This window comes from Bos javanicus, chromosome 23 (assembly GCF_032452875.1).
Source record: "Bos javanicus breed banteng chromosome 23, ARS-OSU_banteng_1.0, whole genome shotgun sequence".
NCBI lineage: Eukaryota > Metazoa > Chordata > Mammalia > Artiodactyla > Bovidae > Bos > Bos javanicus.
The window spans coordinates 31,476,483-31,544,337 of NC_083890.1; the positions used below are offsets into that span (position 1 = coordinate 31,476,483).

General features: G+C 40.2%; 1 protein-coding gene, 1 long non-coding RNA gene and 2 other non-coding genes across 7 annotated transcripts; 1 reads left to right on the forward strand and 3 right to left on the reverse strand.

The window, feature by feature from the left end:
- Positions 1 to 1,917: 1,917 nt before the first annotated feature.
- On the reverse strand, positions 1,918 to 1,999 carry TRNAS-AGA (transfer RNA serine (anticodon AGA)). The gene has a single exon. It is a non-coding gene; the product is annotated as a tRNA-Ser (tRNA).
- Positions 2,000 to 10,357: 8,358 nt separating this feature from the next.
- On the reverse strand, positions 10,358 to 10,439 carry TRNAS-AGA (transfer RNA serine (anticodon AGA)). Its single transcript has one exon. It is a non-coding gene; the product is annotated as a tRNA-Ser (tRNA).
- Positions 10,440 to 17,124: 6,685 nt separating this feature from the next.
- ZNF184 (zinc finger protein 184) lies at positions 17,125 to 38,361 on the forward strand. 4 transcript variants are annotated; one of them, XM_061399269.1, is made up of 6 exons: positions 17,125 to 17,665; positions 17,885 to 18,022; positions 27,069 to 27,136; positions 30,491 to 30,617; positions 31,180 to 31,275; positions 34,918 to 38,361. In XM_061399269.1, exons 2-6 carry the CDS (start codon positions 18,016 to 18,018, stop codon positions 36,876 to 36,878), a joined length of 2,259 nt encoding a protein of 752 aa, XP_061255253.1. In that variant the 5' UTR covers positions 17,125 to 17,665; positions 17,885 to 18,015; the 3' UTR covers positions 36,879 to 38,361. The 4 variants fall into 4 exon arrangements, with proteins under 4 accessions (XP_061255253.1, XP_061255254.1, XP_061255252.1 ...); XM_061399270.1 differs by having other exon boundaries at positions 17,125 to 17,573; XM_061399268.1 differs by having other exon boundaries at positions 17,125 to 17,325.
- LOC133237037 (uncharacterized) lies at positions 34,784 to 36,848 on the reverse strand. Its single transcript, XR_009733098.1, has 2 exons — positions 36,759 to 36,848; positions 34,784 to 35,096 (listed from the first exon to the last, which is right to left on the reverse strand). It is a non-coding gene; the product is annotated as an uncharacterized LOC133237037 (long non-coding RNA).
- Positions 38,362 to 67,855: the final 29,494 nt, after the last annotated feature.

The window sequence follows — 67,855 nt, forward strand, 5'->3', positions numbered from 1 at the left end:
ACTGAGCGACTTCACTCAGTACTCACTCTTGTATTAATCAATAATATTTAATTAATGATAATTAATTTTTAAATTAAAATGTTGATTAAATTTTCAGGTTTATTTTTATACCTAGATGGATGTTTTCTTAATTTTTACCTTTGATGGCAATGTCACAGAAAAGCTGATGTAATATCTGTTCAATGCACTTCTCATTTTCACCTGACACAAAATCATTAGACTCCAAAATGATTTTATTATATTCATACTCTCTAACCATGCATAATACTTCTGTGTAGTACTTCCATCTTATACCTATATCTTAAATATCAGTCATTATTTAAAATATTATTTATTTCCTTGCTTACTATAGAATTTTGCATACTATTCTTTCATTAGGTCTAATATTATATTTAATAATTTCCTCATCACCTATCTTACATCTAGTGTTAAAATTGTATTTGGGCTTTAATTTCAATGAGTGTACTTTTATTACTGTTCTATTTGTTTCTTTTCCTTTTTAAAAGATTTTATTTTGATATTATCAGAAGAAGTTGCAAGGATAGTACAAAGAATTTTCATAAATCATTTACCTAGATTCATCAAATGTTAATAATTTATCAAATGTACTTTTTCCTAATATAGACAGATTTACACATGTATAACTTTTTTCTTAACTATTACGAATGAATTTTAGACAAGACAGTCCTTTATCCTTAAAGACTTCATTATGCATTTTCTGAAAACTGGGACCTTCTCTTTCCTAATCATGGAATAATTATAAAATCAAAGTTGAAAGTCTTGTTTAGTCTAAAGACCTTGTTAATGCTTTGCCAACTGTGCAAACACTTTATTTCAAGAAAAATACACTGCATTCAGTTGACATGTCTCTTTAGTCCTTTAATCTGGATTGAGTTTCTCAATCTTACTTTGTTTTTCATTTCATTGATATTTAAAACAAATCAGGTTTTTTTTTGCAGAAAGCTCAGTCTTGTCTGACTCTGTGACCCAGAATACTGGAGTGGATAGCCTTTCCCTTCCCCAGCAGATCTTCCCAACCCAGGAGTCGAACCCAAGTCTCCCGCATTGAGGGCAGATTCTTTTACCAGTTGAGCTACAATGCCCCCTCGATTTCATTTTGTCTGATGTTTCCTGAGAGTTAAAATTCAGATTGTGTATTTTTAGCAGGAATAACACATAAGTGAGGTTGTGTCCTCTGCACTTCATCATATGGAGATGCACATGATGTTAAATGTCCTAATACTCCAAATGCTAACTATGATCAAATGATTAAGGACATGTCTGTCAAGTTTTTCCCTTGTCAAGTTACTATTTTCCTTTTGTGTTACTCATCAAATGATTTCTTCTGCTCCCTTCTTTTTCATTACATTTGGCTGCCTTGAAAAGAAAAGAAACTTAACATTTGAGCGGAAGAACAAGAACAGTTTGTCAGAGTTACAAAATTCTGAAAGATGACTTAAGTAGCCCGTCTAGGAAAGGAGCCCAGGTGTTGCAGGTAATAGACAAGCGCACACACCACTGATGAAGAGTGCCTCTCGTTCCCACCTGTATCACAGACTCCTGAACTGAGTCATTTAGCAAGACAGTGTTGGTTTGCTCGCTGGTTTGATGATGCTTCCTAGAAACTTATGGAATATCTCAGGTTCGACTCCCCGAAAACGGAGCAGGAAGCCACGATTTCAAGACCTTTACTTTTAAAGTGAGGTGTCTTTTCTGTGTGAGTTCTTTCAAAAAGGGCATAATTCTGTGGACAAGAAAATCTGAGGTGGGAGGTTTTTTTAAGTTTTGTTTGTTGCCTGTGGAGGCTTTTTTTTTTTTTTTAAGTCATCTCAGGACAGGAGCTAACTGCATTTTGAGTGAGGGCCAAGCAGGACAAGTATTCAGGGAGTTAAAAAAAAAAAAAACCACACACACTCTCGTAGTCGGCAGGACTCGAACCTGCGCGGGGAGACCCCAATGGATTTCTAGTCCATCGCCTTAACCACTCGGCCACGACTACATGTGCTGAACTGGGGTGGAGTGACAGGAATCACGTGGGAAGCTATATATATACATACACACACACACACACACATACATGCACAGAGGTACAAACACTTGTCCTCGGTTGAGCTTATTGGAAATGCTGAGAAAGAGAGAAATGGAAAGGAGAATTAGGAAGGGAAGCTAATCTCTAGGAGACCCCCTGGAATCAAGGACACTGGCATGAGCCCTCACCGCGTATTAGCGTTATCAGCAAACTTCAGATAACACTCCCAGGTGCTGCCTGCTCTAGGCACCCAGCCAGGCTCTTCTGGACTTCTGCAATCGCCACCACTGGCATTAAATCTAGCCCATATCGAGGGGAAGTCAAGACCTAACAGTCTTCCAGTTCGGGATGTTTGGGCTTCCTGGAGTCCAAAGAAGCCCAATTCAATCCGAGGAGTTTGGAGCATAGGGCCTGTCTCTAGTTGTCTTATACCTGGCCCTGGGCTTACTTCAGTTCAGTTCAGTCGCTCAGTGGTGTCCGACTCTTTGCGACCCCATGGACTGTAGCACGCCAGGCTTCCTTGTCCATCACCAACTCCCTGAGCTTGCTCAAACTCATGTGCATCGAGTCGGTGATGCCATCCAACTATCTTATCCTCTGTCGTCCCCTTACTTAGGATTACATGGGGTCACAAAGAGGCGGACACGACTTAGCGACTGAACTGAACTGAAGGGCGGGAGAAATTATTGGCTTGATGTGTGTGAGCTAGATAATGGAGTGGTTCAGATAGCAGAAAGTAAACAACTCTGGTGGTTAATTTGGCCCTATGATTGATGGGTAACAAATAGAGAAACACAGAAAGCAATTTACATTTCTAGGCAAGTTGCCAAATGCTGCTGGTAGTGTTGGTCTGGGGACCACATTTTGAGAACTGCATGTTTTGGAGTATGCCATGCTTCTAAATGCAAATTGGCAAAACAAACGAGGCCCCTCACCTTGTATTCCTCTGAGGAAACCCCCAAAGTATCCATGACAATGCTTGTTGGCACAAAAGAACCAAACTAGAAGGAGTCTTATTTCCACCTTAGACAACTCTGAGAAAAAGCTTAGATCACACCTAGCTGCAAGGGAGCTAGGAACATGTAGTTTTAACCTTCTAGCCTTTGTAGTGCAGGAAAGTTCACCTGGAAGACATGGAAATAGATGATTACTGGCAATCTACTATACCCTGTACAGACATTGAAATTGAAAACTCTGTCAAAAATGGAGGCCCTTCGCAGAGAATTAAAAGTAATGTGCCAGTACTGCACTGAGAGGAAGCTGGTTGACACTGTCCTTGAAGTGGACTCCACAGTTAGTGACCAGCTTATCTGCCATCATCTCAAGAGATATTACCCAGATCCCACCATCTGATTTATTACCTACTGTCTTTTTTCTTACCGATTTTAAGGAGTTCTGTATATATTCTAGACATAAATCTTTCTCAGATATACTTCTAAACATCTCCCACTCTGTGCCTTTTCTCACTGTTAATGATGTCTTTGGATATGCTAAAGTTCTTAAGTTTAAACAAGTCAAAATTATCTTTTATGGTTATTGCTTTTTGTGGCACTTAAACAGGAAATCTTTGGCAACCCAAATTTCATGAAGTAGTCTCCCGTTTTCCTCTGTAAATTTTATTATTTTTACCTTGCACATTTAAGTCTTTAAGCCATCTTGAATTAGTTTAGGGGCTAGTTTACAGAAAGCAACGTCCACATTGTTTTCCTTTGTATATCCAGTTGACCCAGTACCACCTTTTGAAAAACCTATCATGTTCTCCTTTGAATTGCAGTGACACTTTTTTAAATGTACATGGTCTTGTATCAGCATATCTATTTTGTTCCTTTTATCTTTATACCAATAGCACATTTTATTAATCAGTATAGCTTCAGAATAAAACTTGTTGTGTGGTAGTAAAAGGTCCTCTGGATTTGTTCTTTCTTTGCAAGATTTCCTTGACTATTCTAGGTCCTTTCTATGTGTACATATATTTTAGAAACAGTTTTTCAATTCTATCAGAAGTCCTCTGAGCATTTTATTTCAAATGCATTGAATTTGAGATTTTCAATCAATGAATATATCTTTTATTTAGATATTATTAAAATTCTCTGCACAATGATTTGGAACTTTTAATATAGTCTTGCACATTTTTATTACATTTATTATGATTATTATTAGGATACTGATAGTTTTCTTGCTATTATGTGATAAAAATTGTGCATTGTTGCTGGCATACATGAAAATATAGAGTTGAATATGGGATTTTGTATCTAGTAATTTTGCTATTTTTACTTATTAATTCTACTAATTTGTAGATCTTAGGAGATTTTCCAAGCACTTATTCATATCATCTGCCAATGATGACCGTCCTATTTGAATAGAACTGATGAAAGATATTCATTTTCAATCTAAATATCTTTTCTTTGTCTTGTTCCCTGGCCTAAGAATGCCCAATGCAATGTTGCATAACAGTGGCAATAGTGGTTATGCTTGTCCTGGCCCTTTAGTGGAAGAAAGTGTCAAATATTTACCAGAGGGACTTGTCTGGTGGTCCAGTGGCTAACACTCAGTTCCCAAAGCAGGGGGCCCAGGGTCATGGAACTACACACTGCAACTAAAGATCCTGCATGCAGTAACAAAGATCGAAGATCCTGCATGCAGAAACTAAGACCTGGAAAGCCAAGTAAATAAATAAATACTGGGGAAAAAAAGATACAGTTTAAAAAAAAATTTTACCACAATTAGGATGTTAGATGTAGGATTTTGTATATATGCATTATGAGATTAAGAAATCTCCTTTCTATTCCTAAACTGCTCAAAAATTTAATGATTGGCATTGAATTTTTTCAAATTTTTTGCATCTACTAATATGATTTTTTTCTCTTACATTTTGTAATACATTTAAAGTGATCGATTTTTTATATATTAAGATTTCATATTATGAAAACAAGCATTACCTTTTTACTTTGATTCCTATCTCTATATATTACTAGATATGATTGCTATTATTTTGTTTAGTGGTTTTGCATCTAGAAGGTTTTTCACAAAGTTTGACATGTAACTCCTTCTCTAGTAACATCTTTGTCAGATTTTAATATGAAGATTATGCTGGCCTCATAAAAAGAGTTGGGAATTAAGCTAATAATTTAAAATGAGGCTGTTAAAATGGACACTAATTTAACCTCAGTATCCTGATAAGAGGAAATTTGGGTACACAGAAATACCACAGATAAGCATGCACAGAGGAAAGACCTGGTGAGGACACAGAGAGAAGGTGACTATCTGCAAGCCAAGGGAAGAGGCCTCAGGAGAAGCCAATCTGTTGACATCTTGATCTTGGACTTCCAGCCTCCAGAACTGTGAGAAAATGAATTTCTGTTGTTTAAGCCACTCAATCTGTGGTATTTTGTCATGGCAGCCATAGTAAACTAATACAAAATGTAATTATGATTTTAATTTATTTAACAAACTTCAGACTATCTAAACTTTTCATTTCCTTTTGTGTTTGCTTTGGTAAGTTGTGTTTATATAGAAGCCTTTATCTTCTATTGATAAATTTTCCCCCCAAACTATTCATTTTATCCTCTGACTCTAATCCTGATATTAGTAAGATCTTTAATGTCATCTTCTGTTTATTCTTATTAACTTTTTCTTTTTTAAAAACATCAGTCTTGATTTGGAGTAGCAATTTTACTAACTAAAAAGTGAATTTTTCCTTTGTTGATTTTGTCTATTTTTCCTTTTTTTTTTTTTTTCAGTGATTACAACTTTTATTCTCATTAGTTCTTTCCTTCTAACTTTTAAAGTTTAATAAACTCTAAAACCTAGCTAGGTTCTCAAGAGGAAATCTTAGACCATTAAATTTCTATTTTTCTTCAAAAAGAAGATGACATTAAAGATCTTGATGTCTTAGTTAAAAATCTTTTTTTTTTTTTTTTTGGTTAGTCTCATTGGGTTTATCTATTTTATCAGTCTTTTCGAAGAACCAACCTTTTGCTTTGCTGATTTTTTCTGATTATATCTGCTTTTCATTGATTTCTGTACTTATTTTAATAGTTCCTTCTACCTTTTGCATTTAAATCCCCAGTTTTTTATAGCTTCTTGAGTTAGATCACTGATTTTCAACCTTTCCCTTGTTCTAATACATGGAATTAAAGATGAAAATTTCTCTATAAAAATAGCTTTAGCTACATCAGACAAATTATGATGTATCATATTTTTATCTTCATTCAGCTCCAATTATTTTAAAACTTCTGTTGTGTTTTCTTCTTTGTTCAATGGGCTATATAGACCTATATTGCTTTCTTTCTAAACATTCAGAGTTTTCTGGTAGTCTTTCTGGAATATACAAAGACTGAGCCATTGTTATGGTTGGTCTATGTTAGGTTCTCTGTTCTCTGAAGACACAGACCTTACTCTTTGTTTGGTCCTTACAGCTGGGTTTGTCCCTTACTGCTTAAAAGATATGCTTCTGAAGTCTCAAATGACAGAGTTTATTAACTGTGAGAGGTATGAACTTTAACCTCTGTTTCTCAAAAACTAAGCAGCTGATGAATCTCTACAGATTTTTAGCCTTCCAGCTTCTCTTTCCTACAGAGTTTTGGAACTTTTCTTGTGCGTTGGAAATTTAAGAATTAGTCAATACTGTAAAGAGAATTTATACATAGAAGTTTGAGTTCCTTCTCTGTGGTTCCCTCATCATCTGAATTTTGACCTGCAGGTCCTATGGATTTTGGTAGCCAAACACTGATGAGTATCTCTTCAGTTCAGCGCAATTGCTTTTTCCACCTAAAGTCTATTCTATTGATAAAATGCTGCAAAACACAATGTGTCCCTCAAGAGCAAGCTCTTGTTCAACTCATCATGTGTTTCCCTTCTCTCAAGGATGTGGCCCTTCAAGCCATACCTGTGTTGACTCCTCATCAGTGCCTTTATAGATCTTATCTATGATCAATCTTTTTTCCTCTGTAAAAAATAAAGAATATTTTGTCTATGATGAAAAGAAGTAATAGACAAATGAGGGACAAATGAGATTCAATGAAAGGGGAAAGGAATGGATTTGACCACTCAACTGTGTAATAAAATTACTGAAGAAATAATCTAGTGTCTGAATGGATTTGACCACTCAACTGTGCAATAAAATTACTGAAGAAATAATCTAGTGTCTGACAGTACTGCACAATAATGTTAACTTTAAAATCTGACTACCAAAATTTGATGACAAAATGTTAAAAATTAATTTAAATTAAAATTTCAAAATTATTCTTATAGCTTTCTATTCATTCATTAAAAAAACAAAAGCTGCTTGGTTTTGAACATGGCTCACAGAAATACTGATTTTAGCACTCATCCATTCAGTTCAGTTCAGTTCAGTCGCTCAGTCATGTCTGACTCCTTGTGACCCCATGAACCGCAGCATGCCAGGCCTCCCTGTCCATCACCAACTCCCAGAGTTTACCCAATTCGTGTCCATTGAGTCAGTGATGCCATCCAACCATCTCATCCTCTGAGATGGTTCTTCTCGTCGTCCTCTTCTCCTCCTGCCCTCAATCTTTCCCAGCATCAGGTCTTTTCAAATGAGTTAGCTCTTTGCATCAGGTGGCCAAAGTATTGGAGTTTCAGCTTCAACATCAGTCCTTCCAATGAACACCCAGGACTGATCTTCTTTAGGATGGACTGGTTGGATCTCCTTGCAGTCCAAGGGACTCTCAAGAGTCTTCTCCAACACCACAGTTCAAAAGCATCAATTCTTCTGCGCTCAGCTTTCTTTATACTCCAACTCTCACATCCATACATGACTACTGGAAAAACCATAGCCTTGACTGGATAGACCTTTGTTGACAAAGTAATGTCTCTGCTTTTTAATATGCTGTCTAGATTGGTCATAACTTTCCTCCCAAGGAGTAAGCGTCTTTTAATTTCATGGCTGCAGTCACCATCTGCAGTGATTTTGGAGCCCCCAAAATAAAGTCTCTCACTGTTTCTGTTGTTTCCCCATCTATTTGCCATGAAGTGATGGGACCAGATGCCATGATCTTAGTTTTCTGAAAGTTGAGCTTTAAGTCAACTTTTTCACTCTCTTCTTTCACTTTCATCAAGAGGCTCTTTAGTTCCTCTTCACTTTCTGCCATTAGGGTGGTGTCATCTGCATATCTGAGGTTATTGATATTTCTCCCGGCAATCTTGATTCCAGCTTGTGCTTCCTCCAGCCCAGCATTTCTCATGATATACTCCACATATATGTTAAATAAGTAGGGTGACAATATACAGCCTTGATATACTCCTTTTCCTATTTGGAACCAGTCCGTTGTTCCATGTCCAGTTCTAACTGTTGCTTCCTGACCTGCATACAGGTTTCTCAAGAGGCAGGTCAGGTGGTCTGGTATTCAGCAATGGTCCAAATATGTATCATGTTTTGAGTGTACATTTAATTCTAACCTTTTTCAATATTATAAGGGAACATAGAACAATTGTATTTGGCCACACCTTCCCATCACACATGTTATTGCTGTTTTGAATTATAGCATCTTCTTATTTTCACATCGTAAAATGTAGTCATTATTAAACAATGTTGTTTTAGGTATGCTCTCTCTATTTAGCTTTTCTCATGTGTTATGGATGTCCTTGCTCACTACAGCAGTTTGCATCGCATTCCTTCATCAGTTCTAAACTCTCATTCATTAATTTACTTCTTATTTCTTTCATATCTATGGTTCAAATTGTGTATCTATGCTTTTAAATGTCAATGAAAATATTTTTCAGTTATGGTTTTATTAGTCTTTTTTTAACTTTTTATTTTAAAATAATTTAATTCTGAAATAATTTCAGATTGACAGAAAAGTTACAAGAATACAGACAATTCCTGGCTATTCCAGTCCCCAAATGTTAGCATTTGTATTACTGTATTTTTCCTTTTCTGTCTCTATCATATACAAGGGAGAAAAGTATACACACACATATATATTTTTAAAACATACATTCTTAACATTATATATGTCTTAAAGTACATATATACTCATAATATTGTATATTATACATTTACATAAAATAAAAATGTAGTCTTCACCTGTCACTAAATCGGCTGGATCACTTCGTAACTGTGGAAAGGCCATCCTCTTTTCATATTACTTAATATGAATAGTAATGTAATAGTAACTTAATACGAATAGAATAGTAATATTAATTACTTAATATTACTTAATAATTATTAATAGAAGAGAGACAGTGCCCAATGTGTAGGAGAATCGAACCTCGGTCTCCATCAGGACACGTAGAGATGCACAGTTCAGTTCAGTTCAGTCGCTCAGTCGTGTCCGACTCTTTGCGACCCCATGAATCGCAGCACGCCAGGCCTCCCTGTCCATCACCAACTCCCGGAGTTCACCCAGACTCACGTCCATCGAGTCAGTGATGCCATCCAGCCATCTCATCCTCTGTCGTCCCCTACTCCTCCTGCCCCCAACCCCTCCCAGCATCAGAGTCTTTTCCAATGAGTCAACTCTTCGCATGAGGTGGCCAAAGTACTGGAGTTTCAGCTTTAGCATCATTCCTTCCAAAGAAATCCCAGGGCTGATCTCCTTCAGAATACAGCACTAATGTGGAAAGACAGTATGCTACTCTAGAGGAATCTCCATACAATTGCTCACCGTTGTCTTTATTAATTCACTATGCAAGCTACGCTTCCTGCTATCGACTGTACATCGTGCGATTCAGTATGCGAGCCAAATATATCCATGTCTAGCCTTGAGGGCAATGGCACCCTACTCCAGTACTCTTGCCTGGAAAATCCCATGGATAGAGGAGCCTAGTAGGCTGCAGTCCATGGGGTCGCTAAGAGTCAGACACGACTGAGCGACTTCACTTTCATTTTTCACTTTCATGCATTGGAGAAGGAAATGGCAACCCACTCCAGTGTTCTTGCCTGGAGAATCCCAGGGACGGGAGAGCCTGGTGGGCTGCTGTCCATGGGGTCGCACAGAGTCGGACACGACTGAAGTGATTTAGCAGTAGCAGCCTTGAGTCCAGTTCCTCCCTCACTTCCCAGAACTGGCAGCACAGTGGGACGGCCAGCGATGGTGCTCAGTGAGAACTTTACGATAAAAGACAAAAAGGAAAAATAAAAGGTACTCTGTCTCTCGATAGCTGCCTTTTTGGTGCACTGATTCCTATCTACACGCATGGCCATGATCTGAATTTGGAGAATACTGGAAGTAGTTGCTAAAAGGGTATGTGTTGACTGCAGAGAGATTTCTAAGTTTTCAAGGCAGAGTCAAAGTAAAAACATTGCCTTCAAAGGTGCGTACTACGTAGCTCGTTCTAATAAGCTTCGAAGTTAGAAGTACACACCGTAGTCGGCAGGATTCGAACCTGCGCGGGGAGACCCCAATGGATTTCTAGTCCATCGCCTTAACCACTCGGCCACGACTACACGGGCAGTACCTTTTCCGTTTAAATCCTTAAATAGAAATTTCACTGGCCGATGTCACGGGAAAGAACAAAAATGAGTTTGGTGCAAGAAAACGTACTCTTGCAAACTGAATAGAAACCCTCAGGTGAAATGCAAGTTTGGCATGGAGATCAAATTCTCTGGGCACCTGTGGGAACAGAGAGCACTAGAAGGGGAGTCTTCACTGCATCAGCAGTAGCTTTTCGAGTTGTCAGGAGTTAAATAGCCCTGATAGGTGTAGCTTTTGTTTGGAACTTCCTTGCAGGCACTGAGGCCCCTTAAAGAACGCTAGTGGCTTTCAGGGAGGGGCTCAGTTCCCTGATTTATGTGCTAAGTAAAAAGTGAGGGAAATGATGCACAAAGGCCTCCTTGCATCCCACTTGTTCTGTGTCCCTAAGTGCCTCAGCCCACATCAATCCTAAGGGAACGCCAATCCCATTGTGTTTGTACGGTGCTTTGTATTTCACTATAAGCTTCCATGCTTCTGTCACGTTAAGAATAAAATTTATAGATGGTTGGTGAGTTCCTGTCGCCCCTAGAACCTGGCTACCTTCTAAAAAGATCTTAGTTTGATTTTTACCAAGATAGGAGTTCATTTTCTCAAAATTTAACCAATGCAAGTATGTTTTCTTTTCCCCTTCTAGTTTTCCCATCTGAGTCAAAAGCTGCCAGTCAGGAGTTTTCCTGGGCCAGTCCAGTGCAAACATTACTGTAATTAGCTTTTGACTACTTCTTGGTGTTTTTCACTAATAATTTAAGAAAAGAGGAAAACAATCACAAACAGAGAAATCACATCACCTAAATAGAGAAATGAGGAGGAGGGACCAGGAAGGAGAGGGAGGAGAGGAAGAGAAGAGAATGAGGTAAAGGCAGAGAGACCTAAGATGTTCACTGGTTTTATGGGAGACAACCTGTTCTGAAGGGACAGGCATGAAGCAATTTTGATAGAAATTATGCTAAAAAGATTGCTGTCTATAATTTACACATAACATGTTATTTGGTGTACATATTTTTATCAAGTATATATATTCTCTGAAGTCATTTGGAACACTAGCTTTGATTGAAATTAGGTATCAAAGAAAATCTTTGTGGTTGAAAAAATATATGTGCAAAATAGAAAGTAATTAGTGATGCATTTAAACCAAAATTATTAATCAACAGGTTGATTTAGGATAACAAGGAACAAGGATTGGACACAGCTGCAATTTTGTTTTTCTGGACTTAAAAAAAAAATGTAAGCATGTCAGAATCAATCTCAGTAAAGGAAGAGCCAGAGTTGAGTTGTAAGAAACAAAAAGTCTAGTTATTATTTTAATCTGAAATTGGAAACACCCCCAAAGTCCATTTACAGTAGAAAAGGCAAATTGAGAGGTTTTTCACTATAATATCACACCACATGGAGAGTGAAGGAATTACAAGTACACATAACCCCATATGGACAAAATTTCACAAGCTAATATTGAGTGGAAAAAGTCAGACAAAAAAGAACACATAGTGCATTCCAATTTTTGAAAGTTCAAGAATAGGTGAAATTAATGTATGGTGTACATTATGATGAGGGTAATAATTACCCTTGAGAGGACATGACTGGGAGGTCCCACTACTCTTGCAAGGAGTTTTAACTAGGAGTTTAACAAGGAGAGTAATGATTTAACTTTCAAATTGGATGTTGGGTACATGGGTCTGTTTGCTGTGTGTAAATGCATTGAGTGATTTGCTATCATATGTTTTTTGGGTGTATCCATTAAGCTTTGGCAAATATCTTTCTTTTGAAAAATAATTCATCTACTATGATGTAATATCTTTGCTGCCACTAAAAAGTATGTTATGCATGAATATTTATTATGACATACTAAGATTTTCCTTATGTATTTTCTTGAATAAAAAATCTGGTTATTACCAAAATTCTGGCCACTGTGCAAGTTCGGTTCAGTTCAATTGTGTCTGACTCTTTGCAACTCCATGGACTGCAGCACGCCAGGCTTTCCAGTCCATCACCAACTCCCAGAGCTTATTCAAACTCATGTTCATCAGGTTGGTGATACCATCCAGCCATCTTATTCTCTGTCATCTCCTTCTCCTCCTGCCTTCAATCTTTCCTAGTATCAGGGTCTTTTCAAATGAGTCAGCTCTTCGCATCAGGTGGCCAAAGTATTTGGCATTTCAGCTTCAGCATCCGTCCTTCCAATGAATATTCAGGAATGATTTCCTTTAGGATGGACTGGTTGGATCTCCTTGAAGTCCAAGGGACTCTCAAGAGTCTTCTCCAACACCACAGTTCAAAAGCATCAATTCTTCAGTGCTCAGCCTTCTTCACAGTCCAACTTTCACATCCATACATGACCACTGGAAAAACCATAGCCTTGACTAGACAGACCTTTGTTGGTAAAGTAATGCCTCTGCTTTTTATTATGCTGTCCTGGTTTGTCATAGCTTTTCTTCCAAGGAGCAAGGGTCTTAATTTCATGGCTGCAGCCACCACCTGCAGTGATTTTGGAGCCCCCCAAAATAAGGTTTCTCATTGTTTCCATTGTTCCCCCATCTTTTTGCCATTAAGTGATGGGACCAGATGCCATGATCTTAGTTTTCTGAATGTTGAGTTTTAAGCCAACTTTTTCACTATCCTCTTTCACTTGCATCAAGAGGCTCGTTAGTTCTTCTTCACTTTCTGCCATAAGGGTGGTGTCATCTGCATATCTGAGGTTATTGATATTTCTCCTGGCAATCTTGATTCCAGCTTGTGCTTCATCCAGTCCAGCATTACACATGATGTACTCCACATATAAGTTAAATAAGCAGGGTGACAATATACAGCCTTGACGTACTCCTTTTCCTATTTGGAACCAGTCCGTTGTTCCATGTTCAGTTCTAACTGTTGCTTCGTAACAGATTTCTCAAAAGGTGGGTCAGGTGGTCTGATATTCCCATCTCTTTCAGAATTTTCCACAGTTTGTTGTGATCCACACAGTCAAAGGCTTTGACGTAGTCAATAAAGCAAAAGTAGATGTTTTCTGGAACTCTCTTGCTTTTTCAATGATCTAGCAGATGTTGGCAATTTGATCTCTGGTTCCTCTGCCTTTCCTAAATCCAGCTTGAACATCTGGAAGTTCACAGTTCACATACTGTTGAAGCCTGGCTTGGAGAACTTTGAGCTTTATTTTGCTAGCGTGTGAGATGAGTGCAATTGTGTGGTAGTTTGAACATTCTTTGGCATTGTCTTTCTTTGGGGCTGGAATGAAAACTGACCTTTTCCAGTCTTGTGGCCACTGCTGAGTTTTCCAGATTTGCTGATATATTGAGTGCAGCATCTTCATGGCATCATCTTTTAGAATTTGAAATAGCTCAACTGGAATTTCATTACCTCCACTAGCTTTGTTTGTAATGATGCTTCCTAATGCCCACTTGAGGTCGCATTCCAGGATGTCTGGCTCTAGGTGAGTAATCACACCATTGTGGTTATCCGGGTCATGAAGATCTTTTTTGTATAGTTCTTCTGTGTATTCTTGCCACTTCTTCTTAATATCTTCTGCTTCTGTTAGGTCCATACCATTTCTGTCCTTTATTGTGCTCATCTTTGCATGAAATGTTTCCTTTGTATCTCTCATTTTCTTGAAGAGATCTCTAGTCTTCCCCATTCTATTGTTTTCCTCTATTTCTTTGCATTGATCACTGAGGAACGCTTTCTTATCTCTCCTTGCTATTCTTTGGAACTCTTATTAACCTATGAATTTTCTGTGAATTTCCATCCTTTTATTTTCTCTGTTTGGCACCCTGAATCAATTAAATGACTTGGTTCAAGTAAAGTATTTATAGCTAGTAACCAAGTAGACTCAATAAACTTTGGCTTTTATTCACTAAATTATACTTTATTTGCAGATAGTGTTTCTTATGGGTGCTTGGCATATGGTTGGTACTCAATATTTTGCCTATATACTCAGGGAATATCTATATGCTGCTTACAATGGTTACTTAGTTTTTCATGTGTACACCCAGTTGCTAAAACTATGAAGAGAAGTCACTGAAGACAGAAATTTTACATATACATTTTTTCAATACACGCATCTTTCAATTTGTATTGGAAGCCTCGTTTGTAGAAGGTGTAGTTGAAATTTTTCCAAACCATCATAAAATGGTTTCTTTTTGCTTATTCTGCTTAACAGTTCTTTCCTCTTTGGTCTTTTTCCTTACATTTTGTACTATGAACAGCACAGAGAAACCAGGGTGCACATTCACATTTATCTAGGAAATTTGCTCAGCTAAATATTCAAGTTTATTGCTTACAAATTGTTTTTCATCCCACTGAAGAACACAATTCAGCCAAGTTCTGTTACTTTACAGGAATCACTTTCCTAATTAGATATCCAATTTCTAATTTCCAATTTCTAATGAGATGTCCCTCATTTCCCGCTGAGACCTTACCAGAAACACTTTTAACAATTATATATTTTTTAAATTAATATACTTAAAAAAACAGTTTTAGGTTTACAGAAACATCCCATCTCGGCTCACCACTGCCCCCCTCCACTACCCAATTTTCCCTGTTAACATCTTACATTAGTACATTTGCTACAACTGATGAGCAAATATTGATAAATTATTATTGACCACAGTTTATATTAGGGGTTCATTCTGTATTGTTTGACACTCTATAGGAGAGTTTGACAAATGTACAATGATATATCCACCACCACAATGACATACAAAATAATTTCACTGCCCTAAAAATCCCCTGTGCTACATCCATTCATCCCTTCTTCCCTTTCCAAACCCATAGCAACCATGGATGTTTACTGTTTATAGTTTTAACTTTCCTGTAATATCATATAATTGGACTTCTAGAGTATGTAACCTTTTCCCTTTAACTTCTTTCATTCACCAAGTTGGATTTAATGTTTGTGTTTTTTTGGTAGCTTAATTGCTCATTTCATTCAGTTCAGTTCAGTTACTCAGTCCAACTCATTGCGACCCCATGGACTGAAGCACACCAAGCTTCCCTGTCTTTCACTAACTCCCGGAGCTTGCCAACCCCTTTCATTGCTGAATAATATTACACAGCAGGGATATACCACAGTTTATTTAACCATTCACCTATTGAAGAACATCTTGGTTGCTTCCAAGTTTTGGCAATTAGGTGTTTGTGTGTGTCTAACTTTTCAGTTCATTTAGGTAAATACCAAGGAGTACAATTGCTGGATCATATTGTAACAGTGCTTAGTTTTGAAAGAAACTGCTATACTGTCTTCCAAAGTAGCTGCACCATTTTGCACTCTCACTAGCAATGAATGAGAGGTGTATTCTTCTTAAACTTAGGAAACTGTTCATCTTTTTACTAGGGAGCCTACTGTTTATTAGAGATTAAAAATGAGATTAACAATGGGAGCTTGGGACCAAATTACTAAATTCAAGTCTCAGCTTCCTCATTTATTGGTTATGTCACCTCGGGCAGGCTACTGAACTTATCTGTGCCTTAGTTTCCTCTTTAGTAAAGAATAAATAATAACAAACAACTTAATAAAGATCGTTTTAAGAATTAAATGTTAGGTATAAAGCAGTCAGAACACTGCCTGGCACATAGAAACTATTAAATGATAGCTGATTTCATGTGTTCTCTCTTTTCTGATGGGGAATCATCCACATGGTGGCTTTTCATCCTCGGGCCTTTATATGTATCTTTCTTTTACTTCATTTGTGTTTTTCTTATGATTCACACAGCTTTAAAAGAATATTCTGCATACAACTGATTCACTTTACCACCGCATCAATTCCGTTCTTCTCCAGTATGATTTTAATTATCTTCCTTCATTTTAAACATGCTTGCATGTGTTTTAAACCCCTTTCATCCAGTGTTTTTATTTCAATTTGTTTTCTCACAGCTTTCATTCGTTTCATTTAGGCCATGTCTTCTTACAACCTACTAAGAATTGTTTACTGAAATTGTCTATTTCTCACAGTAGGTCTTTTCTGATATCTGCTTCTAGATATTGTTCCCTTTCCTTTGACTATAACTTTGTTCTTCATATACTCAATGTTGCAATTTTCAAATTCAGTGTTTTGTCAGTTAACAGACTGGGTGACTTGACCTTAGCCCGACTATACAAATACGGAGACGCACAGAAGTGCTTGGGCCACATGTTTAAAAATATAGAAACCTACCTACTTCTGTTGGATTCTTTTCTGCCAAGGACACACCAACTGGCGTTGGGCTCCATTGGCAACTACATGCTGATTGAAGTAGGCAAATACAATGCGCTACCGTAGGGCAAAACACGGTTAAGACCACCTCACGGTTTAAAACGTGGGTCGCAACCTATTTTAGAGTCATGAAAACAATATAACGGGTCAGGACTAGAATTTTTTAAACAAAGGAACAGAACACTAAATACAATGCCGGACAAGTAATAAGGGCAAGTAATGCATTATGAAATGCTTATTTACGTTTCTGAGTTATATTTGTATATAAAAGTGTATTCTTACAATCAGTCCGGTCACAAAACCTTGAGAGCCACAGCTCTAAAGAAGACTTTCACCTGCATTGAGGAACAAACTATTCGCGGGTAGAATTGCTCGATCCCGCTCTACAAGAGCTCACACGTTGGCTGAGGCCTCTGGGAAATGGAGTTTAGCGTCGTGGAGCATTCTGGGAATCGTAGTCCTGCATGCCCTCAGAGCACGGTTTACCGCTAATAAGTGGGGGTGGGGTTCTCTCCGCACGACCGGAAGTGGCCGTTGAAACCGGCTGTAGGCAAGAAAAGAGGTTGGCCGAGGTAAAAGTCCAGCTGCTTCGGCTCCTTTCGTTAGGTTTGGTGATTGACCCAGAGCTTCCAGACCCGGGATTGGAGTGTGAGAATCGCTCTAGAGGGAAGCCCAGGTATCACTATGGCAACCGGCAGCCCTCCGGCCGCGTGACGTCACCTCTCTCACTCTAGGCTAGGAGCGGCCTCTGAGGGAGGGAACTGGGGAGTCCTCGAAGAGGGCGCCCCTCGCCTCTTTCAGTGTGGGGGCTGTTCCGCCCCGATCTCTGGGAGGGCTTTGTTCTTTTGTTCAGGCCTAGGAGGAAGGCCTAGAGCCGGGCCCCGCCCTGTTTGTCCACCTTCCAGCTTTTCTGCTCCGCAACAGGTGTGTCTTTTTGAGCCCGCAGGGGTGTGAGCCCGCAAGTGTGCACTGAGGTAACCGTTCGAGTAAATGGGCGCCTCTAGCCGGATTCTAGGGTAGGCGCCAGGGTTTTTTTTTTTTTTTTTTTAATCTGCGGCCAAACCTGCGTACTCGATCTCCATTCTGTTTTTGTTCGGCGGCGGGAGTGCCACTTGCCTCTTTAATGCTCTCTCTGGGCATTTCTCTTTTTCAAGGATCTCTTGACCACTGTGCAAAACTCTTTTAAGATGTGATTTTGTAACGGTTGCCGCTGACCCCCATCTTGTGTCTTTCAGGGCAACCAACTTTAGCGTGTATAAGGGTTCAGACTCCTGCTGGACATCTGGGCTCCAGAAAGAGGACCCAGATACGCTGCTTGGGAAACCCTGGTGTCCAGATTCCAAGAGGAACGAGATGTGCGCCTGAGATGGAAGGTAGTAGGGATGACTTGGCGGGGGGGAGAGTGGGATAATGATGGCAAAAGAAACGTCCTGACCTGAGGATTAAATACTTGACAGAGCTGGAAGAGGTGAAAGAAAGGAGCCTTATATATATGAGGATGGAGAAAAGAAACAATTACATCATAGGGAGGGACTTGGAGGAAAAGTTAATTCTGCCTGGCTTTGGGATTGGGGAGTGAAAAGGAGTAATGATTCAGAATGTCTGTGATCCTCACATGACTTGGATTTAGTAAAAATTAGAATGATAATCTTACAGTGAGAAAAAATCTTCGTAGTCATCCCTTCAAGTGCAAGAATCAGTTCTGAAATACCCCTGGGTGTTAGCCATCTGTTAAGTCTATGCCTTAATATCTGTTAAGTCTTTGGAGGTATTAAACTCCATTTTGAGTGCAGACTATTCCCTTGTTGGCTTTTTCTTTTTTTAGTTCCTTCTATTAGGTAGAAGTGCCTTTCCTTGTAACTTCTGTGTTGATCTTAGTTCTTAGTCTTCCAAAGCAAGAGACTGTTCTCTGTTTAACACTGCTGCCCTTCAGATACATGAATTCAGCTGTTTCCAACTCCTACTCACAAATTCTCTCTCTTTTCTAAGTAAAATAGCCTCAGTTCCTTTGATGGGTCTCCATGTGATATACCTAGTGTGCGTGCTAGGTTGCTTCAGTTCTGTCTAGACCTCTTCTCTAAAAACTCTACCACATGACAGCATGCTTCTTAAAATACACTGCTTAAGACTACACATAGTCATTTAGAGGTACTTTGAAAAACATCTTAAAGTGCGATGTACTATTTCTTTTGATTTGGCTATTTTTGCTGTTCAGTATCATTGTATTTGCTTTTTAAAAATCAGTGTTATTATGCTATTAGTCCTAGGTCTTTTTTTTTTTACATGAACTGCTGTTAACTAGATTTACATCATCCTTGTATAATAGAATTGCTTTTTATTCTGAATGTCAGGACTTCATATTTATTTATTATGATTGTTCAATTTTTTTGGCCAAGTATTTTAGCTTGTCAGAGTAATCAGTAATTAATATTAAGTTGGTTTTTCAGTATTTTAACTGTTTTTTCCACCGTTATGGATAAGGACAGAGCCCTGTGATATGTGACTCTAGACTTCTTTCTATGTTGTCATTGTCTTTACATTCTTTAGGTATGGCTATGCAGTCATTTGGTTTAACCTAACTGCTTCCCTGGTGGCTCAGATGGTAAAGCGGCTGCCTGCAATGCAGGAGACCCAGGTTCAATCCCTGGGTTGGGAAGATCCTAGGGAGAAGGAAATGGCAACCCACTCTAGTACTCTTGCTTGGAAAATTCCACGGACTCAGGAGCCTGGTAGGCTACAGTACATGGGGTCACAAAGAGTTGGACATGACTGAGTGACTTCACTTCACTTCAACTGCTATCATACAGTCCTTTTTCTTGGATCTGTTTAATATCACTAAAAATCTTAACATTATTTGTATTATTTACTTAGGTTTGAGCTATACCTTACATTTGTCCTCAGCTCTTTTTTCCTAAAGATACGAAGAATCTCTGTTTTATTTCTTACAACTGTGTGTGTATCTACAGTTATCTCAAAACAAAAAGTTTAATGAAAAAATCAATTGCCCTTCATTCTATTGCCAATGAACAATTGGAAATAAAAATACAAATTCCATAGCCTCCAAAATATGAAAGAAGAATAGAAACCAACAAAAACATGCAAGATGTGTACACTGAAAGCTGCAAAGCATTGCTGAGGAATTTTTTTTCCCAGCTTTATTTCCAGCTTTATAATTGATCCTGACATTGTGTAAGTTTAAGTTATCCAATGGGATGACTTGATCCACCTATGTATTGCAAAATGATTACCACAATAAGGTTAGTTAACCACATCTATCGCCACGTATATTTGGCTTTCTCTGTGTGTGTGTGTGTGAGATGAGGATATTTAAGATTTATTCTGTTAGCAACTTATAAGTGTATAATACACTATTGTTAACTATAATTACCATGCTGTACATTAGATCATCAGAGCTTATTTGTAACTGAAAATTTATACCCTTTATTCAAAATCTCCCTATATCCCCCACTCTCTAGCTCCTGGAAACCATCATTCTACTGTTTCTTTCTGTGTTCTGCCTTTTTAGATTCCACTTATACGATCATGCAATATTTGTCTTCCTCTTTCTTATTTCACTTAGCATAGTGCCTTCCATCCATGTTGTCCCAAATGAGAGAATTTTCTTCCATTTTATGGCTGAGTAGTATTGCATTGTATATGTGTATATTCTCACTGTTAGTGGGAATGTATATTAGTGTACCCACTGTAAAAAACCATACAGAGATTCCTTCAGTTCAGCTCAGTTCAGTTGCTCAGTTGTGTCCGACTCTTTGTGACCCCATGAATCGCAGCACGCCAGGCCTCCCTGTCCATCACCAACTCCCGGAGTTCATTCAAACTCATGTCCATCGAGTCAGTGATGCCATCCAGCCATCTCATCCTCTGTCGTCCCCTTCTCCTCCTGCCCCCAATCCCTCCCAGCACCAGAGTCTTGTCCAATGAGTCAACTCTTCGCATGAGGTGGCCAAAGTACTGGAGTTTCAGCTTTAGCATCATTCCTTCCAAAGAAATCCCAGGGCTGATCTCCTTCAGAATGGACTGGTTGGATCTCCTTGCAGTCCAAGGGACTCTCAAGAGTCTTCTCCAACACCACAGTTCAAAAGCATCAATTCTTCGGTGCTCAGCCTTCTTCACAGTCCAACTTTCACATCCATACATGACCACTGGAAAAACCATAGCCTTGACTAGACAGACCTTTGTTGGCAAAGTAATGTCTCTGCTTTTCAATATGCTCTCTAGGTTGGTCATAACTTTCCTTCCAAGGAGTAAGCGTCTTTTAATTTCATGGCTGCAGTCACCATCTGCAGTGATTTTGGAGCCCAAAAAAATAAAGTCTGACACTGTTTCCACTGTTTCCCCATCTATTTGCCATGAAGTGATGGGACCAGATGCCATGATCTTAGTTTTCTGAATGTTGATTTTTAAGCCAACTTTTTCACTCTCCTCTTTCACTTTCATCAAGAGGCTTTTGAGTTTCTCTTCAAATTTCTGCCATAAGGGTGGTGTCATCTGCATATCTGAGGTTATTGATATTTCTCTCGGCAATCTTGATTCCAGCTTGTGTTTCTTCCAGTCCAGCGTTTCTCATGATGTACTCTGCATATAAGTTAAATAAGCAGGGTGACAATATACAGCCTTGATGTACTCCTTTTCCTATTTGGAACCAGTCTGTTGTTCCATGTCCAGTTCTAACTGTTGCTTCCTGACCTGCATATAGGTTTCTCAAGAGGCAGGTCAGGTGGTCTGGTATTCCCATCTCTTTCAGAATTTTCCACAGTTGATTGTGATCCACACAAAGGCTTTGGCATAGTCAATAAAGCAGAAATAGATGTTTTTCTGGAACTCTCTTGCTTTTTCTATGATCCAGCGGATGTTGGCAATTTGACCTCTGGTTCCTCTGCCTTTTCTAAAACCAGCTTGAACATCAGGAAGTTCACAGTTCATGTATTGCTGAAGCCTGGCTTGGAGAATTTTGAGCATTACTTTACTAGCATGTGAGATGAGTACAGTTGTGCAGTAGTTTGAGCATTCTTCAGCATTGCCTTTCTTTGGGATTGGAATCTTTTCCAGTCCTGTGGCCACTGCTGAGTTTTCCAAATTTGCCGGCATATTGAGTGCAGCACTTTCACAGCATCATCTTTCAGGATTTGAAAATAGCTCAACTAGAATTCCATCACCTCCACTAGCTTTGTTCGTAGTGATGCTTTCTAAGGCCTTTGATGCTTCTAAAGCCTGGAATGATGCTTTTCACATTCCAGCATGTCTGGCTCTAGGTGAGTGATCATACCATCGTGATTATCTGGGTCATGAAGATCTTTTTTGTACAGTTCTTTTGGGTATTCTGGCCACCTCTTCTTAATATCTTCTGCTTCTGTTAGGTCCATACCATTTCTGTCCTTTATTGAGCCCATCTTTGCATGAAATGTTCCCTTGGTATCTCTAATTTTCTTGAAGAGATCTCTAGTCTTTCCCATTCTGTTGTTTTCCTCTATTTCTTTGCATTGATCGCTGAGGAAGGCTTTCTTATCTCTCCTGACTGTTCTTTGGAACTCTGCATTCAGATGCTTACATCTTTCCTTTTCTCCTTTGCTTTTCACTTCTCTTCTTTTCACAGCTATTTGTATGGCCTCCCCAGACAGCCATTTTGCTTTTTTGCATTTCTTTTCCATGGGGATGGTCTTGATCCCTATCTTCTGTACAATGTCACGAACCTCCCTCTGTCCATAGTTCATCAGGCACCCTATCTATCAGATCTAGGCCCTTAAATCTATTTCTCACTTCCACTGTATAATCATAAGGGATTTGATTTAGGTCATACCTGAATCGTCTAGTGGTTTTCCCTACTTTTTTCAATTTAAGTCTGAATTTGGCAATAAGGAGTTCATGGTCTGAGCCACAGTCAGCTCCTGGTCTTGTTTTTGCTGACTGTATAGAGCTTCTCCATCTTTGGCTGCAAAGAATATAATCAGTCTGATTTCGGTGTTGACTATCTGGTGATGTCCATGTATAGAGTCTTCTCTTGTGTTGTTGGAAGAGGGTGTTTGCTATGACCAGTGCATTCTCTTGGCAAAACTCTATTAGCCTTTGCCCTACTTCATTCCATATTCCAAGGCCAAATTTGCCTGTTACTCCAGGTGTTTCTTGATTTCCTACTTTTGCATTCCAGTCCCCTATAATGAAAAGGACATCTTTTTTGGGTGTTAGTTCTAAAAGGTCTTGTAGGTCTTCATAGAACCATTCAACTTCAGCTTCTTCAGCATTACTGGTTGGGGCATAGACTTGGATTACTGTGATATCGAATGGTTTGCCTTGGAAACGAACAGAGATCATTCTGTCGTTTTTGAGATTGCATCCAAGTACTGCATTTCAGACTCTTTTGTTGACCATGATGGCTACTCCATTTCTTCTAAGAGATTCCTGCCCACAGTAGTAGATATAATGGTCATCTGAGTTAAATTCACCCATTCAGTCTATTTTAGTTCGCTGATTCCTAGAATGTCGACGTTCACGCTTGCCATCTCCTGTTTGACCACTTCCAATTTGCGTTGATTCATGGACCTAACATTCTAGGTTCCTATGCAATATTGCTCTTTACAGCATCGGACCTTGCTTCTATCACCAGTCACATCCACAACTGGGTATTGTTTTTGCTTTGGCTCCATCCCTTCATTCTTTCTGGAGTTATTTCTCCACTGATCTCCTGTAGCATATTGGGTACCTACCCACCTGGGGAGTTCCTCTTTCAGTACCCTATCATTTTGCCTTTTCATACTGTTCATGGGGTTCTCAAAACAAGAATACTGAAGTGGTTTGCCATTCCCTTCTCCAGTGGACCACATTCTGTCAGATCTCTCCACCATGACCCGCCCATCTTGGGTGGCCCCACAGGGCATGGCTTAGTTTCATTGAGTTAGACAAGGCTGTGGCCCGTGTGATTTGGTTGACTAGTTTTCTGTGATTATGGTTTCAGTGTGTCTGCCCTCTGATGCCCTCTCGCCACACCTACCATCTTACCTGGGTTTCTCTTACCTTGGACGAGGGGTATCTCCTCACCACCGCCCCTCCTGACCTTGAACGTGGAGTAGCTCCTCTCGGCCCTCTTGCGCCCCCGCAGCCACCGCTCCTTGGACGTGGGGTTGCTCCTCTTGGCTGCCTCCCGTGACCTCTGGCGTGGGGTAGCTCCTCCCGGCCGCTGCCCCTGGCCTTGGGTGTGGGGTAGCTCCTCTAGGCCACTGCCCCTGGCCTCGGGCGTGGGGTAGCTCCTTTAGGCCGCTCCTGCACCGTCGCAGCCTGGCACTCTCAGCTGCCACTCCTGGCCTCGGACGTGGGGTAGCTGTTGGTGGTAGGGCTGGAATTTGAACCAATCCCTTGGTGGACCCAAGAAGCCTCACTGGAGGCACGAAAACCTCTGGACAGGAGGGTGGACGGCCCCTTTGCAGGCTCCCGGGGTAAGCAGTGTCCAATTTATAGTTTCCACACAGGCCTGGCCTCCCCAGGGCGGGCAGAGATTCCTTAAGAAATTAAAAATAGAACTACCATATAATCCAGCAATCCCATTTCTGGCTGTGTATCCAGAGGAAATGAAATCACTATCTCAAAGAGATATATGCAACCCGTATTCATTGCAGCATTATTTATACTAGTCAAGACATGAAAGCAGCCTTAGTGCCCATCAGTGGATAAATGGATAAAGAAAATATGGTATATATTTATATTTCCATAGCGGCCATGCCAATGTACATTCCCACCAACAGTGAACAAAGGTTCCTTTTTCTCCACATGCTCACCAACATTTATCTCTTGTGTTTGTGATAATATTCATTCTAACATCTCTGAGGTGATATCTCATTGTGGTTTTGATTTGCATTTCCCTGATGTTTAGTGATATCAAGGACCTTTTAATATACATTGGCCATTTGTATGTCTTCTTTGGAAAAATAACTATTAAGGTTCTCGGCCCATTTTTAAATTGGATCATTTGGGTTTTTTGGCTGTTGATTTGTATGAGTTCCTTACATATTCTGGATACTGGCCACTTATTAGATACATGATTTGCAAATTTTCTACCATTCCACAGGTTGCCCTTTTATTTTACAAATTGTCTCTTTTGCTTTTTAGTTTGATGTTATCTCACTTTTTTGGGGGGGGGTTACATATCTGTCTGTGTACAACATTTCCTCTTACTGTTAAAAACTTCAATGAAAAAATCTTCATTTTTTTTTTTTCGTCAAGATTTCTTTTACAAAATGTCTTTTCCATACTGTCAAAATGAAGTCTGAAATAACAGTTGCTTTTATTGCTTCCTCTCCTTCTTGAGAATTGGACTTTCATGTCAGCCATTACTCTGAATAGACCTCCTAAGAGCAAAGTTTGTTTTCATTTTGTTTATTGATGTTTAAGTTACTACATTAAGTGCATGAATCTTGAGCATACCACTTAATTAATTTTTATATATTATACACAGTGTAACTACCACCCACACTAAGATATGGAATATTTCTATTGCCCCAGCAGTCTCTCTTGTGTGCCTGTCAGTCAGTAGCCCTCTAGAGGTAACCACTGTTCTAAGTTTTTTAATTTAATATACAGGCACACTTCAGAGATATTATGGGTTTAGTTCTAGCCACTGTAATAAATCGTGTATTGAAATAAACTGAATCCCATGAGTTTCTTGGTTTCCTAGCGCATATAAAAAAGTTATGTTTGTACTATATTTTTGTCTAAGTGTACAAAAAGCACTATGTGTAAAAAAATGTATATACCTAATCCAAAAAAAATAGGTAATTGCTAAAAAATGCTAAACATCATCTCAACCTTTAGGAAGTTATAGTAGTAGCATGAAAAATTACTGGTCACAGATCACCATAAAAAATACAGTAATAACAAAAAGTTTGAAATATTGTTAAAAATTACTAAAATGTGACACACAGACATGAAGTGAGAAAATGTGTTGGAAAAAAATGGTGCCAATAGACTAGCTCAAAATGGGATTGCCACAGGCCTTCAATTTGTAAAAAGAAAAATTTAAAAAACCCAGTGTCTAAGAAGTGCAAATAAAGTGAAGCACAATAAAATGAGGTATGCCTGCAAATGTACTCATATTGTATGTATTCTTTTGTCTTATTTTGCTCAATATTGTTTATGAGATATATCCATGTTGTTAGGTAAAGCATCCTTTTATCAGAGAAGGCAATGGCACCCCACTCCAGTACTCTTGCCTGGAAAATCCCATGGACAGAGGAGCCTGGTGGGCTACAGTCCATGGGGTCGCTAAGAGTTGGACACGGCTGAGAGACTTCACTTTCACTTTTCACTTTCATGCATTGGAGAAGGAAATGGCAACCCACTCCAGTGTTCTTGCCTGGAGAATCCCAGGGACAGAGGAGCCTGGTGGCTGCCATCTATGGGGTCACACAGAGTCGGACACGACTGAAGCGACTTAGCAGCAGCAGCAGTATATATTCTTTTGTGTTTGTCTTATTTTGCTCAATATTGTTTATGAGGTATATCCATGTTGTTAGGTAAAGCATCCTTTTATATTTTGGAATACTATTCTGTTGTATGAATATACCACAGTTTATCCATTCTGCTGAAAGCCATTTGGATTCTTTCTGATTTGGGCATATTATAAGTAAACCTTCTATAAACAATCTTGTACAAGTCTTTTGGTGGACATAACCCCTCATTTCTCTGGGTATATGCATAGGAGTGGAATTGTGGAATCATAGGACAGGTATATGTATATCTTTCATATATACTGACAAACAGTTTTTCTTATGATTGGTAAATATTTACCCCCACAGCAATGTACAGAAGTTCTAATCTCTGTATTCTTGCCAGTAGTTAGTACTGACCATGTCTATTGAATTTTAGACACTCTGGTGGGTAGGTAATGTAGCTAAGTATATGTCATTGTGATATTTAATTGGTATTAATATCAAAGTTTCAAAGGGTAAGGGGAAGACTTTTGGAAAGTAATCTGATTGTTAATTTTATATGTAGCAGAGAATATGTACATCTATAAAGGGATTGTATCCATTCTTCACCAAACTCCCATCCAGACTGCCACAGTGGATACATGTTAAAAGGATGTTAAAGGGAAATTCCCTTTATACATGTACATTGTCAGAAGGCAGCAGAAATATTTCGCCTCACTTAATGAAGAATATGGATTAAGTTGTATGATGAAAGTGACTGTGAGTATGTAGGGGCAAAATTGAATCTTAAAGTAAAGTAATTCTTTACTTCCTAAGTCTACTGATGAAAGTACAAGGGTCTTAGTCAGCAGTTACCTTGTGTTTTTGTTTTTTGTTTTTAGAAGGAAATGGTATAATTCCTGCTGTTTTCGTGTAGAAAAAATAAGTGGATTTTACAGCTAACTTGAACAGGATTCATTGTAGTTTCTTTTCCCTCCACTAGATCTGTCTGCTCCAGAGTCTGCCCTTTTCCAAGGGGGGCATACTTTACTCCCATCAGCTAGTTTTCAGGTAAGTTGAGATTTCCTTTACATTTCAGTCCTTAGAGAGGAATTGTGTATTATTTTGGTGTGATGTGTGTTTATCTAAGAACCAATGTTGGCAATTCATTGTGGGCTCTCATTTGCCAACCACTTTCTTCCTAACTCTGCCTCTCCAGCTTGACTAATATATTCATCACTCACTTCTTACTTACATCTTGCCATGTGCCAGCAATGAGAGAGCAAAACTTGATATTTTACCTGAATAGACCAAATGACTGCTACAAAAATATAAATCTTAAAAAGGTGAAGTGAGTACCATGGAAAATGGAGAAGCAACAAAAATCTATGTAGTCTAGAGAGTTTAGGAGAGTTTGTGCAGTTCTCATTGCTGCTTTCTTGTGTAACTCCCTTCCATATAGTACTCTGTCCTGTGAACTCTAGTCACCTTGACTTCCTCAAACTCAGCATTATCTTGTCAGTTCAGAGAATCTGCAGGGTGGCTCTTGAATTCCCCTTCCCTGCACCCCTGCCTGGAAGCTCAAAGCAGTAAGCTGGAGCAGTTGTAGGGCTCGCTTCATTTGTTTCCTGATTCATGGAGATCACTGTTCTTTGTTATCTGAAATTCAGTGCCTTGGAAACTTGTTTCATACATTTTGTCTGGAATTTTTTGGTTATTTAATGCAGGAGGGTAAATCCAATCCTGTTAATCCCATCAGGGCCACAGCTTAATCTTTTTAAGATTTGTTTTTGCATTGTAAGCTTTGCCAGGGCTGATCTAGTGCAGTCTTACTATTGGGCTGTGTTTTCAGGGTCCCTATGACCACCATTTACTTCAGTGATTTGCTAGGATGATTCACCCACCCCAGCAGCATAACTCAGGAATGGAGATCATGACCACAAAGGATACACAGTAGGATCAGAAGGAAAAAGATACTCATAAGGCTCCAAAGAAATCTGGCTGTACTTTCTCTGTTGCTGTTGTCCACAGAGACATGAGAAATGTCTCTCATCAAGGAAGTCTGCTTGAGTCTCTCAGTCCAGAGTTCTTAAAAGGGAGCTGATCACATCAGTGTGTGCTCCCTTGTGGCTGTTAACTAGTCGTGGTGCAGGCCTCAAACTGGGCACCACATGTGCATCATAAATCTTCACGTATACTTTAAATAATGCTGACAGTCTGGTACATCCTGCCCCAGTATTCCAGGCACACAATAACTTCGTCAGTCATTGACTATAAACATTCATTTTCAGAGCTTGTTTAAGGTTCAGAAACATGGATCCAAGTGTCCCTGGAAATTAGCAAAGATTGAGCAAACTGGACTTGCTGCTTTAACGCTTTCCTCACAGGCTAAACTTGTCCTGCTACTAAGGTACACTGGGACTGTTTGTGGGAGCTGATTGCTCATATCATCTTAACTCTGGGTTCAGTTGTGTCATATTGGTAGCTTGTCATTGCCTGTGAAGATTGTATTTACACCAGATTTTTGGAGCTCCTCCTCTGTGCATCTCCCTTGTCTCTAGTATCTATCATGCAGATCCCTTGCCTTTGTAATCCTGAGCTGCCACCTGTGTCTCTTTAGTTCAGGAAGACCGCTGTGCCTTGCTCAGGTTCTGCTCCCTGCTCTGCAGTCTGGAGATGCTTCCAGGCAGGAAACTGAAGGATCTGAGGAGCTTGTGTGATTTTCTCCCTTTTCTCAGGATCACAGTTCTGTTCTGTCTGCTGTTCAAAGTACTAAAACTCTTGTTTCAGTTATATTGCAGAGTTTTATAGTTGTTTACACTGGGAAAGCTAGTCCAGTTGCTCTGTCATGGATATAAGTCCCAATAATTTATCTGTTTTAAAACAAAATTAACTCATTTGCTCAGGAAGTTCCCCTGCATTGCCTCTGAGTCCCACTAGAGTTGCACTGATAATATTTCATAGTGTATTCTTTTAGCTTTTTCTCTGTGCATTAACATACAAACTTTCCTATTCATAAAAATAAAAATGGTGTAATACCATGTATGCCATTTTTAGTATGACATACATTTCCTAATCAGTGCATATAGAGACACTTTATTTTTTGATACACTTTATTTTTAAAATGTCTACATGAACTGCTTTGGTATGGATGTACCATGTATTCTTTAACCTCTGTCCTATTAATGGACATTTAAGTTTACTTTTTTTCCTCACAAACAATGTTGCAAGGATATTTTTATATATGTTTTTGCATCCCAGGGTGTTTCTAGAGAATAAATTCCTACAAGCTACAAACTTGGATTGAATGATATATGCATTTAAAGTTTTGATAGATCCTGGCAGACTGCCCCTGTATAGATTGCATTAGTGTTCTGTTCCCACCATAATATACATGAGCACTTTCAGCCGTGTTCCCTAATCTGATATCTCATTGTTTTATTATGTTTTTCTTGGAATGGAGCATGTTTTCATGGTTTTAAGGCCATAGATGAATTGCCTGTGTGGGTTGTTGGCCTTTTTTTGTTATTGTTGTAGGTTGTTAATCTTTCATCCATTTTGCTATTTGCAGGAGCTTGGAATGTTGCATTTTGTTTATGGTTTTTTACAGAAGCTTTACATTTTATGTAGTTCTATCTGGCAATCTCTCTCATAATTTTTGCCTTCCACATATCAAGCTTATGAAAGTATTTTTATGTCTTTTATTCTATTATCTTATTTTTGCTTTTTCTTTAAAATTTAATGTCCAATCCAGCAGATATTTTTGTGATGCCATGAAGTAGGGAACTCACTTTATTTTTTTCTCAAATAGACAGTTATTTGTTATGACACCATTTAGTGACTAATCCACCATCTCAAAGCTAATTTGAAAGTTGCTTAATCCCATTTAGTTCTTATAAACAAAGCTGTATTTTTGCGTTGTCTGTTTTTCATTGAGTTTTATTCCATACTAGACCAGTATGTTTTACCTTTCAGTATACTTTACTATGTTATTTAGTATATTTTGAAATGTGGTAGGGTAAGTCTCCTCCCCAGATTCTTTCAAACACATTTTTGGCTGTTCTTGCACTTATAGTAGTAAAACATATTATTGATGTTAGTAGGTTTACTCTTGATATTTCAGATATCTTGAAACACAGAGATGATAATGATGATAATTATGAAGATCAATACAACAGCAGTCAACATTGACTGAGCACTTGCTAGACCCTAAATTAAGCATTTGATAGCAAACATTTCTTATTTAATTCTTTCAGTAATCCCACGAGTCAGGTTCTGTCTTTATATTCATTTTGCAAAGGAGGAATTATCAAAATCATTTTTCAGATAGCCCAGAACTTCCCTTACTTCTATCAGTATAGCTAAATTTGCCCCTTTCTGAGGTAAATGCTTTATGGCTAAGCAGAAATATGTCTGGTCTTCTAGGAATCAGTGACCTTCAAGGATGTGATAGTGGACTTTACCCAGGAAGAATGGAAACAGCTGGATCCCGTACAGAGAGGTTTATTCAGGGATGTGACATTGGAGAATTATACACATCTGGTCTCTATAGGTAAGGATGACTTTTCTGAGTTAATATCTGGAGGTGTGGAGGAGGAGGGAACTCATGTACTTAGGTGAGTTTTTTCCTTTCAGTTAAGGAACCAAAAACTTCTTTGAAAGGTTTTGAAAAGGTTTCTGCTCTCTAGTAGCCTTCCTTCATAGTTCAGTTGGTAAAGAATCTGCCTACAATGCGGGAGACCTGGGTTTGATCCCTGGGTTAGGAAGATCCCCTGGAGAAGGGAAAGGCTACCTACTCCAGTATTCTGGCCTGGAGAATTCCATTGACTATATGGTCCATGGGGTCACAAAGAGTCAGACACGACTGAGTGGCTTTCACTTTCACTCTCTAGTAAGTAGAAGGACAAACTAATAATTTTTCTAAAGCCAGATCAGTTTCCAAGTTATACCACATTTGGGAACGTATAACATCAAAGCTTTGTATATGTCTTCCTTCCATCTGATTTGTCCACCTCTCCTTTCCTCTAAAGACAAAGCGATGAGAATGAACTCTGAGAAGGCACTTTTCTCTCACTGCAGAAAGGTAACTTTTTTTTTTTTATTCCAATGCATAGGACTCCAAGTTTCCAAACCTGATGTGATTTCCCAGTTAGAGCAAGGGACAGAGCCGTGGATTGTGGAGCCCAGCATCCCAGTAGGGACCCCTGGAGGTAAGTAGTGGGTACCCAGCAGATGAATGTTATTAACTCTGACCACCAGCCTGATGAGAGGATTTTACACCTGAAATGTAAATGTACTTGCTTCTCCTTAAAGTGTCTGTTGGGAAGGCATTTGTACTTTCTTATGTGTTGTCAAAACACCAAATGTCTCAACATGTGAATACGTATACATTTTTATGCTCCTTTCAGAGGACGTGTCCTTCCTGCTCTTTTCTAAAAGCAACTTCTTGACATGGAATCTGGATTCTATCCTTTCCCAACCTCCTTTGGGACCCAAGTCTTATAATTATTAGTACTTTTCAGTCCTTAAAGTTTTCTTTTTGGATCTCTAGGCTCCATTCCCATAACCTTCAAACAGAAATAGGTACCTAAATTCCAGATACTTTTACTCAACGCTGTTAATCTATCTGGCCACCATCCGGTCTGCCTTTTTGCTTTCCCAACCAAACTCTGCGAAAGTGAGTTCCATACCTGTAGACATCATTTTTTTTCATACCTAGTCCTGCCTTAATCTCATTGTGTAGCTTCTTATCCTACACAGTATTGTCTTGTCCTTGACATTATCAATAACTTTCTTCTAAACCTTGATTCTTAAATGGCACAGAGAGACCTCTTCAAAGATGTGACCCTGAAAAAATATAGAAACTAAGACACTTTAGGTAAGGAATATATCTTCAAAAATAATGAGGTAGACATGGGGGTCCTTTTTTATGGGGAGAAAAAAAGCATGCAGTGTTCAAATTTGGGAAGTGCTGAATTAGCTAAATTTTAGCAGGTTTCATTCTCTTTTTTTTTGGCTGTGCAGGGTCTTTGTTGCAGACCACCATTGCGGTGTTGGCTTGTGGACTCTGGAGCATGGGCTCAGTAGTTGTGTCACATGGGCTTACTTGGTTCATAGCATGTGGGATCTTCCCAGACCAGGGAGCCAACCCATGTCCCCTGTATAAGCAGGTGGATTCTTATCCATTGTGCCACCAGGGAAGTCCTTTAGCAGGTTTCTTATTGGAGAACCACTTAGAGATTTTTTTTTCTTTTACATAGTCGAGAATTATGAATTTCTAAGAGTTGCATAGAATGTAACATTTCTCTCCCCCATCCTCCTAACCATGATTCTGGTTTGTTTTTTTTATACTGCACCTTTAAAATCTTGCTTTTAAAAGATGGTTTCATGGAACACAACTTGAAAAACTAATTTTTTAAAAATAAGAGCTTTATTAACTTATGTTTACAGTTTGTTAACTTTTGGAAAGTTAACAATGAGGTGGCCACTGGCCCAAGCCCTTGTCTGCATCATTTTCCTGTCTTCTTTATTACCATCTTCTCTAGGCTGTCTTGGTGACTTGGCCCCCGCCGGATTGTGAGAGAGAGAGAGAGATATATATATATATATATTTATTTACCTACCTATCTGTGTATACACACACACACACACACACACACACACACACACATTTTGTCTTGCTAGTCTATCTTGTTCTTTTGCAGCCTGAATGTCAGCACCCTCTATTATCTCTCCAGGCACAGGATGTCAGAATATACTGTGGTCATTGCCCGTTGATTTTGCATACTGTATAGTAAAGTGAAAATTGCTTCCTGCAGTAGGAGTGGTACTGTTCAGTCTGGCCTTCTGGAATTTTCTCCAATCTTTCATTCATAAACCCACTCCTGATACTCTGGTTACTCTCTTGGTTAGTGCATGGACAGTATGACAATGTGGATAATATTGGTCAGTCTGTTGCATGTTTATTGCTTTCATCTGGAACTCCAACCTGGCTCAAGATCAGTCACTTCTACACTCTTTTTGCCTTTAACAGCATATGACTCTATGGTCTCCATATCCTTCCCTGTGAAGTACTTCCAGGAGATAATTTTTATGGTTATCTACTGTACAAGTAGATAACAACAACAAGGGCTTCCCTAGTGGCTCAGATGGTAAAGCATCTGTCTGCAATACAGGAGACCCGGGTTTGATCCCTGGGTTGGGAAGATCCCCTGGAGAAGGAAATGGCAGCCCACTCCAGTACTCTTGCCTGGAAAATCCCGTGGACCGCGGAGCCTGGTAGGTTACCGTCCATGGGGTCACAAAGAAACAGACATGACTGAGCGACTTCACTTTCACTGTACAAGTAGTAGTTCCCTTGTGGTTCAGCTCATAAAGAATCCGCCTGGAATGTGGGAGACCTGGGTTTGATCCCTGGGTTGGGAGGATCCCCCGGAGAAGGGAAAGGCTATCCACTTCAGTATTCTGGCCTGGAGAATTCCATGGACTGTTTAGTCCATGGGGTCGCAAAGAGTCAGACATGACTGAGTACCTTTCACTCACTATACAAATATATCCTTCTTAGTGTCAGTTTTGTTGTGGGAAACATATCCATTTCTTATATTGATTGGTTGTTCCCCCCCAAACTTGTTTTGCATTAATCTTCTTGTCCCTGCTAGAGAAATATTGCTGTTAAGAGGCTGCCTGCCCTTCTACATGCTGGTAGGTGCTACACCATTACCCATGGTTCCAGGTATGGAGGGGATGGTAGGCAGCTCTGGCTCCCTGCCCTGCTCCTCATGCTACAGTGATAATGGTGATGATCACAGCTGGGCTGGTAGCACAGGTGATTCCGGGTTTGCTGGGGGTCTGCTGTACCTTCCTGTTACCAGTGGAACCAAAGAAATGCTGTTTTAAATACAGCCTTTTTTTCTTTACTAGATCTGCCAACACTGACTACCCTGTCGTCTTTCTTGTCTTGACACAAGATAAACTGTCCCACAGTAGACAGCATAATAGTGTAACTCTACTTCCTGATTATGTACTTTTCTGGTTTTTTATATTCTTTTGCTTGTTTGCTGAAAACTGCTTTCTTTCATTAGTATATTTTATTCATCCATTATACTAAACACACTCAAGAATCTTTCCTTATCACTGTTCTTTTTTCACATACATTCTTACATCTTTAGCTATTCTTTTCCTTCCTTTTTTGAGCTGATAGTTTCTATCCTATATTTGAACATTTTAGTTATTCTGCTACTTTTGGCATCTTCCATCCCCTCAAACACCATTATCGTCTAGTCCTCCTTTTCTCTTATTCTCAAAATGCCTAGGGTTGACGTTGTCATCTTCCTCCACCTAAATTATTTTCTTTACTATTTACAACTTTCTCATTTCTAGCAGTGATACAGCTACTCCTTCAGTTTTCTAGGCTATAAACCATGGAGCCCAAGTCATATCTTCTGTTTGTCTTATCTTGAAATCATGCTTCTTAGATTTTTGTTTTGTTGTTCACTGGCAAGGAATCCCTGTTCAGACTGCCCTTTTTAGATCCAGTCCATCTTGTCTACTTAGCTATGTCTGTGGTCACTTTCTAAATTTACTGTCACCTTAAATGAAGTTCCCTTCCTGGTAGAGATTATCTGTGAAATTAAATTAGGCAGTCTCTTGCTGCTCTCATATTTTATTTATCATTCTCCTTACCTCTTTCTAAATGTCTCCCCAAAAAATAGGGCTGTATTTGAAAGTTCTCAGAATTCCCTGAGGGCTTTATTTTTAGTTTCATTAGGTCATCCCCACAGTAACACTTTTGTTGTTGTATTTGTTTTTTTTCCCTCGATTCAGAGTATGCTGACATTTTCTTTTTCTTTCAGACTGGGTGACAAGACCAGAAAATAGCATAACAGCCTCAGAGCTGGACATTTCTGGAGAAGAGCCGTCTCCAGGGGCAGTAGCAGAAAAGCACAAAAGGGATGATCCTTGGAGCACCAACTTCTTAGAAACTTGTGAATCCAAAGGCAGTCCAGAGAGGCAGCAGGCAAACAAACAGACACTGCCAAGGGAAATAAAAATAACTGAAAAGACCATACCAACTTTGGAGCAAGCACATGTAAATAATGACTTTGAAAAAAGCATCAGTGTGAGTTTAGACCTTTTAACACACAAACAAATATCTCCAAAACAGACCTCTACTAAAACAAATGTCAAACAGAATTTAAACCCAGTTAAAAAAGAGAAGTCTTGTAAGTGCAATGAATGTGGAAAAGCTTTTACTTATTGTTCAGCTCTTATTCGCCATCAGAGAACGCATACTGGAGAAAAACCCTACAAATGTAATGAATGTGAAAAAGCCTTCAGCCGGAGTGAAAACCTTATAAACCATCAAAGAATTCATACTGGAGATAAACCATATAAATGTGATCAGTGCGGGAAAGGCTTCATTGAGGGTCCATCTCTTACTCAACATCAAAGAATTCACACTGGAGAAAAACCCTATAAGTGTGATGAATGTGGGAAAGCTTTTAGTCAGAGAACCCACCTTGTTCAGCATCAGAGAATACACACTGGTGAGAAACCATATACTTGTAATGAGTGTGGAAAAGCCTTTAGCCAGAGAGGCCACTTCATGGAACATCAGAAAATCCATACAGGAGAAAAACCTTTTAAATGCGACGAATGTGATAAAACATTTACCAGGAGCACACACCTTACTCAACATCAAAAAATCCATACTGGAGAGAAAACCTATAAATGTAATGAATGTGGAAAGGCTTTCAATGGACCCTCAACGTTTATTCGTCATCATATGATTCATACTGGGGAAAAACCATATGAGTGCAATGAATGTGGTAAAGCCTTCAGTCAGCACTCAAACCTCACTCAGCATCAGAAAACACATACTGGGGAGAAACCTTATGATTGTGCTGAGTGTGGGAAATCCTTTAGTTATTGGTCATCCCTTGCTCAACATCTCAAAATTCATACTGGAGAAAAACCTTACAAATGCAATGAATGTGGAAAGGCCTTCAGTTACTGCTCATCCCTTACTCAACATCGGAGAATTCACACCAGAGAAAAGCCTTTTGAATGCAGTGAATGTGGAAAGGCTTTCAGTTATCTCTCAAACCTTAATCAACATCAGAAAACTCATACCCAAGAGAAAGCTTATGAATGTAAGGAATGTGGGAAGGCCTTTATTCGAAGTTCATCTCTTGCTAAACATGAAAGGATTCATACTGGTGAGAAACCCTATCAGTGTCATGAATGTGGGAAAACCTTCAGTTACGGCTCATCCCTTATTCAGCATAGGAAAATACATACTGGAGAAAGACCTTACAAGTGTAATGAATGTGGGCGAGCCTTCAACCAGAACATACACCTTACACAGCATAAGAGAATTCACACGGGAGCAAAGCCTTATGAGTGTGCCGAGTGTGGCAAAGCCTTTCGACATTGTTCATCTCTTGCTCAACATCAAAAAACACACACAGAAGAAAAACCCTACCATTGTAATAAGTGTGAAAAGGCCTTTAGCCAGAGCTCCCATCTGGCACAGCATCAACGAATTCACACTGGAGAGAAGCCCTATAAGTGCAATGAATGTGACAAAACCTTTAGCCGGAGCACTCATCTGACTGAACATCAGAATACTCATACTGGAGAGAAACCTTACAACTGTAATGAATGCAGGAAGACTTTCAGCCAGAGCACTTACCTCATTCAGCATCAGAGGATTCATTCAGCAGAGAAGCCTTTTGGATGTAATGATTGTGGAAAAGCCTTCAGATACCGTTCTGCTCTCAACAAACATCAGAGACTGCACCCTGGCATATGACTCTTCTAGGATCATCCTAAACATAGGGGATGCATTTATTCGGGGATACATTTACTCTGGTTTGTCCTTTTGTTCAACACAGAAGAATCAGGCTGGATTGAGAAACTGCTGAAAATACTTCTACTTTTCACTGTTGTGCTGTGGAATAGAAAGTGCATTGGGCTGAAATAATCCGATTATGTTGTTAAGCAATTTTGTGACATTGGCAAATTCAGCCATTTTAAGCTTCAGTTTCCTCTGTGAACTGAGGGATTTGGAGTAGGTCATTTCAAAGGTCATTTATTCAGTTTTGTATGTTTACAATATATTCTTGAATAGGATTATTATACATCAGCATTTTGCTTTGTTGCTTCTAGAGTATATGTATTTATGCATGTTTTGCTAATAGAAAGCATTTATGTTTCAGCAAGTAGACTGGAGGTCGGTTATGCTCCTGTTCTAACACATTCAAGTTCTTTAAGTAACTGATTCCTAATAAAAAGAATTGTAAAATACCCTCAAATTAACAATTCAGGAGCATATAATGGCTCACTTAAGTCAGTACAAGTATTAAACCTTCCTATTATTTTCTCTTCTAGTATGTTTTAACATTCTAGAAGTTTATCACAACTACATAGACCCACTACTACAGCTTACACCTGTGCTATTTAACCCTAGTTACATAGTGAAATCACTTCAGTAACTTTATAAAATTCTGTTGGCCAAGACTCCACCCCCAGTGACTAATTGGCTCAGGGAGTAGGGTCCAGGCTTGAGTATCTTTTTTAAACTCCTATATGTACCCTGGAAAGAAAAACTGGATTCAGTACTCACTCCCTTAGTACCTTCTTGTAGCTACTCCTAGAAGCTCACAGGTAGCTATTGCATACACATAATGTAATTTTGACTGTTAGTTTGTTTTGTAAATTGATTTCTCAAACTCTGAGAGGTAAGGTCAATTTGTTTCCTTACCAAAGTGCAGAAATTAAATGGCTGTATAAAATAATAGTCATTTTATTTGCTTTTCCTTGGCCACCTGATATCATAAGCAGATGACAGTGAGTGACACCCCTGAAGATGGGTGGCCCATAGGCTGCATGGCCATTTGTGACAACCCTGGTCAAAATAACATTTGAGCCTGAAATAAATGTGAATTTAGCCATAAAGAGATTGGCCCTCATATTTTCTCCAGATACAGTCTGATTAAGTAGTCACCTCTTTTAGGAGCAATTGACAATTTCCTAGCCTGTCCTTGAGAATGGGGAGCTCTAAGAACAAAATGTAGCACTGAAATTGATCATTGTTTATATAAAGGGGTTCCAGACTCTTCCCACAAAGGAAGTTTGGGGGAGTGAGTGCTATAGCTCACTTCAAGTGAAAAAAATCCAGTTATTTTTGCTTATATAATGCCAGTGACCTGCATCAGATTTTTGTCACCTCCTTAAATGAAGATGCCAGGCAGTGAAGAACAGAATTCAGGAAATAAAGTAGCCATTTAAATCTCGGGACTTTTTTCTGTTGTTGTTTTGAAACATCCTTGAAGAAATGTCATCTTGGTATTTCTTCATTTCTCAAGGCTTCCCTTATATAGGAGTTTTTTTTAATCCCACAGCAGAGAGGTAGATGCTGGCAGAGAGGAATGGATCTCAGGTTATAGGATACACTTTGGTTGGAACCTGAGCCACTCCCACAGCATGAGGAGATGAAGTTTCTATATCCAGGTGAAGGGTCCTCCTGTTTTAAAGGAGACCCCAAAATAGAAAATACCAGAGTTTGTCTGAAATGAACAAGAAGACTCTGTTCTTTTGCCACACTGATTCCCATATGAGGGAACAGAATTTATTTGGGAATTTCTCACTAACCTTGGAAGACCTTACTTTGTTCCATTAATTTGATCTCTTCATAGATAATGGTCAGGTCAAACTCAGAGCATTGGGAATGTGTGATCACTGCCTAACTTAATTCTTTTATTAAAAACAAATCTGATCTTTCATGCCTTTATATTCTCAGACTGGATGTGTGCTAACCACTCCCAGACAATACAGGCCTAGAGAAGGGATAGGCAGTGTGGTTCTAGAACTTAACACGATCTCACAACTCTCTACTAGCTATCCCAGTTTTCTCAAAGTGGGTGAATTTGCAATTACTGCTGTTTCTCAGAGATACCAATCTACTTATACACTGTGGTAAACTAAGGTTTGGTCCTTTGTCACCTGATCTGTCCCTTAGCCATGTACTTAACCTTCCCTCCTTATTCCTATTTTAAGAGCAGAGTGAGTAATTTTAAGTTTCAAACTTTTTTCTTAATTTTGTCATTTATATGCCATAAACACCAACTATAACACTAACATTACTTCCTTAACATCATACGCAAAAGAGTAGAGCAAAATTAAAATCTAAAGGGGAGATTTTGAAGTTAGAAGTCATAATTTCTTCCTTGAAGTTATAATTAGTCCAGAAAAGGAGAAGAGGGATTTAGCTTATCTTAGAGGCTTCACAGCCACTGAAGCTGCTCAAAAATAAAAGGATCTCAGAAATAACTAAAAAAGCCAGTAGTTCTTTATGAAGCAAAAGATTCCCTATTATTTACCCAAAAAATCTAATACTAATTTTCATATGTATCTTTGGATGTCTCAGTGTCCTAGGTTGAGCCTTTAGAGACTAGATGCAATGAGCTTCAGTATACAAATGGAAAGGTTGACCTTGAAACAGTATAAATGGTATGACTGTTAAAACAGGAGAGAACATAACTAAATCTTCTAGTGGATTTGATAATTTGGGAACATTTTGAATCAAGAATACACAGTAACCACAGAACCTGGGCCTCCTAATTTTACAGTAAAGAGGAAGAAGAAAGACAGTGGAAGGAGGCACCACCCCATAGGCTTACTACCTCAAATACTGGGCACTAAGTATTTATAATTGATTAACTGGTTGAAGGTTAAGAAGGGGAAGTACATTAAAAGGATGGGGGCAGGGAGAGGTCAATACTTCAACATGATCATAATCATGGCCCAAGTCCCTAGGTAAATTATAGCATCCAGGCTGGAGAGAAGGAAATGAAACTAGGAAGGGACAGAGAAAATGGAGGGACACAGGGCCTGTGAATACTGTGATATGAGCTCAGGGGGGCTTAAAGAGCTATGTTAAAAAGTCGAGATGCCTCCCTGTTTGCCTTTCGGGAGTAATAGAGATTGCTGAAGAAAGAGCACTTTGAAAATTTTTACTTGATCTCTCTACAGTTCAAGCAGCTAGGAAAGATGATTGTACAACATGAGACAGCATGTGGTACTCAAAATCATCCTTGACCTGAGCTGTTGGCACTCTGCTTTTGATACCTGGAACATATCCACCTTCATTTCCCTTAGGATGAATTATTTTCCATAAGTTTCTTGACTCTTCATGCAAAACACCACCTGTAATTGAGTCTGTTTATATTTTAATGACTGACTGCTGACATTTCAAGCCCTGTCCTTTCCCCTTGTGCTTCCTATCTGGGCAAGCTAAATAAGCAAGCCTGGGTGCTTCCTCCCTTGGTGTTTGGGTAGAGGGTGTTCAAACCACACAATCCCTGGCTCACATGCATGAACCCCAATCCCAGTCCAACCCCATCCACCATAAACCTGATATGGAACTCCCTCCCTGCTCTCTCTTGGGCTGTTATCAGGCCAGTTTGGGAGCCTGCTGTGCTCTCCCCAGAAAGGTTTTATTTATGGACAATAAAGCGCTTCATACGCTATTGGGGCATGTGGGGAGTCATCAGACTTGACATCTGAACCAAATTTTCAGTGGGGATGATCCACCTGCCTATGTGGGGGTGACCATAGCACCTCCACCCCAGACAGTCTTTGCATGAACTAAAGCTCAGGTTTCAACACATAAAGGTGTTAGGAATCAAATTATTTCCCTGAAGAAATTCTGGTTCAACTACAAAAACACCCTGCAAAATTAAAATCATTGTATAGGTGGGACTTCTCTGGCTGTCCAGTGTTTAAAGACGGCACTTCCAATGCAGGGGTGTGGGTTCTATCCCTGGTTGGTCTGCATTCCACTCAGTGTGGCAAAAAAAAAAAAAAAAAAAAGAAAAATCACATCTACTTGCTGCATTGAAACAAGATATAATGTTAAACCACATATAATTACTTTGCTCTCTGTGTGGCCTATCAGTGCTGGAGAGTGTTTATAGTTCAAGGTTTAAGAGATATAGCAAGACATTTTAAAAAATTAATTACCAAAAAAAAAAATTAATTACCTTTTTCTTCTATAAACCACAATTATTAAAATTTAGTGGTGGTATATCTGTCCAGCTAATGGTAGAGAGTGGTTCCTAGGGAAAATTTATGACAAGACCAAAGTCAGAGCAGTTTCTCTTTCTCTGGATTTGTCCTTGGGGATGGTTTTGTGGGAGGGGGAGATGATATGAATGACCTCACAATGTGATGGAGCCTGTATTCTAGACTCTGTCTTGGACACACCTTTGTCTCAGATGGGCTCAGATGGGTGCCTGGGCCATGGATGAACTCACCCTTGAATAGGGATGAGGGCATTCATCTCCATATTGGACTAGTGAGAAAGCATAAAGGCTCAAGATCCAGGTCCAAGAGAATGTATCCTTACTGAGGCCCCTGGGCAATGTAGTTCTGAGCAGATTACTTTGGGGCCAAGAGAAATCTGGAGCCACAGTTATGGCACTGCCCAAGAAGACCAGGAAACAAGGACTGCGTCTATTGATGAAGGAAGGTATTTTCAGGTGCCACTTCTTATTTGGTCCCTTTTCACTCCACCTCTAGGCAGTGTCCCATGCAGAAACTAATGGCCATACTTAGTTTAACTGAAGAAAATTTAAACAGAGGAAACCAGCAAAGGAGAGTGGAACACTAGCCTCTAACAATTGCAGGACAACTACCACCTGGAGCCTGAAAGAGCAAGAGCAAAAGAAAAATGTAATCATTTTCCATGGCTGCTGTAACAAATTGGTGCCTTAAAACAACAAATCTATTTTCAAAGACTTGTAGTCCAGAAGTCTGAAATGTTTCACTGGGCCAAAATTGAGTTGTTGGCTGATCCACACTCCTGGAATCTCTAAGGGGAGAATTAACTGGGTGGGTAAAGCAGCATGTGAATTTAAGTAGAATCTTTTTAAATCAGTTCAGTTCAGTCACTCACCCAGTCGTATCTGACTCTCTGAGACGCCATGGACTGCAGCACGCCAGGCTTCCCTGTCCATCACCAACTGATGGAGGCCGCTCAAACTCATGTCAATCGAGTTGAAATGCCATCCAACCATCTCATCCTCTGTCATCCCCTTCTCCTCCTGCCTTCAATCTTTCCCAGCGTCACAGTCTTTTCCAATGAGTCAATTCTTCGCATCAGGTGGCCAAAGTATTGGAGCTTCAGCTTCAGCTTCAGCCCTTCCAATGAATATTTCGGACTGATTTCCTTTAGGACTGACTGATTTGATCTTTTTGCAGGCCAAGGGATTCTCAAGAGTCTTCTCCAACACCACAGTTTAAAAGCATCAATTCTTCAGTGCTCAGCTTTCTTTATGGTTCAATTCTCACATCCATACATGACTACTGGAAAAACCACAGCTTTGACTATGTTTTTAAATAAGAGAGAACTATTAGACTTGTTTGGATCAATGCTGTCCAGCCATCTTATCGTCTGACACCCTCTTCTCCTTCTGCCCTCAATCTTTCTCAGCATCAGGGATTTTTCCAATGAGTTATCTGTTTGCAATGTTCATGCAATGAACATGAACTTGGGCAAATTCTGGGAGATGGTGAAGGACAGGGAGACCTGGTGTGCTGCAGCCCATGGGGTTGCAAAGCGTTGGACACAACTGGGCGACTGAACAACAGCAGTTAGACTTGTTTACATTGGTAATGAGTCACTAGAAAAGGAGAGTCTGAAAAGTGAAAGGAATGTGAGAGTAAAGTCCTCAAGGAGGCAGAAAGAAATGGTATCTCTGACAATGTTGGGATAGATAGTGGGTGTGGAACGTGTGAAGGACAGAAGCTTGTGGGTGGGGAGCAGATGGCAGGCACCTTTAAAAGGCAGAGGAGGAGGAGGACTTTTGGAACAAGAATTAAAAAGGGAAGGATAAGATCCACTAGTGGGAGAGGAGAAGCACACACAGCAGCTGCTGCATTACCCACACGCGTGGGGATTCCTGCCTGCCAAGACCCCAAGGTTCCAGATAAAAGGCAGAATGTTCGCTGGATGATTCACCCACGTGGATATTGATTCAACAAATATTTACTGAGCAACTACTCTGTCAGGCACATTGGTGCCACTTAGCATTAAATGGGAGAAGGCAATGGCACCCCACTCTAGTACTCTTACCTGGAAAATCCCATGGATGGAGGAGCCTGGAAGGCTGCAGTCCATGGGGTTGCTGAGGCTCGGACACAACTGAGCAGCTTCACTTTCACTTTCATCATTGAAGAAGGAAATGGCAACCCACTCCAGTGTTCTTGCCTGGAGAATCCCAGGGACCCGGGAGCCTGGTGGGCTGCTGTCTATGGGGTCACACAGAGTCAGACACGACTAAAGCAACTTAGCAGCAGCAGCATGAAATGAGACATGAAATAGAGCAGAAGTATAAAAGCCAGATAGATGCCACAGTCATATACATAGGAGAGATCAGGAGAAGACTAAAATGTGGGAGAGCATGAAGGTAAAACATGTGTTCTCTAAGGAGCTGAGATTTACTTTAGTTTCAGAGGTACAGTGAAAAAAAATCTAGTAAGAAGATGGGTCCCAGGAAAAGGAATCAGTCAGCATTACAGATATAACAGTGGAGCTGAAAATTCATTTGAGCAGAGGTCAAAGGATGACTTGAACATGAGGTTGGAAGGTATTAGCTGGACACATTGTTCCAAAAAGAATGCTAGTATACATTTTTAAAAATTATTACAGAAAATTTCAAATAAACACAAAACAGAAACATGAACTCTGGTGTATTCTTCACCCAGACTAAACAATAATCAATATTTGCCAATCTTGTTTAGCAATCCCTCTCTGACTTTTTATTTAAAATTTTTTATTTTTTCCTGGAATATTTTAAAGTAAGACCCAGACATCATTTGTCTTGTTGTATGTATCTTTTGTATGTATCTTGTTGTATGTGTGGTTTGGGGGTAAAGATCTGGCCTGCCAATGCAGGAGACACAGGTTCGATCCCTGGATGGGGAAGATCCCCTGGAGGAGGAAATAGCAACCCACTCCAGTATTCTGGCATAGGAAATCGCATGGACAGAGGGCTACAGTCCATGGGGTTGCAAAGAGTCAGACACGACTTAGTGACTAAACACCATCACCACTGAACCCATGTATCTTTTAACCAATACAGTCTTTTTCTTCCTTTTAAACATAACCATGTCATTATCACAAGTAATAAAATAAACAATAAGTTTATAAAGTTGTTTTGACAGCAGATTGAAGCCATTTGCTAGGGTTTCCAAATAAAAACACTGGTATTTAGGAAGCTGGAAAAGAAATGCTTGATACAGGGACAGGATTAGTTCTTTGACGGTACCATTAAAAATTATATTGGAAAATACTAACATGGGGAAAGTTCAAGATAAATGTATATAGTAAATCTTTTGTTATATACAACTAAAGCTTTTTTTATGTATACACAAAATCCATCTCCATATCTAGCATATGTAGATATATAGATATCAGAAGAAGAAGAAAAGGCTGAAAGAACATTTACTACGTTCAGGGATGATCCAAGTAATGTGATCAGTGTTTATTTTTTGGTTTTTATTTATGCTTTTCAGAGTGTGTTTGTGCATGTTAGGATGGGGGATGGGGTGGGCGGCAGGGAGAACGTGGCCTGTTTAATGAAGCTGAATGAATAGATAAGAAAGTGACTCATCTTCAATCTCAGTTCACGTATCAGGAAAGTAGATTTAACACAGGAGACGCCTAACACACCAGTTAAATGAACAAAATCTAACGGAAAAGGGTGAAAACTTCACTCTGCTTTATCAATTTTCTGGAAAAAGAAGTGACAGAGATTCAGGCTAGGATACTTTCCCAAAACGAGGCTCATTGGTATCGTCACAGCTCGTTGCATTGCATCGCCTACCACAACAGCCTTTAGAATCTTCAGCAGGAGAGACACGAAAGAGGGTTTTTCAATGAGGGTGGGAATTGGCCCTAAGACTTCTGGGAAATAGAGTCTTAGCGCTCTGTCGACTGCGAGTCTCTGAGCTTTCTGGGAATTGTAGTTCTCAGATGTAGGACAAGTTCTTTGGCCGATCTAGCTTCAGAGCGCCCCCCAGGAAGCTGGAAGATGGCTTGGGGCGGTTGAGACGGTCGCTTGTCCCCCATCCAGTGGCTTCTAGGAGTAGCCATCTCAGCTTTGTTAGGGGAAATCTGGACACACAAAGGTCACCATGAAAGTCCAGGAACACAGCGAAAGCGCGGAGCTCAGAGGCCTTTATCCCCGCGGTGGTCTTCGCACTCAAGCGCCTCCTTCTGGTCGAATGACGTCAAGGAAGGCAGCTTGCCTCCGCGAGAGCCTTTCTCCCCATCCACGTACGGCGTTTCCAGAAATGGCCCACGCTGAGAGTCTGGATAGGGGCTCCGTGCAAGGACAGAGATTATTCTGAAGACATGCTTCAGTGTGAGCCGAGTCACGGTGATTCTGGCTGTACTGGAAGACCCTCCGTTTTTCCTTAGAATAAGACTCCCCACTCCACATTACTCCTTTGACCCGACTTCCCCACCAGAAATTCCAAAAGTTTTGGATTCCACATTGACTTTAGAGTTGCAAATTAATCATATCAGGTTTTCAACTCTTTAATATTTTGTATGCATGGCTAACTGCTGAGTTAGTCTCTAACTAATTTAGTTAGTTCCTCTGCTTCATGCCCTACATAGTTTACATGAAAGTTAACAGCAATTAAGGAATTACTGGTCCCTCTTCTTCCTGCTGCGCGGGCACAGGAGGGCCTAGAGGAGCTATCCCACGTTGAAGGTCAGGAAGGGCGGCGGTGAGGAGATACCCCTCGTCCAAGGTAAGGAGCAATGGCTACGTTTAGCTGGAGCAGCCGTGAACAGATACCCCACGCCCAAGGTAAGAGAAACTCAAGAAGTCGGTAGGTGTTGCAAGAGGGCATCAGAGGGCAAACACACTGAAACCATACTCACAGAAAACTAGTCAATCTAATCACACTAGGACCACAGCCTTGTCTAACTCAATGAAACTAAGCCATGCCCGTGGGGCAACCCAAGATGGGCGGGTCATGGTGGAGAGATCTGACAGAATGTGGTCCACTGGAGAAGGGAATGGCAAACCACTTCAGTATTCTTGCCTTGAGAACCCCATGAACAGTATGAAAAGGCAAAATGATAGGATACTGAAAGAGGAACTCCCCAGGTCAGTAGGTGCCCAATATGCTACTGGAGATCAGTGGAGAAATAATTCCAGAAAGAATGAAGGGATGGAGCCAAAGCAAAAAGAATACCCAGCTGTGGATGTGACGGTGATAGAAACAAGGTCTGATGCTGTAAAGAGCAATATTGCGTAGGAACCTGGAATGTCAGGTCCATGAGTCAAGGCAAACTGGAAGTGGTCAAACAGGAGATGGCAAGAGTAAATGTCGACATTCTAGGAATCAGCGAACTAAAATGGACTGGAATGGGTGAATTTAACTCAGATGACCATTATATCTACTACTGTGGGCAGGAATCCCTCAGAAGAAATGGAGTGGCCATCATGGTCAACAGAAGAGTCTGAAATGCAGTACTTGGATGCAATCTCCAAAATGACAGAATGATCTCTGTTCGTTTCCAAGGCAAACCATTCAATATCACAGTAATCCAAGTCTATGCCCCAACCAGTAATGCTGAAGAAGCTGAAGTTGAATGGTTCTATGAAGACCTACAAGACCTTTTAGAACTAACACCCAAAAAAGATGTCCTTTTCATTATAGGGGACAGGAATGCAAAAGTAGGAAGTCAAGAAACACCTGGGGTAACAGGAAAATTTGGCCTTGGAATACGGAATGAAGCAGGGCAAAGACTAATAGAGTTTTGCCAAGAGAATGCACTGGTCATAGCAAACACCCTCTTCCAACAACAAAAGAGAAGACTCTATACATGGACATCACCAGATGGTCAACACCAAAAGCAGATTGATTATATTCTTTGCAGCCAAAGATGGAGAAGCTCTATACAGTCAGCAAAAACAAGACCAGGAGCTGACTGTGGCTCAGACCATGAACTCCTTATTGCCAAATTCAGACTGAAATTGAAGAAAGTAGGGAAAAACACTAGACCATTCAGGTATGACCTAAATCAAATCCCTTATGATTATACAGTGGAAGTGAGAAATAGATTTAAGGGCCTAGATCTGATAGATAAAGTGCCTGATGAACTATGGAATGAGGTTCGTGACATTGTACAGGAGACAGGGATCAAGACCACCCCATGGAAAAGAAATGCAAAAAAGCAAAATGGCTGCCTGGGGAGGCCTTACAAATAGCTGTGAAAAGAAGAGAAGCGAAAAGCAAAGGAGAAAAGGAAAGATATAAACATCTGAATGCTGAGTTCCAAAGAATAGCAAGAAGAGATAAGAAAGCCTTCTTCAGCGATCAATGCAAAGAAATAGAGGAAAACAACAGAATGGGAAAGACTAGAGATCTCTTCAAGAAAATCAGAGATACCAAAGGAACATTTCATGCAAAGATGGGCTGGATAAAGGACAGAAATGGTATGGACCTAACAGAAGCAGAAGATATTAAGAAGAGATGGCAAGAATACACAGAAGAACTGTACAAAAAAGATCTTCATGACCCAGATAATCATGATGGTGTGATCACTCACCTAGAGCCTGACATCCTGGAATGTGAAGTCAAGTGGGCCTTAGAAAGCATCACTATGAACAAAGCTAGTGGAGGTGATTGAATTCCAGTTGAGCTATTCCAAATCCTGAAAGATGATGCTGTGAAAGTGCTGCACTCAATATGCCAGCAAATTTGGAAAACTCAGCAGTGGCCACAGGACTGGAAAAGGTCAGTTTTCATTCCAATCCCAAAGAAAGGCAATGCCAAAGAATACTCAAACTACCTCACAATTGTACTCATCTCACACGCTAGTAAAGTAATGCTCAAAATTCTCCAAGCCAGGCTCCAGCAGTATGTGAACTGAGAACTTCCTGATGTTCAAGCTGGTTTTAGAAAAGGCAGAGGAACCAGAGATCAAATTGCCAACATCCGCTGGATCATAGAAAAAGCAAGAGAGTTCCAGAAAAACATCTATTTCTGCTTTATTGACTATGCTAAAGCCTTTGACTGTGTGGATCACAATAAACTGTGGAAAATTCTTCAAGAGATGGGAATACCAGACTACTTGACCTGCCTCTTGAGAAACCTGTATGCAGGTCAGGAAGCAACAGTTAGAACTGGACATGGAACAACAGACTGGTTCCAAATAGGAAAAGGAGTACATCAAGGCTGTATATTGTCACCCTGCTTATTTAACTTATATGCAGAGTACATCATGAGAAACGCTGGACTGGAAGAAACACAAGCTGGAATCAAGATTGCCGAGAGAAATATCAAGAACCTCAGATATGCAGATGACACCACCCTTATGGCAGAAAGTGAAGAGGAACTCAAAAGCCTCTTGATGAAAGTGAAAGTGGAGAGTGAAAAAGTTGGCCTAAAGCTCCACATTCAGAAAACAAAGATCATGGCATCTGGTCCCATCACTTCATGGGAAATAGATGGGGAAACAGTGGAAAGTGTCAGACTTTATTTTTCTGGGCTCCAAAATCACTACAGATGGTGACTGCAGCCATGAAATTAAAAGACGCTTACTCCTTGGAAGGAAAGTTATGACCAACCTAGATAGCATATTCAAAAGCAGAGACATTACTTTGCCAACAAAGGTCTGTCTAGTCAAGGCTATGGTTTTTCCTGTGGTCATGTATGGATGTGAGAGTTGGACTGTGAAGATGGCTGAGCGCCGAAGAATTGATGCTTTTGAACTGTGGTGTTGGAGAAGACTCTTGAGAGTCCCTTGGACTGCAAGGAGACCCAGCCAGTCCATTCTGAAGGATATCAGCCCTGGGATTTCTTTGGAAGGAATGATGCTAAAGCTGAAACTCCAGCACTTTGGCCACCTCATTGGAAGAGTTGACTCATTGGAAAAGACTCTGATGCTGGGAGGGATTGGGGGCAAGAGGAGAAGGGGACGACAGAGGATGAGATGTCTGGATGGCATCACTGACTCGATGGACGTGAATCTGAGTGAACTCCGGGAGTTGGTGATGGACAGGGAGGCCTGGCATGCTGCAATTCATGGGGTTGCATAGAGTCGGACATGACTGAGCGACTGATCTGATATTCTTCCTGCCCATATCTAGTCACCAATTTCATAGGATTGTTCCTTTAAATCCACTTGTTTAGTCGCTAAAGTTGTATCTGAGTTTTTGCAAGCCCATGGACCATAGCCTGCCAGGTTCCTTCTGTCCATGGGATTCCCCAAGCAAGAATACTGGAGTGGATCGGCATTTCCTTCTCCAGGTTGGTCTTCCCAGCCCAGGAATGGAACCTGTGTCTCCTGCATTGCAGGTGGAATCTTTACCCTTGAGCCACCTGGAAAGCCCAAGAGGTCCAGTAGTGGGGTCAAACCCTGATCTTTGGGTAAGCTGTTTAACATTTGTAAATTTCAGTTTCTTCACCCCATAATATGTTAAGTAAAATGACTCAAATGTGTGAAAAGAGCTGTTCTGGCACTCAGTAATTACTTGATTATGCAGTATAATCTGTCCTCTGCTGCTTCTAACCCAACTCCACCCCAAGAAGAATCTTCATATTTGCCTTTATGAGACTTCCACTAAGAACTCAATATTTATTCACTGGGAAATACACTGTTTGCCAGGTGTTGTGAAGAACACATAATTTAATTTTTGTTATCAAAAGTGCACTGTATAATTACATGAAGGCCAATGGAGAAATAAATCTTAAATCTATCAGGCTTTCCTTGAAGAATGGACATTTTCTCCCCATCCAAATACAGTGTAAGCAAATGAGCACCTCATTTCACCTGAATGGTCACTTTGCATCTCTACCTGAATAACCATATTGCATACCACAATTTGTCATGATCTTGATCTTCTAGGCAACTTCTCCTTTCTCTAATGCTGATTTGTATTGTTTTCAGTTTTCTGTTGTATCATATCTTGTAAGCTGCCTTGAGTCATTTTTGATACACAGTAGAGTTAAAATAAAGTAGGTGACTATTATCCAGGATGGCAGTCAGAAGAAATATCTTCTTATTTTTTATTGTGATCCTAGTTTTCCATTTCTGTGGAGTTACAGGTCCTTCAGGATTGAAATGAAAGACTACAGGCAGATATTAAGAAATAGAATGATAACTATTAGCATTTATTGAGCATTTATTATGTCAGGCACTGTTTTCATCACTTTATATGAATAAACCCACCTACTCCTTAAAACAGTGTCATGAAATGGAAAGCTAAAAGGCCAACATCCTAGGAGCTCTGAAGGAGAGCCAGTCCCAAGGCTCAATGTACATAATTAAAGATTAAACAAAAATGACCCAAAGATTCATGAGGTTATCTCACCATTCAAAAGATTAAAGCAAATGGACCATTAAATTAAACCCTCTCAATTTAAGTTAAAACTAGAATTCATTTGGGTAGATGGGGCTTCAAGAGATTTAAGACAATTTCTAACTTCAAAAAATTTCATGGATTAAAAGCACTTGACAGAACCAGAGAACAGAATAAGAAACTATGTAATACAGCAGAATGATGCAAACCATCACTGTAAAAGACTTCTAAGAAGGTGGGCAATTGAAAATATCGCAGTGAAGGCAGAATGTGAGCAGGGCTTTTATAAAAGATTTCTGGAGATGTTAATACAAGGAAGAAAGCAGGACATGTAAAAGAATGCCATGGAATAATCTGAAAGGAAGACAAGTGTGAAGAGAAAGGCTGTGGCAGAGACAAAGGGTAGGGCCACCCAGCTGTACTGGGGAGTAATGAAAATAAATAAATAGATCCAACTGTGGAAGGTCTTCAAGTTAAAGCAGTTTGAACTTTTTCCTGGGGATAATGGGAAACTAGATTCTTTCTGAGCTAAGTGATAGTTTAGTAAAACAGCTAGATAAAGACACAGAGATAAGAGCAGCAACAGTGTGTTCACTCTGGTAACCTAGGTCCAAACTACCAAGGAGTTGGCAGCAGCAGTAGGAACACAGAGAAAAAAGTCAACTATTAGGCCATTTCAAATAAACCCTAGCAGGCTGATTACCCATGATAGAGAGGAATCGGTAAGCAATAATTATGGGGCATTTAGTGACCACTCAGCAATGTGGGATGTTTTGTAGGGATCTAAAACAAGATTTTTGTCTTTAAGAAGCTTACAATCTAATTGAATAACCATAAGTACTATAAGCCAATAAAATGAAATTATTCTGGCTCAACTCTTGCCCCAAAGTCACAGAGCTAATCACTGTTAATCAGAGAAGTGCTGGGAGGCAGAAAAATTTGTGGATCAGCACAGAATCATGGATCCCAGAGGCTCAAATTTTAAGGCATAAGAGTAGCCCAAAGTGCCAATTCTGTAAATGTGAAGTAGGAAAAGGACTGAGAGGTAGGCGCTGCATTTGTCCTCGATAGATCAGCTTTACAAGATTGGTAAGAGTCAGAACCAGAGGGTATACATTTATGAAGTGTGTAAACAAAAAATGTTTTTAATATAGGGCAGCATTTTTTTTTTAAAGATAATGTAGGAACTAAATATAAGATTTTTAGGACATTTTTGGTCAGGATAAGATAAAATAATACTAGGATTAATTAGGCACATTAGTAGAACTATGGGTTATACTTTGAGGAAAATATGGTGTAGCCAAAAAGGTAAGGGAGGAAGGAATAGAAAAACTGTCCTTTAAGTCCAGAGACTGAATTTGGCTTATTATTGTCATCCCCAAACTAATGGGTAGATTTTTGTTCTGAAGCCAGCTTCTCTTCTGCTACTAGAGTCAGCAAGCTTGAAAACATCCACATACAGGATTTCCTCTTTTAAGTAAAGGGGCTGATGTGGTTGGGAAAGAAAAGGGTTCACTGGTTGTTCAGGGACCAAAGCTCCATGGAAGAGATAAGGTGAAGGACTGAAAGGTGTAAGGTAGTAAGGTATATTCTAAGACTGGAGCCCTCCAAAATATTAGACTGAATATCTAAGGTTTTTAAAGTTCATCCCCGCCTTGTTGAAATGAATCTGATCACTTAGTTTCCATAAAGGAAGGAAGGCTAGCTTGAAACTGGCTTATAGCTAGTGGAAAAGGAAAATTCAAACAAGTATATATTTCTCTTCGGCTATAGGAGGTTATGCTATGTGCTCTTATGCCAAGATTAGTGAAAGCTCAGATATTACTCTTTAGTGTGAAGTTGCTGATGTCTAATAAGAGTTGAACTCTGACTGAAGGCTTTCTCACAGCTATTACACTTGAAAGGCTTCTCTCTGGTATGAGTTCTCTGGTGAATAATAAGGGAGGAGCTCCGACTAAAGCCCTTGCCACACACTCTACACTCATGGGGCTTTTCTCCAGTGTGGATTCTCTGATGTTCAGCAAGGGATGAGCTTCGACTGAATACTTTTCCACAGTCATTGCATTCATAGGGGTTCTCTCCAGAGTGTGTTCTCTGATGTTCAATAAGAGATGAGATCCAACTGTAAGCTTTTCCACATTCACTGCATTCATAGGGATTCTCTCCAGTGTGTATTCGTTGATGCTGAATTATAGTTGAACGGTCACTGAAGGCTTTCCCGCATTCATTACACTTGTAAGGTTTTTCTTGAGTATGAGTTCGCTGATGTTGACTAAGGTTAGTGCTTCGGCTAAAGGCTTTTCCACATTCACTACATTCATATGGTTTTTCTCCAGTATGGATCCTCTGATGTAGACTAAGGTGTGTACTCCGGCTAAAAGCTTTTCCACATTCAGGGCATTCATAAGGTTTCTCTCCAGTGTGAGTTCTTTGATGTTCAATAAGGTGTGTGCTTCGGCTAAAAGTTTTCCCACATTCATTGCATTCAAAAGGCTTTTCTCCACCATGAATTCTCCTGTGGACAATGAGGTCTGATTCATAATTAAAGGCTTTACCACATTCATTGCATTTACAAGGCTTCCTTTGCAGAAAGAGTTTTTGGTGTTTAATTAAATCTGAATTATCTTTGGAGTTTTTCCTAGATTTGGGGGACCTAGCTCCCTTTGGAATTCTCTGCCGTGTATTAAAATTTGAGCTTAGATTAAATTTACTGTATTCAGGGCCTTTCTCCTTAGTGAAAATCTCCTTGAGAGACACTGACACTTTTCTGATTGCTGTTTTCTCAAAAGAAGATTTCTTCTGTACAGGACATTTTGTCTGCCTTGATAATTGGCCCTCACTTTTACAGGCTTTCTCATCCATAGGATGCTGGGCAGTATTCCCTTGAAGACTTTCCATTGCTGACCCTGAAAACTCTAGTTCTTCCAAAACAGCCTGATTGGTGGTGATGCTTCAGTTCAGTTCAAATCTTCCCTATCTGAAAGACATTTAAAGTGCAAATGTCACCTGTCTCTAGTGTGGAGAACAAGGAAAATAAACCACCAGAAATAAAAGACAACTAATTCATGCACACTAGCAACTTTATATGGGGAGAAAATTTAAATGGACAATGAAAGAAAAGTGAATGAAGCCAGAAGAGATAACAGAGTTCTCACAGTGGATGCAAAGAGACATCAAGAAATACAAGTAGTGGACTGGGTAATATGTTCAGCCCCCCAAAATGAAAATGAGCAGACATACAATTGATGAGTAGAGAATAAGGGATTAGAAAGTAAAATGAACTATTAGCTATTTAGCCAGTTACTTATGGTAAATGAGAGAAAGGAAAGGGATGAGAAGAGTAAAGACTCTCAAATGTAGAAAGATAACCACCCTCCTAAAAGCAAAAAGTGAGAAGACTCTGTCAAGGTTGGATGCAACCATTTTATTGGCAATGAGAGAGAACAGAATTTCAGAAATGCTAATGATTATACCACTATCCCCACTGAACCCACCAACCCTTCTTCCAACTAGTTTAGGTACTCTTCTAAACAAGTCTACGACCCCAAATTTCAGAGGTTTAACAACACTTCCCAGGGATCTCATCTTAACAGATCTTAGAGTTCATTGAGGCCAACTTGCTCATTGGACAGGAAACACTGAGTACCTTAAGTCACCCAGCAAATTATAAGAACTCATGTCTCCTAAATTTCAAATTGGTGGTCTTTTCATAATACTACTCACCTAAACAGATATTTTTGGTCAGTCCCCTCTTCAGTTCCCTGAAGATCCAGTATGTATAGTTGTTCTTCCTCCAACTGGGTGATCATGTCCAGTTCACATGCTGGGATTCTGCTGATGAGAAGTGATTTAACACTAGGCTATTGGTGCTGGAAACACAGGGCTATTGAGAGCTCAACATTAATGCTTTGATCTATAGAAAAGATAGTGTGAAATTTCACAAGGCTGTGGCAAGAAGCACTGGAGAAAATGTGTATCTGAAAATTCTGGGTTAAAATTGGTTCCAAAAGAAAGGCTATACACATACCCATCAGAATCACTTATGGAACTTGTTACTCTAGATACTGGGCATTACATCAGACCTAGAGAGTATGTAGTAAGTTCACATAACTTGACAAGTTGTATTGTCCAACATGAACCTTAGAAGAAACACTCTAGGTTACCTGAAAAATGTGCTCACTGGGACCAGCCTTCCTACAAACATTCTTCTCAGACCTAGAGGATCTAAAACAAACTCAGTCTCCCATAAGACAGGTGGTTTCTTTCTCCTGCTGGAAGGTCCAATTTCCAAGTATTAGGTAACTGCATTCCCAGATGACACCTTTAAAAAGCTGGTACCCCACATTCAGACTGTACCAAACAGTCTGTTTATCTTCCTACTCCCAAGGTTGTTCTTACATTTTCCTTATAAGAAGGAAGAACAGCAAGGCCTTCACTGAGAATACTGACCTACACTGAATATCTAACAGAGCATCCTGGCTCTAGCAGTAAAATGGGGAAGATATGGGAATCTGTGCCTATTCTTCTGAAAGCCCTTCTCCGAACTCTTGAGTTCCCCCCATTGAAGCTTTTTCCTTAACCCGTTCTCTTGTAAATTTATCCAGAGCCCTTGGGTATGACAGTAGGCAATAAACCGTATAATAGTTGCCCTAATGGTTCTGCTCACAGCACTATTTGAGATCCACTAGGTTAGGAGCATATCTGGTTTCATAAGTCTTGCCTTTCTCAGAGACTGGGAACCTTCCAGATGTCAAGGTGAACCTTGGAAGATGTTCATCAAGAAGCCATCCATGGAGAACCTCAAGAGCAAATGATGATGATGCTGTGTCCAGCTTTGCCAAGAACGTTCCTTTCAGCTGGAAACAGGGAATGCAAGACCCTACCACTGAGTTGATTGATAAGTCAGAATTTCTAATTTATTTAGAACCTTGGAATAAAATCCAGTTGCATACTTTATGGTGCTAATATTTCTTAGTAGCAATTTGCCTAACTGCTTAGGTTGGCTGGCCTACATTCTTGCAGCCCAGATCCTTAAGCTACTCTGCCATTAGTCTGTTGGCAGTTTTGAGAATTTGTGAGGGTTTTTGTTTGTTTTGGTTGAAACATTGATTTCATGGTGTTATTAGAATCAGAATGATCTCTGTTCATTTCCAAGGCAAACCATTCAATATCACAGTAATCCAAGTCTATGCCCCAACCAGTAATGCTGAAGAAGCTGAAGTTGAATGGTTCTATGAAGACCTACAAGATCTTTTAGGACTAACACCCCAAAAGATGTCCTTTTCATTATAGGGGACAGGAATGCAAAAGTAGGAAGTCAAGAAACACCTGGGGTAACAGGAAAATTTGGCCTTGGAATATGGAATGAAGCAGGGCAAAGACTAATAGAGTTTTGCCAAGAAAATGCACTGGTCATAGCAAACAACTTCTTCCAACAACACAAGAGAAGACTCTACACATAGACATCACCAGATGGTCAACACCGAAAGCAGATTGATTATATTCTTTGCAGCCAAAGATGGAGAAGCTCTATACAGTCAGCAAAAATAAGACTGGGAGCTGACTGTGGCTCAGATCATGAACTCCTTATTGGCAAATTCAGACTGAAATTGAAGAAAGTAGGGAAGAACACTAGACCATTCAGGTATAACCTAAATCAAATCCCTTATGATTATACAGTGGAAGTGAGAAATAGATTTAAGGGACTAGATCTGATAGATAGAGTGCCTGATGAACTATGGATGGAGGTTCGTGACTTTGTACAGGAGATAGGAATCAAGACCATCCCCAAGAAAAAGAAATGCAAAAAAGCAAAACAGCTGTCTGGGGAGGCCTTACAAATAGCTGTGAAAAGGAGGGAAGTGAGAAGCAAAGGAGAAAAGGAAAGATATACCCATTTGAATGCAGAGTTCCAAAGAATAGAAAGGAGAGATAAGAAAGCTTTCCTCAGTGGCCAATGCAAAGAAATAGAGGAAAACAACAGAATGGGAAAGACTAGAGATCTCTTCAAGAAAATTAGAGATACCAAGGGAACATTTCATGCAAAGATGGGCTCGATAAAGGACAGAAATGGTATGGACCTAACAGAAGCAGAAGATATTAAGAGGTGGCAAGAATATACAGAAGAACTGTACAAAAAAGATCTTCATGACCCAGGTAATCACAATGGTGTGATCACTCACCTAGAGCCAGACATCCTGGAATGAGAAGTCAAGTGGGCCTTAGGTAGCATCACTACTAACAAAGCTAGTGCAGGGATGGAATTCCAGTTGAGCTATTCCAAATCCTGAAAGATGATGCTGTGAAAGTGCGGCACTCAATATGTGAGCAAATTTGGAAAACAGCAGTGGCCACAGGACTGGAAAAGGTCAGTTTTCATTCTAATACCAAAGAAAGGCAATGCCAAAGAATGCTCAAACTACCTCACAATTGTACTCATCTCACACACTAGTAAAGTAATGCTCAAAATTCTCCAAGCCAGGCTTCAGCAATACATGAACCATGAACTTCCAGATGTTCAAGCTGGATTTAGAAAAGGCAGAGGAACCAGAGATCAAATTGCCAACATTTGCTGTTCATGGAAAAAGGAAGAGAGTTCCAGAAAAACATCTATTTCTGCTTTATTGACTATGCCAAAGCCTTTGACTGTGTGGATCACAATAAACTGTGGAAAATTCTTCAAGAGATGGGAATACCAGACTACTTGACCTGCCTCTTGAGAAACCTGTATGCAGGTCAGGAAGCAACAGTTAGAACTGGACATGGAACAACAAACTGGTTCCAAACAGGAAAAGGAGTATGTCAAGGCTGTATATTGTCACCCTGCTTATTTAACTTATATGCAGAGTACATCATGAGAAATGCTGGACTGGAAGAAGCACAAGCTAGAATCAAGATTGCCGGGAGAAATATCAATAACCTCAGATATGCAGATGACACCACCATTATGGCAGAAAGTGAAGAGGAACTCAAAAGCCTCTTGATGAAAGTGAAAGAGGAGAGTGGAAAAGTTGGCTTAAAGCTCAACATTCAGAAAACGAAGATCATGGCATCTGGTCCCATCACTTCATGGCAAATAGATGGGGAAACAGTGGAAACAGTGAGAAACTATTTTTGGGGGCTCCAAAATCACTGCAGATTGTGACTGCAGCCATGAAATTAAAAGACGCTTACTCCTTGGAAGGAAAGTTATGACCAACCTAGATAGCATATTCAAAAGCAGAGACATTACTTTGCCAACAAAGGTCCGTCTAGTCAAGGCTATGATTTCTCCAGTGGTCATGTATGGATGTGAAAGTTGGACTGTGAAGAAAGCTGAGGGCCGAAGAATTGATGCTTTTGAAGTGTGGTGTTGGAGAAGACTCTTGAGAGTCCCTTGGACTGCAAGGAGATCCAACCAGTCCATTCTGAAGGAGATCAGCCCTGGGATTTCTTTGGAAGGAATGATGCTAAAGCTGAAACTCCAGTACTTTGGCCACCTCAGGCAAAGAGTTGACTCATTGGAAAAGACTCTGATGATGCTGGGAGGGATTGGGGGCAGGAGGAGAAGGGGACGACAGAGGATGAGATGGCTGGATGGCATCACTGACTTGATGGACGAGAGTCTGAGTGAACTCCAGGAGTTGGTGATGGACAGGGAGGCCTGGCGTGCTGCGATTCATGGGGTTGCAAAGAGTCGGACACGACTGAGCTACTGAAGTGAACTGAACTGAATGATGATGGCTATTTCTGCAAAAACAAAGAATGTTCTTTATCCTGCTAGACTTAAAAAAAATTTGTTAATGGTTACGTGAGGCTGGAATGCACCACTACTTTTCATGTAAATACAAAGTATTTTGTAGAAATTTGCTGTGTCGTGCAAAATCAAGGAAATACTTCTTTCTCTTTGAATGATACTAGGAATTGTTCACATTTGAGGAATATCAAAACACTTATGGTATTAGATTCCTAACTACAATATTCAAATATCAGCCTGCATTCATAGCTGTTGCATTCACAGTGATTCTATGTATAAGTACAATAGTCTGTTTTATCCAATCATTTACATGCTGAAATACATATTATTCTAAATTACTTTCCTTTTTTCTCCTTTTATTACAATTAAGGTAATATAGTGATATTATATCTGTAGGTAGTTAATATTACCTATGAATTTTATTTCGAGATAGTACAAGGGACGGTAGGTCATATAGGTAGAGAATTACTTCTCCAGTGCAATGGAACTAAAGTATTAACAGTTACACAATTGATAAATAGTGAATCTCTCAGGTGGTAAAATGCAAAGCCTCTAAATCCTCTAAAGCAAAGTCCTCATCCCCAACAGAAGTCCTTGAAGATCTGAGAACATTCACACTCCATATAGGCGACATAGGTACAATGGGAATTTTGTATATAGTGGGATATTATTATATTTTTACATGTTACAGTCCACCTTGGAGAAGGATTATTTTTGATAAAATGTTCAGGGTTTTGGAGACAAAGGGAAACCAGGAAGATCTGAAATTTGAAGACAGTTATAAACTGACTCACTGGAACTCTTAAAACATAGAATATCTAAAAATAGGCAGAATGTCCTGAACAGAGAAAGAACTAGAACAGAGTTCAAAGGAGAGAGCCAATTTTGAGGGTTTACTCTCATGCTTATTAATACTGGTAAAATATGCCAGTTTGATATAAGATTATCTCTAATTTAACTAATGTGTATATAGTGTGCAGTACAAGAGCCTCCCTGCCCCTCCCCCAATAGTTGTTTTGGCATTGCAAATAAGCTCCTGACATGTGTAACTGTTATTATATATTGTTTGTGTATGTGACACCTACGACAGACACATAGAAACCGCACTGAAGAAAACTTCTACATTTAAAAAAAAAAATTGAATAGCTCTTCTCCTGGTGCTTTGCTTTCTGGTACCAGACTGACTATTTCCCGGAGCCTTTGCCAATGCACCAGAGTTAGCCTCAGCAGCCTCCATTCAACTCTAGTAGAACAGAGATGGTCAAGTCTCCAGGCCTATCACAAGATGCTCTTCAGACAACAGTCTCCATAAAGATTGGCTCAAAGTCACAACAGATTCACAGAATTTGATATACAGAATTTGTCAGTACCTCTAACAAATAACACCTGCTGTGTTCAAGCATCAACCCTCATCATCAGAATCACTGAAAAATACTACTGCTCTCAAGTTCGGTAATTTCAAGTAAGGTACTTAGTCTCTATGTGCCTCGATTTTCTTATCTGTAAATGAAGATAATATAGTACATCTCATGGGGTTAAAGCGAGGATTAAATGAGTTAATTCTGCTAAAAACTCTTAGTGCCTAGCACCCGCTAAACATCTGGGAAACACCCCCAACACAGAAGCCCTTGCTCGCCCAGCTAGAACGGAGCAGAACGCAACTCTGATCATTTCCATCTCCCAGAGGCTCACCCGGAGAGCATCACCCACTGTCCCTGCAGCCGAAGGACTAGGCTGTGCCCACCCGGGAGGCGAGATACCGTGCCGAGTCCCAACAGCGGAGGCACCTCTCGGCCGGATCTGCGGACAGGCCACCCCCAGGCCACTCGCTGGTATTCCCCGCGAGACCTGTTTCGGCACGACCACTTCAGAATCTCCAGGCCCACCCGTCCAGGACCCAGGACCCTGCGTGCCCCACTCACCGGCCGTCTCTGGCCGAGCGCCGGGACACACCCTGGCCCGGACCCTGGCTTGGACGGAACCTGAGTGCGCGGAGCTAGAGGAAGCCGGAAGGATTAATGAGAAACCCTTGAGTCGAACTCTGGGTTTCACCAAGTTTCCTGAGGTCACTGACACTCTTCCACTCAGACTCGTGTGCTGCTCAGTACGGAGAGCCAGTCATTGCCTGATTAACCGCCCAGCCCTAGTTCTCCTGGAGCAGATGACCTGTTAGAGGACAGAGACGCTAAGAAGAATAGGAAGCATACCAATGGCCGTGGCTCCGCGCCTGCGCCGCAGGGTCCTGAACCGCCAAACTATGCTCAGACGTTCTTGGAGATTATTGCAGAGCACCTTCCCTGGTGTGACACTGAGATTGAGAACTTGACACTAAAGGCCCGGAAAGCGGGTCTTCGAAAGATCCTGAAGGTCTTAATACAAAGTATAACCTGGTTCATATTTTTAAACAACATACGTGCAGAACTGATTAAAATACAGATTCACATGCTTCCCTACTCGTTGGCTTGAGGAAAATCTGAGACACATTACATGTTCAGCAGTCATCCCAGATAATTCTAATACAGGTGATGCTCGGCCCATCTCTGTGAGTAACAGGCCCCGCCCCACTCCCCCCCGACCCCCCGCCTCCCCCCCCCCCCCGCCTCCAACACACACACATTCTAGATGCTTAAATGCAATTAAACGCAGGACAGGTCCCCACAATTACACCAAGAGATGTAAAGGTTAAAAAAATTAGGAAGCCACTCTGGTCATGAATATTTTTTTACCTGTGTTTTATCCTAAGAGTTTTATAGTTTTGCTCATAAAGTTAGATCTTTGGAGCATGTTAAATTATTTTTTATATTTTAGATTTAAGGGACTAGATCTGATAGAGTGCCTGATGAACTATGGATGGAGGTTCGTGACATTGTACAGGAGACAGGAATCAAGACCATCCCCAAGAAAAAGAAATGCAAAAAAGCAAAACAGCTGTCTGGGGAGGCCTTACAAATAGCTGTGAAAAGGAGGGAAGCAAGAAGCAAAGGAGAAAAGGAAAGATATACCCATTTGAATGCAGAGTTCCAAAGAATAGCAAGGAGAGATAAGAAAGCTTTCCTCAGTGGCCAATGCAAAGAAATAGAGGAAAACAACAGAATGGGAAAGACTAGAGATCTCTTCAAGAAAATTAGAGATACCAAGGGAACATTTCATGCAAAGATGGGCTCGATAAAGGACAGAAATGGTATGGACCTAACAGAAGCAGAAGATATTAAGAGGTGGCAAGAATATACAGAAGAACTGTACAAAAAAGATCTTCATGACCCAGGTAATCACAATGGTGTGATCACTCACCTAGAGCCAGACATCCTGGAATGAGAAGTCAAGTGGGCCTTAGGTAGCATCACTACGAACAAAGCTAGTGCAGGTGATTGAATTCCAGTTGAGCTATTTCAAATCTGAAAGATGTTGCTGTGAAAGTGCGGCACTCAATATGCCAGCAAATTTGGAAAACTCAGCAGTGGCCACAAGACTGGAAAAGGTCAGCTTTCATTCCAATCCCAAAGAAAGGCAATGCCAAATAATGCTCAAACTACCACACAACTGCATTCATCTCACACACTAGTAAAGTAATGCTCAAAATTCTCCAAGCCAGGCTTCAGCAGTACGTGAACCGTGAACTTCCTGATGTTCAAGCTGGTTTTAGAAAAGGCAGAGGAACCAGAGATCAAATTGCCAACATCCTCTGGGTCATGGAAAAAGCAAGAGAGTTCCAGAAAAACATCTATTTCTGCTTTATTGACTATGCCAAAGCCTTTGACTGTGTGGATCACAATAAACTGTGGAAAATTCTGAAAGAGATGGGAATACCAGACCACCTGACCTGCCTTTTGAGAAACCTGTATGCAGGTCAGGAAGCAACAGTTAGAACTAGACATGGAACAACAGACTGGTTCCAAATAGGAAAAGGAGTATGTCAAGGCTGTATATTGTCACCCTGCTTATTTAACTTATATGCAGAGTACATCATGAGAAATGCTGGGCTGGATGATGCACAAGCTGGAATCAAGATTGCTGGGTGAAATATCAACAACTTTAGATATGCAGATGACACCACCCTTATGGCAGAAAGTGAAGAACTGAAGAGCCTCTTGATGAAAGTGAAAGAGGAGAGTGGAAAAGTTGGCTTAAACCTCAACATTCAGAAAACTAAGATCATGGCATCTGGTCCAGTAGATGGGGAAACAGTAGAAACAGTGGCTGACTTTATTTTTCTGGGCTCCAAAATCACTGCAGATGGTAATTGCCGCCATGAAATTAAAAGACACTCCTTGGAAGGAAAGTTATGACCAACCTAGATAGCATATTCAAATGCAGAGACATCACTTTGCCAACAAAGGTCCGTCTAGTCAAAGCTATGGGTTTTCCAGTGGTCATCTATGGATGTGAGAGTTGGACTGAGAAGGAAGCTGAGTGCTGAAGAATTGATGCTTTTGAACTGTGGTGTTGGAGAAGACTCTTGAGAGTCCCTTGGACTGCAAGGAGATCCAACTGGTCCATCCTAAAGGAGATCAGCCCTGGGATTTCTTTGAAAGGAATGATGCTAAAGCTGAAACTCCAGTACTTTGGCCACCTCATGCAAAGAGTTGACTCATTGGAAAAGACTCTGATGCTGGGAGGGATTGGGGGCAGGAGGAGATGGGAATGACAGGGGATGAGATGGCTGGATGGCATTACCGACTCGATGTACATGAGTTTGAGTGAACTCTGGGAGTTGGTGATGGACAGGGAGGCCTGGCATGCTGCGATTCATGCGGTCGCAAAGAGTCAGACATGACTGAGTGACTGAACTGAACTTTCTATTTCTGTAGAAAAACATTATTGGTATTTTGACAGGGACTATATTGAACTTGCTTTGAGTAGTGTTGCCAACTTAACAATCCGTTCAGTTCTGTCACTCAGTCATGTCCGACTCTGCGACCCCATGGACTGCAGCACACCAGGCTTCCCTGTCCATCACCAACTCCCGGAGTTTACCCAAACTCATGTCCATTGAGTCTGTGATGCCATCCAACCATCTCATCCTCTGTCATCCCCTTCTCCTCTTTCCTTTGATCTTTCCCAGCATCAGGGTCTTTTCCAATGAGTCAGTTCCTCGAATCAGGTGGCCAAAGCATTGGTGTTTCAGCTTCAGCATCAATCCTTCCAATGAATATTCAGGACTGATCTCCTTTAGAAGGTACTGGTTGGATCTCCTTGCAGTCCAAGGGATTCTCAAGAGTCTTCTCCAGCACCACAGTTCAAAAGCATCAATTCTTCAGCGCTCAGCTTTCTTTGTAGTCCAACTCTAACATCCATTCATGACCACTGGAAAAATCATAGCCTTGACTAGACGGACCTTTGTTGGCAAAGTAATGTCTCTGCTTTTTAATATTGTCTTCTAATCCATGAACATGGTATGTCTTTTCATTAACTTAGATCTTTCATTTCTTTCAGCAATGTTTTGTAGTATTTGATGTATAAATCTTTTGCTTCCTTGGCTAAATTGATGGTTAGGTATTTTATTATTTTTGATGCTATTGCAAATCAAATTCTTTAATGAATAAAGTAATCAGACAGAAGATTAGTTTTTTAAAAATGGAGAATTTGAGCAACAATATGAACCAATTAGACCTAACAAAATATGTATAGAACATTTCATTCAACAAGAGCAGAATACACGTTTATCTGAAGTTAACATGCAACATTCTCCAGGATAGACCATATGTTAGACCACAGTAAAAATGTTAATAATTTTTAAAAGATTAATATCATACACAGTATCTTTTCTGATCAAAATATAATAAAACTAAAATCAAAAGCAGAAGGAAAGCTGGAAAATTCACAACTATATGGAAAGTAAATAGAATGAGGAAAAGTGGAAACAGTGGCAAACTTTATATTCATGGGCTGCAAAATCACTGTGAATGGTGGCTATAGCCATGAAATTGCTCCTTGGAAGGAAAGCTATGGCAAACCTAGACAGCATATTAACAAGCAGAAACATCACTCTGCCAACAAGTCTGTATAGTCAAAACTATGGTTTTTCCAGTAGTCATGTATGTATGTTACAGTTGGATCATAAAGAAGGCTGACTGCTGAAGAATTGGTGCTTTTGAATTATGGTGGTGGAGAAGACTCTTGTGAGCCCTGTGGACAGCAAGGAGATCAAGCCAGTCAATCCTAAAGGAAATCAACCCTAAATATTCATTGGAAGAACTGATGCTGAAGCTGAAGCTCCAATGCTTTGGCCACCTGATGCAAAGAGCAGACTCATTGGAATAGACCCTGAGGCTGGGAAAGATTGAAGGCAAAATAAGAAAGAGATAGTAGAGGATGAGCCAGTTGGATGGCATCACCGACTCAACGGACATGAATTTGGATAAATTCTGGGAAACAGTGGGTGACGGAGAAGCCTGGCATGCTGCAGTCCAGGGGGTTGCAAAGAGTTGGACACGACTCAGCAACTGAACAATAAGAACAAAAATGGAAATTAATATATTCTTAAACAAGCAATGGATCATTAAAGAAATCACAAAGGAAATTAGAAAATAACTTTAGAAGAATGAGAACAAAACACAAAACTTACGGAGTGATGTACTGTTTTTTCAGATCCCCTAGGGGTTGAGAACCCGTTTCAGCCCTTTGGAGTTAAAACTGTGGCTGACTTCTGTGCTGGCTCCTCAGAAATCAAAAGCAGTGATCAGCAATCAAAACATAAAATCTCAAGTTTCAGAAAGCAAGATCTTTATTGCCCACCACTGCACCAGCAACCTGCACCAGGCACAAGGCCGATAGTTCCCACTCGCTGCCTGCCATATTGCTAGGAGATGCGGGATGGTAGCTGCTACATGAAACTGACAGTCATCAAAATTTAACAATCTTTTCATCAGTTTCTCCTCTGGACTTTGCAAGTGTTTGACTAGACTCCAGAATTCCAAAAGAGTTGTTTCACAGGGTCATGAGAGCTCAGTGGTTGTTTCTATGGATGGATGATTCCTGGGTATTCCTATTCATCCCTGTTTCATGACATAGCTATCATTTCCTTTTACAAAGGATGGAAGGAAGATTGAATGACACAGAAACAAAATTAGAATGAAACCTTATGTTCTTTAAGGGGGGAAAAGCCTCTTGTACAGCAGAGAGAATTAAAAAAAAAAAAAAGTATCCTCTCTGAGTGTTAAACTTGCCTTTGTGAGGGTACGAAGGTTATGTTCCTAAGAAACATAAATGGAACCTGAGACTCTTCAGTCTTATACAGGCATTATTCTCTGCCGAGAAGTTGAAGGTGTGGGAGGATAAACAAGACCTGATCCATGACAGAAAAACAGGTGGATGCAAAGCACCAAACTTGACCTTTGATTCCTCAGTTCAGTTCAGTCGCTCAGTCGTGTCCAACTCTTTGTGACCTCATCTACTGCAGCATGCCTGGCCTCCCTGTCCATCACCAACTCCCAGAGTTTACTCAAATTCAGGTCCATTGAGTCGGTGATGCCATCCAACCATCTCATCTTCTGTCGGTCCCCTTCTCCTCCCACCTTCAATCTTTCCCAGGATCAGAGTCTTTTCCAGTGAGTCAGTTCTTTGCATAAGATCAGATCAGATCAGTCGCTCAGTCGTGTCCGACTCTTTGAGACCCCATGAATCGCAGCATGCCAGGCCTCCCTGTCCATCACCAACTCCCGGAGCTCACCCAGACTCACATCCATCGAGTCAGTGATGTTATCCAGCCATCTCATCCTCTGTCGTCCCCTTCTCCTCCTGCCCCCAATCCCTCCCAGCATCAGAGTCTTTTCCAATGAGTCAACTCTTCGCCTGAGGTGGCCAAAGTACTGGAGTTTCAGCTTTAGCATCAGTCCTTCCAGTGAATATTCAGGACTGATTTCCTTTAGGATGGACTGATTGGATCTCCTTGCAGTCCAAGGGACTCTCAAGAGTCTTCTCCAACACCACCGTTCAAAAACATCCATTCTTCGGCGTTGGTTCCTAGGTCCAGATCAAAAGTTGCTGCCTGGAGCACTGGAACCAATCTGGCCGTTGTCATGGAGACAGCGAGAGAGGTGAGTTGCCCAGGATTTTCAGCGCCTCTGTTGCGTCATTTCCCGTCGCTAGCCCTTGGCTCGGTCTCCCAAGGCCGCGTTTTTTGGGAGGCTGCCAAGTGGCAGTCTGAATAGTGTTTGATAGGTTACTGATTGACAATACGCTTTGCTGTTTCAAAAAGCCTTCTATGGAGATGCCCCACTATCAGTTGCGACATTGCAACACAGCAACGCTCCAGATGGAGTCGTGGGAGTATCTGAATAGGTCTCTAGGTATCTTGGCAACCGCCTGGCCTCCAAGTGGAGTTTCAGGTCCTGTTGCCAATGTTGGGGATGATTCCAGGCGGGGGTGCGGGGCGGGGGTGAAGGGGAGCACATCATGCACTTTTCTGTCTTTTCCATCCTCCTAAGTTTCCCCATTGTGAAATTTGTGTTGCTCCCTGCAAAGGATCGTTTGAGACGCGCTCAAGATAACTGGTTTCTGCCAGAGTGGTTTTGGGGATTCATGCTTTTTCTTTTTTAATGGTTCCACTAGATATTACAATTATTTTTTTAAAAGATAAATTAAGATTTTTAGTTGGTGTTTTAATATCAAACTCTCAAAAAGTAACAGAGTAACTATACAGAGAAGTAGAAGGATAGGGACTTGAAAAGCTCTGTGAACCAATTTTCAGACAACAGCAGGATAGAAATTCTATTTATTATTTACTTGGGGTACTTGTGAGCTTTGATCTTCATTAGGTATGCAGAATCTCTTAGTTATGACATGAGAACTTAATTGAAGTATGTGGGATCTAGTTCCCTGATACTGGAAGTGTGAAGTCTTAGCCATTGGACCACCAGGCAAGTCCTGAGTTGTTTTCTTATTGCTGAGTTCTCAGTTCTTTGTATATTTTGGAGAACAATCTTTTGTTAGATGTACCTTTTGCAGTTATTTTCTTCCAGTCTATGACTTGTCTTCTACTTCTCTTGCTAATTATCCTTTGCAGAGCAGAAGTTTTTAATTTTAATGAAGTCCAGCTTATCAATTATTTCTTTCATGGATCACTTTGAATCTAAAACGGTATCATCATATCCAATGTTATCTAGGTTTTCTCTGATATTACTTTGTGACAGCTTTATAATTTTGTATTTTATGTTTGTGTCTATGATCTATTCTGAGTTTTTGTGAAGGATGTAAGGTCTGTCTAGATTTTTTGTCTTGTTTTTTTTTTTGCATGTGGCTATTCAGTTGTTCCTGTGCTATTTGTTGAGAGTGTTATCTCTGCTCCATTGTTTTGGCCCAGGTTCAATCCCTGGTTGGGGACCTAAGATTCCAAAAGCCACCCAGTACAATAAAAGACATTATGATCAAAGAAAGTAAGACAAAATTATTTTTTAGGATTATAATTGTTCAAGTTTACTTTTTTGAATATGTGATGCATTCATATGATTCAAAAATAAGTAAAAAAGATATGCAATGAAAGACTTGACTTAGATTTTTTTCTACATCTGCCCAGTTCCTGCTCCCCACTCTCTTTACATAACCCCTATACTTATCTGACCAGAGTTTATAACAAATACAGATTCATATCTCTCCTTTTTATATATAAAAAAAGAAATTATATACACTGGTTAGCCTCTTGCTTTCTTCACTATATCTCGGGGAATC

What these genes read in the sequence shown, in the direction of transcription:
- ZNF184 (XM_061399269.1), top strand. An exon ending in TCCCATCAGCTAGTTTTCAG is followed by an intron (nt 27,137 to 30,490) that starts GTAAGTTGAGAT and finishes CTGGTCTTCTAG; the next exon opens with GAATCAGTGACCTTCAAGGA. An exon ending in CCCAGTAGGGACCCCTGGAG is followed by an intron (nt 31,276 to 34,917) that starts GTAAGTAGTGGG and finishes TTTTTCTTTCAG; the next exon opens with ACTGGGTGACAAGACCAGAA.